The following is a 72089-nucleotide window of genomic DNA, read 5'->3' as shown; positions in this document are numbered from 1 at the left end:
CACATTTCCTTTTAAGACATTGAACATGATTTTTTTATGAGGTGACTTTTATTTTTTGTGACTTTTATTGTGTTTTTTTCGGGGGGAGGGGCATACAAACAAAGGCCCCTGAAAGCAGTACATATACATGTTCTCAATTCATTTGTCCAGTCTTAACAAAGTTTTAAACCTCATACTAAAATGTTTTTTTTTATGGTCAAGATGGAGAACAGTAATTCTCCAAAAACTTTTAATTATGGTGATTTTAAAGGCTATCGTTTTCATTTCAATCCGACTTCATTCTTAGTGGGCTTGGGCTATTTTTCTAAAATGCACAATGTATTGTTTTAGCGACAAACTTTCATCATTAAGGTCAGTCGACACGCTAGATTAATATAAATAAAGAAAAACTTTTTTGAAATGGCTTGGATGAAAATAAAAATAAACGAAAAACAAGAGGTATTTAAGAATGTTTTGAAAGGATTTTTTCTAAGAAAATTTCTGGCTATGGTTTCCGAAATTTCAATATATTTTTCCGTAACAAACCTTCATCGTTAAGGTCAATCAACATTATATATCAACATAAATAAATAAAGAAAAACTTTTTGAAACGGCCAGTGTGAAAATAAAAATAAACAAAAAACAAGATCTATTTAAGAATGTTAATCTTTATTGTTGACTTTATTGTTGCCGAAGTATTTTTAATGTGTGATTGATATGTTGACTGTACTGTAAATTGGTTTTCAAATTTTTATTTGAAAAAAGCTTATTCAATTTATATATTATTCCTAAGTTTATATTTAGTATTACATACGGGGCAAAGCTTTCTGAGGTATCATGAATTCGCTTTCACCGCACAAAATTGGATACTGAATCTATACAAATTGCAGATCATTGATGATGCAATATCAATGACAACATCAAAGTCGATGATGCAAAGATGGTCCAATGTCAATGATGATATCAAAGACGCCGAAATAGAATCATTTAAAGCCCCACAATCTATCGGAGTAAGAGAATCATTATCATTAATAAGCATTAATTTATGGGAAATAACTTTAAACCCAAAGCAAAAACAAACCTTTTACTTCAGTCTGAATTAGTTGATTGTGTTAGTTAGTGCTTAAGCCTTCATTGTGGGACAGATGGCTTCACATCAAATGGTCAGGATTAATGTTTTGAAAATAGCTAAGAAATTAAGAGTTCCACTTTAATTAAAATTAGGCTTCAACTTTGTATATAAAAATATAACATCTTTCAAAGAATACTCATAACTAAAGTAAATTCAACGAAAAATATTTAACATTAAGGAAGTTGATCATTTTCTTGTGTTACTATAGGTGGATTATTTTCATTGTTCATCCTAGATTCTACTTCATCGCTTTCTCCTTCAGCATTGTAATTCCAGGATTGTTCAGAGCCGGATCCAAATATAAGGAAGAAGAGAGAGTCTGCTGCTAACACACTGCCAGCCATAATAAAGGCCGCCGACCCGGCTTCAAGGGTTTGCTGCAAAATAAAGGTAAAATCAGGATAAAAACTGAAAAGTAGTAAAAAGGAGAAATAACACACAAGGCGAATCGTGCACGTTGTCCTTCAGAAGGAAAATTTTTTCCAAATCCAATTAAAAAACATTTGGCACCAAAGTTTGCAAAACAATAGCAAAATTAAAAAAATGAATAAGCATAGCCAAAAAATTAGGACTAAAGCAAAACACTAGAAAATTAGTAACCCTGATCCCTCTGTCCTAAGGCTCTACCTCTATCTCTATCCCTACCTCTAGTTGTTATTTCTGGCAGAAAAATCTGGTAAGGTCCTTACAATAAAATAAAGTCTAGGATTTTAAATCAAGATACAGAAATACAATATACAAAATACAAAATACAATAGCTGTGAAACATTGCATCAAACAAAAATTACTACTAAAAATAATTACAGTCCAATATATTCAAACCTGAAAACAGTTAGATCCCTGGTGCTTTTACATGGTTCTTATAGAGGTTAAGTACTTGGTAACACAAATAGTATATTACTCCCAAGTTGAACATGGGAAAGTAAAATTCCTGTAAAGGTTTTATCAATAGTAGATGTTAAAGTGTCGATTAACATGTTTAAACCGTTCTATCTTCAAATTAAATCCATATGGAGCTTCCAATACCACACATTTGTAGTATTTGCGTATTTTTGAGACAGACCCACATTTGGTATCTATAATGCGGTGTTTGCAGCAAATTACATTCATAGTACTATTCATTGCAAACTTAAGCTATTTGAAAACTTTGCATGCTGACCAATGGTCTGCGTAGCACAGGCATTGACCTCTTGACTCTCTGCCTTCGGTCGGGAGTGTATTGCACGGTTAAAGGTAGAATCATCTGACCCTTCTCGTGTTTTCCTCCACATTTCACCACATATGCATTTCAAGCTAGGTCGGCTCTCGGCTGTGCTTACAAAGTCATACGGCTGACCCTTGTTCCAAACCAAATAACCGCCAACACCAGGACTCGAACCCCCGTCCTCACGGACAATGGATTTCACGTGTAATCTTTGGTTATAAGCGACTATAAAATACTAAAAACTTACAGATTCAAAGTTCTTTGGATATCTAAAAGCACACAAGCGCATTTTTAATTACGACTAAAAACCAAAAATCAAAATAAAAAATATTACAAAGGATTAAAGTAGAAACAGACTTACATTTTCATCTGTCATGAACCCTACCAGAACTGGGCCCAACCAGGAAACCAGCATTGATACACCATTTGTTATTCCAAACAGAGTCCCTAGGGAAAAATGTTTTATAAAAATAGACAAACAAATATAACTAAGTATATTTCCTTGGGGTGAGGTGTGTGCCACATATGGGGTGGGAGAAAAATGTATTGTCCTTAATTGAAAATGTGCTAAACATTAGCTGAGTAATTTTAAGAGCCAATAAGCAATGGAGAAAAGCCCAATATCCTCCCATTTAAGATTTTTTCCAAGCATATACCAATAACCCAGTTTGAACGTTTCATGACCTGATCAATAAACCAATGAATCTAAAAAAGGTCTTAGTTGGAAAAGAGAGTTTCAAGGCTTTGCTTAAAAAGGATAAGTGCAAACTTCTTTTATTGCAAACTTTATTTCTGATCGTATAATAAGTTACTAAAAGATGCGAAAACAATCCTGGGTTAGTATTAATATGCCATAACAGACTACATACAAACATAAAAAAACAGATTCTATTCAATCGAAAAGGAATTCTATTCAAGCTACTTAAAAAAAGAAAAACAACAAAGAGAAGAAAGGGCAAAATACATATTACAGAGTCAAAAATAGGTAGCTTATTACGGAAAAATAAAATATGTACAATTCAAACAATACACGATTACAAATAGATGCTAATTTTCCAAATTTCAGACAAAACAGGACATTGAACTAACATGTGACCATACAACGATAATAAAAATAGAAATCATCCATGAACAAAACAAGAAAAAAAAACAAATACGTGAAAACATCTTAAAGAGAGCAGGTGCAAAAAAATTTGAATAAAAAATTGCTTTAGCAATAATGATATTTTTACTATTTTTAGCATTTCATATTAATCAGAGATTAATAAACTAAGTTAAAGAGGTGACTAAACCTGTTCATTTTGTGAATAAATTAGACATTCAAAAGCACTTAAATTTTGCAGGAGTATGAAATTATGTCTAGTGACTTGTAGACATGTTAACCAGCTAACCGAACAAAAATTAATAATATCAATAAAAGGTTTCTCTTAAATTATATATATTTTTAATTGAACATTAAATCCTAGAGGAAAAAACAGTCTAGTAGTTTTATTTCACTGTCAAAAACCAGCGGAAAAGGTGATAAGTAAAAAAAGAATTTCAATCGTTTTTATAGTTTTCTAAAGTATCAATGGCAGATAAACAGTAATTTAACCGTTTGAATGGGTTAAATAGTAAGTTACATAGGCAAATATGGTTCAATAAATTAGAAAAGGTTCGGAGTTCATTTTCTAATGGAAGTGAGCTTCTTATTTAGTTACACAGTTTGATGCAGTAGTAGGGATTGAACTTGTAAAAAAGGAGTGTTGGAAAATTTAAACAAAATCTGAAAGCAAATGATACCAAATAGCTAAGACTGCCATAAGAGCTTCATAATTTTGAAGCAGTTGAAAGAAAACTTTATAAAAAACTGTATTTTTCCGCTTTAGGTATTTTCTCGAAAAGTGTCAAAGGGCTGAAATTTGTTTTTTATATTCCAGGCACTTTAAGGGAATAATACTTCAGGTCCGAAAGTAGCCCGCTTGTAAAATTCTGAACAATAAGCTCAGGTCTAAAATGCAAAAATAAATGCTAGGAGACCAAATTACCTGAGAAACTGGGTGCTATATCAATATGGTTAATGAGCCAGCCACCGTAATTTCCAGCTTCAACAACTTGTGATAACATCAGCATTGCAATAATTAATTGAATGTTACATCCAGCGCCTGCCATTACAAAGAGGCATAATGCTAGTCCTAAATGACCTAAAAAGAAAACAGGTTTTAATATTTTTTTTTTTTCGTAAAAAAAGATAACCTCACTGGATGAAGCTACAGATCCAGTTTGCTGATTCTTCAAAATTATAAATACATTTCTGATCTCCATACCAATACTGAGTTTTATGTAAGTTACCTAAGACCTCCTTCCAAAAAAGCAAACTTAGCGATAGCGATAGCTATATACCCAGCCTTAAAACAAAAATAATTTATTGAAAAATACAACAGGTAGTAATACCTACGAAAAGTAAACCGTCTTTGAGCAGAAAGAAAAACAATTTGTAAAGCTTTCTTCCATACTCTGAGGAAATCTGTGGTACTAGAACTTACTGAAAAGCTAGAGAACTAATTTTATACATTTTTAAGTTGAGCGGGGGCCAGTACTAGCTTCTTGCACTGAGGCTAACCTTGACAGGAATATGGTGAAATTGTTCGCGGGAAGGATACCGAAAACAAACCAAGTTTGTACGTTTAGGCTATAGAAGGGAAATTGGACAGACCAATTGCTGAGATGAGAAATTTTCTTCCCTCGTCCATCCTTCTTTCAATTTTATGATTTGAAACAAGCCGTTATACAAATCCAAGTAATTACACGCACAAAACTCTAAACAAGAGCCTAAGCGAAAAATTTACATTCAACCAACTTTTGATAAAAAAATTAAATAAAATAGAAACTTAAACTAAGTAACATCAACCCAATTACCAACTAGAGTCCATATCTTTCGTATTGCAACGGTGGACAGCCATTCCCTTTGTTTGCATAAATCGGCGAGTGGGCATAATAGTAAAGTTGAAATCCATGATAAAAAATATGGTAGAGCCAGGATGACAGCATTCTAAAATATAAAATTATGTAAGCAAAGAACGAACTAAAAGGCAAGGGCTTTATCATTGTTTTCGGATTTTTTGGCAAAATATAAATAGAGTTTTGTGCTGAATAAGGTTTTGATTAAACTCTTTTTATGAGCAGAAACAATCAGCCCCAGACAGATATCCTCTTAGATTAGGTTGCTGCTTCAGAAAATGAACAATCTTGTCAAATGAACGATAATAATATCTATGTTTGTTTGGGCCCCAGGAATGTAAATGTTGTATTTTTTCTGTATATTATTGTTGTTTTGCAAAATACGATTTATGAAAAATACTAAGAGTTTTAAGGAATGAAAACAAATTTCTTCAAAGTTTCAATCTATCTAGATTGCTTTTTGCGTCGTAAAATGGCAGCGCGGTAATTTCAGAATATAGAATATCGGAAGAGATATTCTGTATATCTCTGAATCGATGTTGTATATAGAGATATTCTATATACAATATAGAACATCAGAATATTGGAAGAGACTATTTCCAATAAAAATTTTGGAAATTGTGAATTTTAGAAATTTTGGAAATTGTAATTAAAAATTACACACACACTCATGTAAGGCAAACTGGTCAATGCTAGTGGGTTAGAATTGTTCAAGCTTTATATTTAGTAGATATAATCAGCAATTACTGACATTTCATATGCAGCGTTTATAGTTAACTAAGGAAAAACATAATTATCATGTGACTTCATAAACAATAAGGTCAGGGGTTCCCAAGTGGTTTCACTTAAGGCTTTCTTAAGTTGATTTAAAGGTTCATTGAATAGACAATTAACAAATAATGTTTCCTTTGCTGATGACGGCTCTAAGATATACAGGCAAAATATTCATTTAGAAAAAATATCTTTGTCTCAAATTAATTCCTCGTTGGAACCCTTTGTTATCCCCCCCCCCTCTGGGGAGTCCCCTCTAAGACATATTCCTCCTGGAAAATACCCCACTTGTAAAATTTAGCAGCCAAAGGAAAATTTAGAAAAATAAAAAGAATGAAGAAAAGAAGAGATTTTGAATATTCTACCTATATTCTAAAATACAGATTAAATTTAAGGTTCTAGAATATCTTGCAGTGGGCTATTTATTTCTAAATCGTTATTTCTTCAAATTATTTTATTCATATTTTGGGGGATCAAAGTACATTTAACCTAGAAGGGTAAAATAAAGGTTAAAAAAAACAATTGGCGTACTGATTTGAAACAAAGAAGTTCTGTCTTTTGAAAATTTATTTGGTTCCGGATTGTAATTTGAATCCATGTTATTAAAAATGAAATTTTTAAAAGGACACCCCTTAAAGGTATATTGGACAAAAAAAAGGCTTCTGATGTGCCTATAGTCGTATTTATTTTATGCGTTTATATGCATTTTATTACGTTTGGACGAGTCTGGCAAACTTTCTAGGGGGGGGGGTCGAACCTCCTAACACAACTCCTCAATACGACCTTGGATGCATACGTGATGGACGCGTTTTATATCCCAAGTGCTGAACCGGTATCGTGTACAACGAAAATCAGTGCCAGAATAAGTCCACAGGACGTAATTACTTGTACTGGCCCAGCCAGTATTGTGCACTTTCATTATGAGTCACTTCTTCCACAGTTGCCGTTAATATTGCATTTTCTTTTTTTTTGTATTTCTTTAGCCTTTAGGTTACCCAGTAATGATAAATCAACAAATTAAATGCAAAAACAGTTTCAGTAAGTAAATGTATAAAGAAAGATACTATAGGATACTCTACTCCGTATATTCTACCTGTTCTTTTTTTTGGAAAATAGGTAGAATATTCCGAAATACCCTGTTTTCGTTGTTCTTTTAAATTTTTTTACTTTCCCTTTGTTGCCTCACTTTTACAGGTGAGGGGAATTTTCAAAGGGGTATTTATTTGCGAGAGGGTATTTTGCCACGGGGATATGGCCCTACGGTGGGACAATAACCAAAGGGAAATACTGCAAGAAATGATGCACCAACAATGCAAGATACTTATATTAATTAATTAATTAGTTCTACATCTATATGTTACCGAGCCAGAATTTATGATGCTACCTAAGCTTTTTTTAGTAATGACTTTTTTTGGTGAAGAATCTAGAGTTGCAAAAAAAGCGATATTGTTCTTGTTTCGAGGATTTTCAACTGGCTTTACCAACATTCATGTTTTCAAACAGTTCGTGGTAACGAACTGTAAGAAATGCATTTTAATGCTGATTTTAAACATATAAGTTTCATCAAGTTAAGTTCTACCCGTCAAAAGTTACGAGCCTGGGTAAATTTAACTAATTTTAGAAAATAGGGAAACACCCCCTAAAAGTCATAGAATCTTCCCGAAAGTCACACCATCAGATTCAGCGTATCAGAGAACACTACTGTTATCCAGTGGTCTTAGAATTTTACGAGAGGGCTCATTCTAACGAAAATTAAAAGTTCTAGTGCCCTTTTTATGTGACCAAAAAATAGGAGGGCGCTTTGGCCCACTCCAACGCACAATTTTCCCCAAAGTCACCGGATCAAAATTATGAAATAGTCATTCTGTTCAATTTAGACGAAAATCTAATAACTAATTCTTTTAGGACGACTTAATCCCTCACAGTCCCTGGGGGAGGGGCTGCAGCTTACAAGCTTTGACTATTGTTTACATATAGTAATGGTCATTATGAAGTGTACAGACTTTGTCAAAGAAACTTTTTTGCGTTGGGGTGGGAGGAGGTTGCGTGGGAAAATCTTACCATGGAGGAATTAATCCTGAGGGCCGAGAATTTCCATGAAGCGGGTGCAGGATATCCTAGAATTATTAAAAAAAAAGAGAAACTAAAAAATTTTCTTCTCACGGAAGTAATGATTAGTATTAATACTCAAAACGAACATAAAATATTATGTTTATAAGGGGGCTCGTCTTCTCCACAATACCTTGCTCTTTACGCTAAAGTATTTTTTTAGCAATTTCAACTATTTATTCTACGGCCTTTGTGATTCAGAGGTCATTCTTAAAGATTTGGGGAAAAGTTCAAGCTTCAGTGTAAAGAGCGAGGTATTGACAAGGGGGCAAGCAATCTCATATACGTAATAAAAATACACCAATATAGAAGTTCGTTACATAAGTTAGTTCGCAAGATACGTATATTTATTGCTAACCAAAACGTTCGTACAAAAAATAAAAAAAAATCTAGTTGCATTTTTAAGTAGGAAAAATTGGAGGGCAACTAGGCCCCCTGTCCCACTTCTTTCTTATCGAAATCATCCGATCGAAACAATGAGAAAGCCATTTAGCAAAAAAAAAATAATACACAAATTTTGTTTTAATTATTCATGCGCGGTGAGTTAAAATCAAAACATATATGAATTCAAAAACGTTCATAAATTGAAAAAAGAAAAGTTGTTTTTTTAACTGCAAGTAAGGTGCGATTTGAAACTTAAAAAGAACAGAAATTATTCTGTATATGAAAGGGGTTGACCCTTCGCAACGCCACGCTCTTTACGCGAATTTTTTTTTGATTATTTTAAAAAGTGTAGTTGTGACAGAGTCAAACTTTACCTCTTGCTTAGTGTGTTTCCATTTATTTGATAAAACACAGAAAACTCGCAAGACTAATCTAATCTTCATCATGATATCTCTGTTATAATAACCAAAGCAGCTAAAAGTAATTCACTAATTATTATGAATACATCAGATTATGACAAGGAAATTCAATCAAATTTTAATGACAAAACCACATATGCAGTAATAACTCACGATCGTAATGATAAGTTTGCTGATAAAGTTGTAACTGGACTAAAAACTATAAGAAAAAAAGGCGGAATCACTTCCTTTATGGTTGACCAAAATTATAAAAAATTACAGAAATTACAATAAATAACCCAATCAAACTTTAAATATGCAGATACCCCCACAAAGAGGGGTAGGGCTAACGCCCCGTTCACTGGAAGATGCAGAAGGAACTGGGAGGATACCCCCCTAATTTTCTGCTGCCCTAGTTCCTTGTTTTTTTTTGTTTTTTTATTCTTTATTTAAAATAGACGTGTCTATTTGGTCAATTACTGGTGCTTTTGTCATTTTGCCCACCCCCATGTTTTGCTCAAGATCCACCTTTCAAACAGTTCGCAGTAACGAACTGTAGTAAGGAGCGATCCGGCTCAATAGGAACCAAAACTCTAAAAAATTGAATTTTGATATCAATAGCCACATCAAAAGAATCGCATTTTAATGCTGATTTTAAATATATAAGTTTCATCAAGTTTAGTCTTAGCCATCAAAAGTTACGAGCCTGAGAAAATTTGCCTTATTTAGGAAAATAGGGGGAAACACCCCCTAAAAGTCGTAGGATCTTAACGAAAATGACACCATCAGATTCAGCGTATCAGAAAACCCTACTGTAGAAGTTTCAAGCTCCTATCTACAAAAATGTGGAATTTTGCATTTTTTGCCAGAAGACAAATCACGGGTGCGTGTTTATTTGTTTTTTTTTTTTTTTTTTTGTTTGTTTTTTTTTCCCAGGGGTCATCGTATCGACCAAGTGGTCCTAGAATGTCGCAAGAGGGCTCATTCTAACGGAAATAAAAAGTTCTAGTGCCCTTTTTAAGTGACCAAAAAAACTGGAGGGCATCTAGGCCCCCTCCCACGCTCATTTTTTTCCCAAAGTCAACGGATCAAAATTTTGAGATAGCCATTTTGTTTAGCATAGTCGAAAATCATAATAACTATGTTTTTGGGGATGACTTACTCCCCCACAGTCCCTGGGGGAGGGGTTGCAAGTTACAAACTTCAACCAGTGTTTACATATAATAATGGTTATTGGGAAGTGTACAGACGTTTTTAGGGGGATTTTTTTTGGTTTTGGGGGTAGGGTTGAGGGAGGGGGCTATGTGGGAGGATCTTTCCTTGGAGAAATATGCCATGGGGGAAAAAATTCAATGAAAAGGGCGCAGGACAAATGTGGTCACGTTAGAAAAAAACGTCAAATTATGAGCTTAACATACAATGCTGGGTGTTCGGAGCCTCTCTATTATGGAGTATAATTTGAAAATAACACAACTATACGAGTGATAAAACATATATACCACAACCATAACTCAACTAACGAAAGAACTGCTAAGAGATAACACAACTATAAAGCGAAAACAGGTGAAAACTAACGGGAAAATAAACGAACTAAGAGGTGGAAGGGGCCCAGAGAAAAAATATAATCCTTTTTCAATTTTGAGCCTAACTTCCGCAAAGGAGTAATAATGTCAGAAGCCCCGAAATACCGAATTATTTTCTTTTCAAACAGTTCGTGGTAAGGAACTGTAGTAAGGGGCGACCCGGCTCAATAGTAAACGAAATTCTAAAAAACAGAATTTTGATGCTAAAAGATACATCAAAAGAATCGAATTTTTACGTTGATTCTAAATATATAAGTTTCAATTAATTTAGTCTTTGTCATCAAAAGTTACGAGCCTGAGAAAATTTGTCCTATTTTGGAAAAAAGGGGGAAACATCCCCTAAAAGTCATAGAATCTTAACGAAAATCACACTATCGCATTCGGTATATCAGAGAACTCTATAGCAAAAATTTCAAGCTCCTATCTAAAAAATGTGGAATTTTGTATTTCTTGCCAGAAGACAAATCACGGGTGCGTGTTTATTTGTTGTTTTTTTTTGTTTTTTTTTTCCCCAGGGGTCATCTTATCGACCAAGTGGTCCTAGAATGTCGCGAGAGGGCTCATTCTAACGAAAATGAAAAGTTCTAGTGTCCTTTTTAAGTGACCAAAAAAATTGGAGGGCAAATAGGCCCCCTCCCATGCTCATTTTTTTCCAAAAGTCAACAGATTAAAATTTTAAGATAGCCATTTTGTTCAATATAGTCGAAAAACATAATAACTATGTCTTTGGGAATGACTTACTCCCCCACATTCCCTGAGGGAGGGGCTGCAAGTTACAAACTTTGACCAATGTTTTGCATATAGTAATGGTTATTGGGAAGTGTACAGACGTTTTCATGGGGATTTTTTGGTTTGGGGGGTGGGGTTGATGGGAGAGGGCTTTGTGGGAGGATCTTTCCTTTGAGGAATATGTCATGGGGGAAGAAAAATTCAATGAAAAGGGCGCAGGATTTTCTAGCATTACTATAAAAAAACAATGAAAAAATAAACATGAAAACGTTTTTTCAAATGAAAGTAAGGAATAGCATTGAAATTTAAAACAAACAGAGATTATTACGCATATGAGGGGTTCTAAAAATACTTTAGCATAAAGAGCGAGGTATTTAGGAGGAGATAAATACCTCGCTCTTTACGCTAAAATATTTTTAGTGATTTCAACTATTTATTCTACGGCCTTTTTGATTCAGGGGTCATTCTTAAAGAATTGGGGCAAAACTTACGATTTAGTGTAAAAAGCGAGGTATTAACGAGGGTACAAACCCCCTCGTACACATAATAAAAATATAAGAATATAAAAGTTTGTTACGTAAGTTAATTCTTAAGTTACGTATATTTTTTACTAATAAAAACGTTCGTTGAATATTAAAAGTTCTAGTAGCCTTTTTAAGTAACCGAAAAATTGGAGGGCAGCTAGGCCTCCTTCCCCACCCCGTATTTCTCAAAATCGTCTGATCAAAACTAAGAGAAAGCCATTTAGCCAAAAAAAAAATTAATATACTAATTTCATTTCAATAATTTATGTGCGGAGAGCCAAAATCAAACATGCATTAATTCAAAAACGTTCAGAAATTAAATAAAAAAAAACTAGTTTTTTTAACTGAAAGTAAGGAGCGACATTAAAACTTAAAACGAACAGAAATTACTCCGTATATGAAATGGATTGTCCCCTCCGCAGTCCCTCGCTTTTTACGCTAAAGTTTTTAATTGTTTTAAAAAGTAGAATTGTGGCAAAGAGTCAAACTTTAGCGTAAAGAGCGAGGGACTGCGGAGGGGACAACCCATTTCATATACGGAGTAATTTCTGTTCGTTTTAAGTTTTAATGTCGCTCCTTACTTTCAGTCAAAAAAACTATTTTTTTTATATTTAATTTTGAAACAAGGGCCAGCTGATATCCGGTAGAGATGTTATTGAAAGTCAGCTAGCGGCTCATTTCTCTGCTTTGAGGAAACCACTGTTGCATTTAATTTTCGTCTCTGGCTTGTCGTCTCTTAGCCCTCGCTTGTCGAAATCACCAGGAATTGAGATGTCTTCAAAATATGTATGATAGTCTCTGCCCTACAAGGCAGTTCCTCGTCAGACCCAGATAATATTCCTACTAGGGTTATCAAGTTCTTTCAGCAATTGCCTCTCCCTCAAAAAAGCCTGTTGAAGCTTCTCTTGATCTTGGTATTTATTGTCCCATCATTTGGATGGCTACTTTCCAGTAAAAATTGCTCAGTATAGCCTCTTTCGTGAGGAGGCCAGATAAGTGGTAAAGTTTGCCAATCCACCTGCTATTAAACCCCTCTTAAATCTTCATTCTCTATGTCCTTGTATATTCTTCATTTACTTTTTCATGGTTACTTAGGACTCTTTTAATTGTATTTGAGCCTCCTGCTTTTGTATGTTCAAGCTCTTCATGATGTTCGGTCTGATTTTATTCCTCTGGTTGTAGCTCTAAAAATATAAATTAGCTTTATAGCTGTTGCTCAGAGCTGTCATTTCTTTGCCACATTTAAACGTCTGGAGTTAGATTTTTTAAAAGTTAGTTTTAATTTATAAATTGTTAGAAATATATTCTATCATTTTATTTTTTCTATGTTCAGAATGTTTTTTTCTTTAAGTGTTTTTGTTACAACTGTGATTGATTTTTTCTAGTTGGTAACAGAAAATATATAATAGTTAAAAACGCCTTGTGAATGATTTACTATTGATTAATTTTAAACTTTAATTTGTTATATGGGATCATTTTCTTTGTATATTTTTTTGCCAAGTCTGTGGTATCCCACTTCAACAGATTTCAGTTGTGGATTTTGTCTTTTTTGAAGGAATACTCTTTTCTTCTGTCAATTCTTCTTATTTTATTTTTCCTTTTTTCAGTAGATATTTATACGTTTAATGAAAAAGTAATCTGATATGAAGAAGAAATAATAACTGTTATCTTAAATAATAAATACTAGCTTAAAGAGTGAGGTACTGAGAAAGGGGCAACTCCCTTATATACGTAATAATAAACAAAAGAAAAATCGGAGGAAATTACAGTTCAAACAGCTAGTAGTAGTACCAATAGATGGTCCTGCCCATTGGTAAATATTCTACCTGTATTTTTGAATGTTGGTAAAATATTTTGAAACCTGCTTCATTTTTTTGTTTTCAGTTTCAATTTGGGATGCTCACTTTTGCAAGTGAGAGGAAATTTCCATAATATAATTATTTGCAGGGGGGAGGTAATTTAAACGGAGAAATTACCCGTTGAGAGAGGGGAGTAACAAAAGACAAGAACAACCAGGAATTATTTTAAGAATGTGAAATTATACTAAATGAATATTTGGGCACTCTCGCCTTGTAAGGAAGGTGTAGAAAGGTTGGAAACTTCATCTTGCATGGAATTCGCTGGTCCTTAATAGTCCGCAGTAGGGGGTATAGCATCGTTTGCCCTTGCCCTTCCTCCGGGTTGGGGACACAAAATTATCAAAATTCACGTGTAAATATTTTTTGCAACAAATCAGTGTGATGTAGCCATCCTTCCAACCTGGAAAAAATTCTCCTTAAGCCAAAATTGTCTGTTTTTGCATTACTGTAAGCTGTAGGCTTACGGATGGCAATTTAGTTTTGCCATCTGTAAGCCTCCAAAAGGTCTCTGTTTCATTTACAAATTATTTAAAACTTAACAGATTGCTTAAACTAAAAGTTCTGTTAAGCAAAAGTTTTTACAGGTACATTTGAAAGGAATGGATCTAAAACAAAGAAATTAGGAATGACATTAACTTTTATATCCTGTTTACTCAAGAAAGTGAGACCAAAGCGCACTTAGTGTTCAATTTGTTGTTTGAAATTGGTTCAGTTGAACGAGTGGGCTATTAAAGCTAAAACGGTTGTTATATCACAAAATAAATTCTGGAAGTTTAGGCAATGTTAAATTTTTATCTTTATAAAAAATATAAATCATTAAAAACAAATTATTGTGTTTTGATTCAAGTGAAAATATGAATATAGCCCTTAGGCGGTTGAAGGGGTACCAGTTAGTTTATATTCGTCTTAGGCTTAGTAAAGTATAAAATATAATTTCTACTCCTTTTAAATTTTATGTTCACCGTTTATCCCTTAATAGAAAACTTTTAATTAAAGTCGGTTCTTTTCTTCTAAAATTTACTTTATACACAAAAGTAGTCACAATGTTGGCTAATAATCTCCGCTAGCAATGTTTGCTTGTACTTGCTTTTGGATACAAGCTACTTGATCTTTTGTGAATTAAAAAAAAACGAAATTTCCATAATATTTTTTTTTGGCTAAATGGCTTTCTCATATTTTTTATCGAAAGATCTTGGTAAAAAAGGGCAGGGGAGAAGGCCTAGTTGCCCTCCAAGTTTTGGCTACTTTAGACTTCAACTAGATTTTTTTTTATTTTTTGTCCGAACGTTTTAGTTATTAACGAACATACCTTATTATACCCTATTAAGAATTAATTTACGTAACGAACTTTTATATTTATGTATTTCTATTACGTATATGAGGGGGTTTGCCCAATCGTCAATACCTGGCTCTTTACACTAAAGCTTTAATTTTATAAGAATAACCCCTGGATTACAAAGGGCGTAGAATAAATTATTGAAATTACTAAAAATACTTTAGCGTAAAGAGCAAGGTATTGCAGATTTGTTTTTTAGGTTTTAATGCTATCCATTACTTCCAGGTAAAATTTTCATTTATTTATTTATTTTCTCATTTTTTTTTAAATAATGCTAGAAAATCCTGCACGCCTTTCATGAAAATTTTCTTCTCTCATGATGAATTCCTCCATAGAAAGATTCTTCCACGTATACCTTGCTACGTATACCTTTGCGTGTTTACTTAATAAACACGCATCCGTAATCTGTCTTTTGGAAAAAAAAGTACAAAATTCCACATCTCTCTAGATGGGAGTTCTGACACGTTGAATCTGATGGTGTGGTTTTCGTTAAGATTCTATGACATTTAGGAAGAGTTTCCCCTATTTTCTAAAATATCGCAAATTTTTTTCCTTGTTTCTTCTTCCAAAGAGTAAGCGCTTCAGCATTTGCTTGGTAAGGGCATTGTCTGGCCTTTGAAAAACATGAGCAAGTCAAGTTCTGCCATAATTTAGTACAAGGGGAAATCAACGAGGGCTTGACTTGGACAGGAGTGATCAAACTTGACGAGGAATTGGGTGTCTCTGATGTCTACTGTTCTCATGGCTATATTTCGTATCCTTGTAAGATTACGGAGTGAAACATTAAATTACGAATCTGAATTTTCGTTTAAGATGATATATTTTTTTTTTGAATGGCCATCATACATAGAAGGAAAACACAAAATATAAGACAAAACAAAAAAAGAAAATATTCATTAAACATGCCAAAAATTTCACCGCCAAAAATTCTTCCTCGGTTGTACAAAAACTGTGGACTGAGAATATTTTCTACACAGAGCTTCTGCATTCCAATAGCTTGAAACTTCAATTAGAAATGTCAATATTTGAACTTATCAACAACTTCTAAATGAGTACTCTCCAGAAAGGAAAACGTGTCTTCTGACTTGGACAAAAATCTTTTTGGTGTCCTTTCTGATCTTCCTTTTGACCAACTCTGCCATGAAAGTTTCGCTGCATAGCATTGCATACGGATTGTCGATTTAGTTTTTCAACAGGGCGACACTGTCTTAGCATAATTAAGGTCTCTGATGAATAAGTTGTAGCAGAATATAGGACGCACTCTGTCTTACAACTAATGATGAAGTTAAACAGATCGGGAGAGAGGAAACATCCCTCTCTCACCCCAAAATTAGCGTCAAAGATTAAGAAAAACCTACTGCTTACTTTTAGACAGTCACGAACGTAAGATTACACACGAAGATGAGACGTTTCATATTTTCCACAATACTATTTTTACCTCACTATGTCATCTCTAATGGCTGAATCAAGTCAGTTATAAAATTAATGAAGACGGCTGTAGTGATTCACCTGTGCTTCATGTAGTGCTCAAGGATTTTTGAAATGTAAAGAGCTTATTTCACAGAATATTCGAGGTCAAAACCTAATTTATTTTGTGTAATGTGGCTGCAATCCTCACCGATAAAAAATGGCACATATAAAACGGCACCGATAAAAAATGATTAAAATTGTAATAATTTTTTGTTAGCAAAATTTACTAGAGACATTCATTGGCTGTATTTGGAGTTAATTTTGTCCCTGTTTTTGTTCAAGCGGTAGAATGCTGATACTTTTTAGTACCAATTTCTGAAAACATTCATCTTTTGCACCAAGATCTTTTTCAAGATTTCTCCAGGTGGCGAGCAAGAAGCTTCCGGATAGGTTTTGCAAGGATCTGCTGGTTTTGTATCCAATTCCTGGTTTTAGAATTTCTAATTTTTTAGTTCAGTTGGAACATTTTAACTATGGGGGGGGGGGTCAATGAGAACCCCCTTAAGGTTTTAATATTAGTCTTAGTTTTGTTTAAGTTGTCTAAACATTATCTTTTTTTAAATTGCTTAAAACCAAAATTTGCGAAATGGTATTTCTTACATTTTGGTGTTGGACATGTTGAAAAGTTAGCCCAAAATTTTTAACTGACAATACGATAAATGTTTGATATCACCGTTAGCAACTACTGTATTTCAATATCAACCATCGTTTAATAATAAACTGGTTCAGAATCTCTGAAATACTAGCTTTGGTGGAAATCAAGGACAATCTGAGGAATGTTTGTTCAGTATTTTCGTATTTCGTTATGAAACGTTATGTACGATAAATACAAACTAAAGGGTAGTTGTGCCCCACAATCTCACCTGTAGCCCTTTAAAGAAGGGTAAGCTTGAACAGCTTCTGTTCCTGGGGAGTATTTACATCTCTTGCTTCACTTGGCTCATTAACTCACAAATTGACAGAGTGCTGACTTTTAGTATCAAGAGGACAAGCTGTAAAACTCTCTTTTCCTCTCCTTGGTTCCATCATAAACAGTTCTTAGGAGTTGAGTAATATCAACCGTACCCTCGCTCTCCGCGTCCCCTCCGCAATCCCTCGCTCTTTACGCTAAAGTTTGACTCTTTGCCACAATGCTGCTTTTTAAAACAATTAAAAGCTATAGCGTAAAGAGCGAGGGATTGTGGAGGGGACAACCCATTTCATATACGGAGTAATTTCTGTTCGTTTTAAGTTTTAATGTCACTCCTTACTTTCAGTTAAAAAGACTAGTTTGTTTTACGTAGTTTGATCACTACGTAGTTACGATCACTACGATCACTACGTAGCTACGATCACTACGTAGTTACGTAGTTTGATCACTAAAGTCAGAGTGTATTATCTTTACTATTGTGACCTGATATCTCTTATAGGATGTCTATACAGTACTTTCTATGGCAGTTAAGCGTAAACGTGTAATAGTTTCCAGGGAGGAGACTTAGCTTTGGAAGAAGATACAAAAATAACATATTTGTTTTTCTGCTGTAACCAAATATTGCACTTTTGCATATTTCTGAATATCTAGGGGGTGTTGCTAAAGAGTGATTCAGTTTCTTTTCTCTTCTTGTTGAGGTCATTTGAAAAGGTTAGATTCTGTCTTTGTTTTCTTCTGAGCAATGTGGACGACTTGGCGGAGGTCTTTGTAGAAATATTTGCTTGTTTCTGTTTTCATAGTTTGCTACTGGCTGACAAAATCCTCGTTTTTTCTCACCTAGTTGATTTTATTTTTAATTCATTATATCCTTTCTTTTCTTTGTTTCATAAGCCATAAAAATTAAATGGTATTTTGAAAAAAATAAACAAAAAACAAATAAACGAAATAGAATAAATGATAGACTATTAGGGTACAAGGAAAATATATTTAAAATGGAGTAGAAAGAGCTTTGGCTTGGCCTGTTGCCCCATTTAATAAAACGTTTGTTCTTAAGATCTCTCATCAATAAGACTCTCTCGTTATGCCCAAGAACACTCTTCACTTATTATTACAGAAAAAAACTTGCCCTAGAAACAGTCTTTTGTAAAAATGGGTGCTATTGTCTCGTCTGACTTGGCAAGCAAATGGAAAGGTGGGGTTCTTTGTCAGTGACGGCTGTTGGAGCACAAATTAAAGAAAAGAAAAATGAAAAATCTAATAAAGGATTTTATATGAAATACCAAAACTAATTTAATCACTAATATATTTTAGCAGAATTTTGTCCCAGCAATGTGTTACCCTTGCTGCTGACGAATAATACGAATAAAATTAAGACATTAATTTAAGTCAGAATTAGCGTAGCTTCTGAATTATATTAAATAAAAAAAAAATAAGTTTTTTTTAACTGAAAGTAAGGAGCGACATTAAAACTTAAAACGAACAGAAATTATTTCGTACATTAAAGGGGCTGCTCCCTCATTAACGCCCCGCTCTTTACGCTAAAGTTTGACTCTTTCTCTAAACTTTACTTTTTAAAACAGGAAAAAACTTTAGCGTAAAGAGCGGGGCGTTGACGAGGGAGCAGCCCCTTTCATATACGAAGTAATTTCTGTTCGTTTTAAGTTTTAATGTCGTTCCTTACTTTCAGTTAAAAAAACTTGTTTTTCTTATTTAATTTCTGAACGTTTTTGAATGAATGCATATTTTGATTTTGGCTCTTCGCACATGAATAATTAAAATAAAATTCGCATATTTATTTTTTTGGCTAAATGGCTTTCTCATAGTTTTGATCGAAAAATATTGAGAAAAAAAGAGCGGGGGAGGAGGCCTAGTTGCCCTCCAAGTTTTTGGTCACTTAAAAAGGCTACAAGAACTTTTAATTTTTTACGAACGTTTTTATTAGTAAAAGATATACGTAACTTACAAATTAGCTTACGTAACGAACTTCTGCATTCGCATTTGTTTATTACAAATATGAGGGGGTTCACCACATCGACAGTACCTCGCTCTTTACACTAAAGCTTAAATTTTGTCCCAATTCCTTAAGAATGACCCCTGAATCACAAAGGCCGTAGAATAAATAGTTGAAATTTCCAAAAATACTTTAGCGCAAAGAGCGAGGTATTAGGAGGAGGTGAAACCCTCATATGCGTAATAATTTCTGTTCGTTTTAAGTTTCAATGCTGCTCCTTACTTTCAGTAGAAAAAACTTTTTCATATTTATTTTTTCATTTTTTTAAAAATAATGTTAGAAAATCCTGCGCTCCCTTCATGGAAATTTTCTTCCCCTATGAAAAATACCCCCATTGAAAGTTCTCCCAACGTATCCCCCTCTTCTCACCCCTCCCCCAAACCAAAAAATCCCCCTGAAAACGTCTTTTCACTTCCCAATAACCATTACTATATGGTTACTATATTACTATATTACTATTATATATTACTATTAGTGCTGTATTACTATAGCACTGGTCAAAGTTTGTAACTTGTAGCCCCACCCACGGGGACTATAGGGAAATAAGTCGTCCCCAAAGACATAGTTATAAGGTTTTTCGACTATGCTGAATAAAATGGGTATCTCAGAATTTTGATCCGGTGACTTTGGGAAAATAGTTAGCGTGGGAGGGGGCCTAGGTGCCCTCCAATTTTTGGGTCACTTAAAAAGGGCACTAGAACTTTTCATTTCCATTAGAATGAGCCCTCTCGCAAGATTCTAGGACCACTGGGTCGATACGATCACCCCTGGGGAAAAAAAAAAACAAAATTCTAGGAGAGGGCTCATTCGATTGCAAATAAAAAGTTCTAGGGCTCGTATTTAGCATCAACTGTTACTGGAAATTTATAAACCTTTTCTTGTGACCTTTTTAACCCCCTACCCATAGCCCCCAAGACATTTGATCAACATAACTAAAAAGGCCAAGACAATTTTGTTCTCATAAGCTCAAAACTTACATCCTTCCGTCCAGGGACTGAAAAGATCTTATGACTAAAGATAAGAATAGGAAAAAAAATCTGTTTTTCAAAAAACAGTAGCAAAGAAGAAGAAAAGAGCCAAAACATATTTTCTCGTCTCAATTTGTATGGGAGGGACGGCCGTGGAAACTTGGGAGAGGCATTGTTCAATTCAAAATCGGCAGTTTCGTTTTAAATATGGCCAGAAATGCATCCCTAATCGAGTTAGAAAAAAAAATGACCTTAGATAGTCAGTTTAATTAACATCTACTAATATTTATTCCTTAAAAGCTATGAAAATTTTTTATATATAAAAGGAAGAAAAGTAAAAACATTTCAAACGTATTTTGTTTTCAGCAAAGCGTAAATTGTATTCTAGTCAAACAGTTCATGGTAACGAACGTAGTACGGAGCGACCAGGCTCAATAGTAACCGAGACTCTAAAAAACGGAATTTTGATACCAATAGTTGCATCGAAAGAGAAGTATTTTAATACTGGTTTTAAATATTTAAGTTTCATCAAGTTAAGTTCTACTCATCAAAAGTTACGAGCCTAAGAAAATCGGCCTTATTTTAGAAAATATGGGGAAACACCTCTTAAAAATGATAGAATCTTAGTGATAGTGATGGAAAATCACACCATTGGATTCAGCGTACCAGAGAACCGTACAGTAGAAGTTTCGAGCTCCTATCTACAAAAATGTGGAATCTTGTATTTTTTGTCACAAGACAGATCACGGAAGCGTGTTAATTTGTTTGTTTTTTTCCCAGGGGTGATCGTATCGACCCAGTGGTCCTAGAATGTCGTGAGAGGGCTTATTCTGACGGTAATTATAAGTTCTAGTGCCCTTCTTAAGGGATAAAAAATGGAGGGCACCTAGGCCCCCTCCCAGCCTCAATTTTTTGCCAAAGTCACCAGATCAAAATTCTGAGATAGCGATTTTATTCAAAATAGTCGAAAAACCTAATCACTATGTCTTTGGGGACGACTTACTCCCCCGAAGTCCCCGTGGGAGGGACTGCAAGTTACAAACTTTGACCAGTGTTTGCATATAGTAATGGTTATTGGGAAGTGTACATACGTTTTCAGGGGGATTATTTCGGGTGGGGGAGAGGCTGAGGGCAGAGCGTTATGTGGATCGGATTTTGTGGATTTAGATCGAATAGAGCTCATTTGATTGGAAGTCGGAAGTTGTAGTGCCCTTTAAAGATTCGAAAGTGAATGGAGGGCAATCAGCCCCTCCAAGTCTCCCATGTTCCAAAACACATCTAAACGAAATTTTAAGAGATCTATTTGGCTTAGTATTGTTGAAAGGTCCAGTAATTTTGTCTTTAGAGATGTCAACCTCCCCACAGTCTTCAGGACAAGAACTGTAGGTGAGGCAATTCGTTCATTGTTTGCACATGGTATATGTAATCGAGAAGGGAATGCATGTTTGAACTTTACTTTCGAAGAAGACGATGGACATTCCGGTGAGCCTTTCAGAGAATGTTGAGGGGAGTGTTGAACTAAATTAGAACACGTTATGTGTATACGGATTACCAAAAGGGTGTAACAGAGGAATAACTGAGTATACTAATTTGAAAAATACAGGAAATGATAGGGGAGATGATCAAATGGCAATATTTACACTCTACCATTGCTACTACAACTACCACCACTAATACAACCACACTACTCCATTTACAGTGTTGAGAAGAAATTTAACCTAAATCAAAAGACGGTAAGGACATGTACATTGTCAAAATAGCGTATTTCAAGAATTGATTTGGGTATTAAGTTGGAACTTTCAGAGATTGCTTAAAGAAGAAGTCCTTCTCATCAAGACGCAATATGTGCACACTACTGCTAATATTACTGTTGCTGCTACATTTAATACTAATACTACTACTCCTAAAAATTCTACTACTACTTCTATTGCAACTACTTGCAGGGCTAAAAGCATTGATGTCAAAATTTCAAGAAGTATATGAACATGTAGGTTATCAAAACGACATATGAGCAATGTCATAGCAAGGCTTAATTGAATTAATTCTATCGAGAACGACTATCGAGAACGACTGGGGGTATTAAGTTGAAACTTTTGAATCTACTACCATTGTACTATTACTGCTTTTGCTCTTAAAATTTGAACAAATAAAATGAGTGTAAGTGTATTCAGGTTATAAAAGAGCATAGATATAATCTTTTTGAAATGATATTAAGTTTTATTTGTCAGGTCAACATGAGGAGGTATAAAATTGAATTCAGAAACACTATTTGTATCAGGATTAAACATTTTTGAAAAAGTTTCTCCAATATCAACCCAATACAAATAGCTTTCCAAACTATGGATTCTTACAGAGTAAAAACTGAAAAGATATTTTTTCCGTGGAAAAGACTATGTCAATAAAAACAAACATGAATTAACTTAAAAATATTTTTCCCCAAAACTACCACAAATCACTATCAGTAAATAAATGAAACTCAAAGCGGAAAGAAATCCCAATAAATAGCCAATTCAAACTCAAAACAAGCAAAATTTAACATCATTAGGGCTAATAACCCCATGCCTTCTCAGGACCAGAACATAATTTGCGCTTTAGTCAAAAGAAAAAACAAAACAAAAACAAATGAACGTGAATTGTTAGTTTACTAGGCATTTACTGATATTTATTCCTTAAAAATTTGATAGTATTTTTATTTATGAAAGTAAAATAGCGAACACATTTAAAAAGTACCTTTTCCCAGTGACCTAACCTAGGCTAAACTATAAAAATCAAAATTATAATAACCATAGTTGCGTCAAAAGAATTGACTTTTTATTTTGATTCTAAAAATGTAAAATTCATTAAGTTTAAATTTAACCATCAAAATTTATGAGCCTAAGAAAGTCAGTATCATTTAAAAAAAGATAAAACACCCCCCAAATATTCAAGGAATCATAATGAAAATTAAATCATCAGATTCAGCGTATCAGAAAACCTATTGTAAACTATTCAAGCCTCCATCTGCAAAAACGTGGAATTTTGTATTTTTGCCAGAAGGAACAACACGGATACGTGTTTTTTCGTGTGTTGTTTCTTTACTGTTTTTTTATTCTTGTCAGGGAATCTGTCGGACCAATAGTTCTAAAATATCGGGAGAGGGCTCATCCAAACACAAGTTCAAAGTTGCTATTTCCTTTTAAAGTGACCAGAAAGATTAAAGGGTAACTAGACTCCTCCTACCTGTCTTTTATTTGTCTTTTCCCCAAGGTCAATTGGTCAAAATTCTTAGATAGTCATTTGGTTCAGGATAGTTAGAGGTCTAATAACTATGGCTCTGGGGAAGACATAACCCACCAAAGCCTCTGGGGAAAGGCATCCTTTGAAACTTAAGCAACCGTTGTCGAAATAAAACCGTGTTTCCAAGTTTGAAAAAGCCCTAATAAGGAAAATTCGAGCCCCCCTCCCTCTAAAAAAAATCAATATTTGAATTTAAAGTATATCGGGGAGAGGATACGGTATCAAAAGATCATATCTTCAGACACGAATCAGTCTTAATTTCGGTAAATTAATTTTACCTTGGGGACTAGCCTAGAGGGCGTTTTTTCTTAATAGAAGACCGGAAATACTGAAGAAAACAGACTCTTGGTAGTTCTTTAGTAGTTTAAATGGCGCTGTCCGTTGGCACCTATACTTGGGGGTTCCATATAGTACGGGTTTAAAAATTTCTCAAAATTTTTTTATTTTAATATTTATTATGTACAAGTTTTGGAGCTTTTTTGCATTAAATGTGGTATTATTAACTTGAATATATGAATTTTTTTATATTTATTATGTACAAGTTTTTGGAGATTTTTTTTTTGCATTAAATGTGGTATTTATTGCCTTGAATATGTGATTTTTAAAATTTTTATATTTATTATGTAAAAGTTTTTGGAGCTTTTTTTGTCAAATGCAAAACAAGACTGCTTTAAGGCATTAGTTTACTTAGTTTTCATTGGGCTTTTGGAAACTACCCAGAAGAAGGTTTCCTTTCATTTTAACTTTACGGAGCTTGCAGGTGAATAATCTTCGTTTTCGTCCCTCCCTTCTAATGTGAAAATTCATAATCTGTTTTCGAAAAGCCATTAATGCAGTCCTCCCCTTTCCTACTCTTTGTCACGAGGAGTCACCACAGACTAATGGCTGCCCTTGAATACAAGAGACGGTAATATATCAAAAGAAGACAATAAAAAAATATCCTATTTAAATGCTCAAAGCCCTTACAATCCTTGTAAACATTTCCTTTCTAGGCTGATTCCCTCCATAAAATCCCAACCCTGTCAATAATTCCCAATTCAAAATACCCCACATACAAATTTGAGCAACCGAAAGGGATTTCTTTGATTATCGGAATGAAATGTTAAAAATTTTGGTGAACAATGTATTTCTGATTAAAGAAAATTTAAGGAAACTGCTTGAAAATTCTTAAAGAAAGAACGATTTTACTTTTTCAAGCAAGTCTAGATTCTTCATCAAGAATAATTCTGGGTAGTGAGAAAATGCTTAAAAAGTATCATACATTCCGGCTCGGTAAAATATAGTTTTAGCAATAATTAATCAAAGGATATAAGTATCATGTTTTGCTGTAGCATAATCCTTTGTAGTTTTTACCTTCGGTTATTACCCCCCACCTCCTTAAAGTCATTCCCTCATGGCAAAATACCATCTCGCAAAAAATTAACCCATGAAAAATTTCCCTCACCTGTAAAATTAGTAACGGAAAGAAATGTAAGAAAATAAAAACAGTAGAGTAAACAAGGGATTTTTGAATATTCTACTGATTTTCCAAAATACATGTAGAATAAATAGTGTAGTTTAGAGTATTCTATAGTATTTATTTTGCACTTTCATTTGCTTAAATGGTTCTGCTTTTAAAGGGGTTGTGTTATCATTACTGGGTAGCATAAAGACAAAAAAAAATGTTTAAAATATGTAATTAACACCAACTACGAAAGGAGTGCCCCATAATGAAAATGCACCAAAATACTGACTGGGACTAAAAAGTACAAGTAATTACTTCCTGTGGACTTGCTCTGGCACTGATATTCGTTATACACGGTACAAGTTCAGCGCTTGCAATGTCGAACATGTCCATTAGGTGTGTATCTAACTTTCTCTTTTACTGCTAATTTTTACTATTGGGGGAAATTCTCCAAATGGCAACTATTTCGGAGGGAGGATTTACGTGAAAGAATTGCCTGAGGAGGGAACAACAAAAGGTAAAACCAACGAGGAGTAATTTTGAGTCAGTGATTTTTTTCAAAACGAACATTTGGGCTCTGTATCTTAGAGCCGTCATTAGCAAAGCAAATGGTATTTATTAATAATATATTACTAAATTCAATCACCTTCTTAATCAAGTCAAGAAAGCCTTAAATGAAACCACTTTGGAACCCCTGACCTAATTGTTCATACAGTAACATATAAATTGTGTTCTATTTTTAGTTAATTATAACCATTAAATATTTAAATTTCAGTAATTTTTTTTATTATATCTGCTAAATATAAGGCTTGAGTAATTCTAACGCACTCACATTGATCAATTTGTCTTACACGAGTGCTTGTGAGATCTATACAGAAATGGATTTTAAAACAAGTGAGTTTTGTTCAACAAAAAGTTGGATTGCAACTACTGACAGATTTTTTTTAAAAACAAACTCATATGATTACTTACTATTGAAACTTTAAGCTTTGAGTTCTAATTCGAAGCACGCATTTCCGATTAACTCACTAATGAGACAGGTAAGAAAGAGACATATCTTTAGAATCAAATTTCATCTTGAGTCAAAAAATAAATTCATTTGTGTTAGAAAGGAGCTTTAACCCTCCCCAATCCCAATATGCGAGTATATATTCTGAGTTGCATGTATATCCCAAATTTTTCTGTTGGTCACTCTTTTTTGTTCCGATTGATCTAACAGTTTTGTTAAAATAAGGGAAAATTCATTGCATACACACATTTAAGGGTGCATACTCCAAAATTAGGAGAAGAAGGAGGACTAAAGATAATTTTCGACATAACCGATTGTATATTTTGTCTCCATATGAAATTCCCTGATTTTAAATATATGTCTATTTTTAAGCTACCTCATTAGTAAATTAATCCAAAAATTTACCGAAACCGAAACTTTGAAAGGTTTGATCTTTTGGTAAAACATATATCATTTGGTATCTATTAGCTCCCTCGCTACTTGGAGAGATCTTATACTCAAAAACTATTACATTCTTTTTTTTACAAAATTATTTAAAAAATTCAAAATGCCACTTATGCAGTCATCTATTTCATACTCTTTGTCACGAGGAGTCGCCACGGACTGACGGTTGTCCTGGAATACAAAATACATTAACAATTATCAAAAGAAGAAGAAAATATTCCTATTTAAATACTCATACAACTTAAAATCCTTGAAAAAATTTCCTTTCTAGGCTGATTCCCTCAATAAAACAACTAACCTGTCAATAATTCCCATGGAAAATACCCCGCATACAAATTTGAGCAGCCGAAACGGATTTCTTCCATCTTGCGAATAAAATTTTGAAAATTTTGGTGAACAAGGTATTTCAGATCAAAAAATTATGAAAACTGGTTTAAAATTCTTGAAGAAAGAACGATTTTACTTTTTTTGGAAAGTCTAGATTCTTCACCAAGAAGAAGTCTAAGTAGTAAGAAAATGCTTAAGTAGTATCATAAATTCTGGCTCGGTAAAAAATAGATGTAGGACTAACTAATCAAATGATATAAATATCTTGTGTTGCTGGAGCATAATTCCTTAGTTTTTACCTTTGATTATTGCCCTCCCCTAGAGTCATTCCCCAATGGTAAAATACCCTCTTTCAAAAAATTACCCTATGGAAAATTCTCCTCACCTGTAAAATTGAGCAACCGAAGGGAAAGCAGGAAAAATAAAAAGAGACAAAGAAAACAAGAGTTTGGAATATTCTGCTTATTTTCCAAAAGACGTGTAGAATCTATGGTGTAGAGTATCCTATAGTATTTATTTTTGCACTTTCATTTACTTAAAATTTTCTGCATTTTAAGGGGTTGAGTTATCATTACTGGGTAACATAAAGGGTAAAAAAAATATTTGAAAATATGAAATTAATAGCAACTATGGAAGCAGTGCCCCATAATGAAAGTGTACTGGCTGGAACTAAATAGTACAAGTAATTACTTCCTGTGGACTTGCTCTGACACTGATATATGTTATACACGGTACAAGTTCAGCACTTGCGATCTAGAACGTGCCCATTAGGTGTGTATCCAAAATCGTATTCAAGGGAGGAGTTTGAACGCCCCAACGAATCGTTTGTCCAATGTAAAAAGGTTATAAAATGCATAAAAGTTAGCTAATTGTTTTCTTTAGCCTATATTTTATCCTTTTGTGATAACTCCACCATGATCTTCAAAAATATGAATAAAATAATTTAAAGAATTAATAAGCTAAAAATAAATAAACAATTGCAAGATATTTTAATTCCATCTGTATTTTAGAATATAGCTAGAATATTCCAAAATCCCATATTTTCTTCATTCCTTTTATTTTTCTAACTTTCCCTTTGGTAGCTAAATTTTACCATTGGGGGAATTCTCCAAGTGGCAATTTTTTTAGAGGGAGGATTTACTTGGAAGAATTGCCCAGAGGAGGGGATAACAAAAGGTAAAACTAACGTGGAGTTACTTTTAGTCAGTGATATTTTTCTAAGCGAACGTTTGGGATCTGTATCTTAGAGCCTTCATTAGCAAAGCAAATGGTATATATGCATAAAAACGTATTTCTTATGCGTTGGTTCAAGCCGTTTTGTACCCCCCCCCCAAAAAAAAAACTCAATACGACTATAGGCAAATCAGAAGTCTTCTTTTTTTGTCTAAAATACCTTTAAGGGTCGTCCTTATTTAAAATTTAATTGAAATAACATGGATTCAAATTGCAAATAAATAAAAAAAAAAGTTTGTTTTTTAACTAAAAGTAAGGAGCGACTTTAAAACTTAAAACGAACAGAAATTACTTCGTATATGAAAGGGACTGCCTCCTCATCAATGCCCCGCTCTTTACGCTAAATTTTGACTCTTACTCTGAACTCTACTTTTTAAAACAGTAAAAAAATTTAGCGTAAAGAGCAGGACGTTGATGAGGAAGCAGCCCCTTTCATATACGAAGTAATTTCTGTTCGTTTTAAGTTTTAATGTCACTCCTTACTTTCAGTTAGAAAAAAATTGTTTTTTTTTTCATTTAATTTCTGAACGTTTTTGAATCAATGCCTGTTTTGATGTTGGCTCTCCGCGGAGGAATAATTAAAACGAAATTTACATATTGATTTTTTTTTTTTGCTAAATGGCTTTCTCATAGTTTTGATCGACTGATTTGAGAAAAAAGGAGTGGGGGAGGAAGCCTAGTTACCCTCTGATTTTTGGTTACTTAAAAGGACAACTAGAACTTTTATTTTTTTTTACGAATGTTTTTATTAGTAAAAGATATACGTAACTTATAAATTAGCTTACGTAACGAACTTTTGCATTATCATGTTTTTATCACATATATGAGGGGGTTCACCCCCTCGTCAATACCTCACTTTTTACACTAAAGCTTAAGTTTTGTCCCAATTCATTAAGAATGACCCCTGAATCACAAAAGCCGTAGAATAAATAGATGAAATTACTAAAAATACTTTAGCGTAAAGAGTGAAGTATTTGGAGGAGGTGGGCCCCTCATATGCGTAATAATTTAGGTTTGTTTTAAGTTTTAATGCTGCTCCTTACTTCTAGTTGAAAAAACTTTTCACATTTATTTTTTTTAAAATAATACTAGAAAATCTTGCGCTACCTTCATGGAAAGTTTCTTCCCCCATGTCAAATTCCTCGATGGAAAGTTCCCCCAACATATCCCCCTCTTCTCAACCCCTCCCCCAAACCAAAAAATCCCCCTGAAAACGTCTGAACACTTCCCAAAAACCATTACTATATGTAAGCACTGGTCAAAGTTTGTGACTTGTAGCCCCTCGCAAAGGGACTGTGGGGGAGTAAGTGGTCCCCAAAGACATAGTTATAAGGTTTTCCGACTACGCTGAATAAAATTCCAATCTCAGAATTTTGATCCGTTGACTTGGAGAAAATAATTAGCGTGGGAGGGGGCTTAGGTGCCCTCCAATTTTTTGGTCACTTAAAAAGGGCACTAGAACTTTTCATTTCCGTTAGAATGAGCCCTCTCGCAACATTTTAGGACCACTGGGTCGATACGATCATCCCTGGGAAAAGAAGAAAAAATAAAAAATAAATAAACACGCATCCGTGATCTGCCTTCTGGCATAAATACAAAATTCCACATTTTTGTATATAGGAGCTTGAAACTTCTACAATAGGGTTCTCTAATACGCCGAATCTGATGGTGTGATTTTCGTTAAGAATATATGACTGTTAGGGGGTGTTTCCCTCTATTTTCTAAAATAAGGCAAATTTTCTCAAGTCTAAACTTGATTAAACTTATATATTTAAAATCAGCATTAAAATGCGATTCTTTTGATGTAGCTATTGGTATCAAAATTCCATTTTTAGAGTTTTGGTCACTATTGAGCTGGGTCGCTCCTTGCTACAGTTCGTTACCACGAACTGTTTGATTCGGAACTAAATAAATTTTCAAAAGACAGAACTTCTTATTTCAAATCAGTAAGCTAATTGTTTTGTTTAACCTTTATTTTAGCCTTCTATGATAAATCAGCCATGATCCCCCCCCCAAAAAAATGAATAAAATAATTTAAAGATTGAATGATTTAAAAATAAAAAGGCAACTGTAAGATATTTTACATCTTAAATTTTTTCTCTATTTTAGAATATAAATATAATATTCAAAATTTTCAAAAGACAGGACTTCTTATTTCAAATCAGTAAGCTAATTTTTTTTTAACCTTTATTTTGGCCTTCTATGATAAATCAGCCATGATCCCCCCCCCCCCCAAAAAATGAATAAAATAATTTAAAGATTGAATGATTTAAAAATAAAAAGGCAACTGTAAGATATTTTACATCTTAAATTCTTTCTCTATTTTAGAATATAAATATAAAATTCAAAATTTTCAAAAGACAGGACTTCTTATTTCAAATCAGTAAGCTAATTGTTTTGTTTAACCTTTATTTTAGCCTTCTATGATAAATCAGTCATGATCCCCCCAAAAATATGAATAAAATAATTTAAAGATATAATGATTTAAAAATAAAAAGGCAACTGCAAGATATTCTACATCTTAAGTTTTATCTCTATTTTAGAATATAAATAGAATATTCAAAAATCCCACCTTATTTTCCTTTTTTAACTTTCTCCTAGGCTGTAAAGTTTTACTAGTGGGGGAATTTTCCAAGGGGCCACTATTTTAGGGGGGATGTAAATGGAGGGATTGCCCATAGGTGGGGAGATAACAAAAGGTAAAACCAACGAGGAGTAATTTTGAGTCAGTGATATTTTTCTACACGAACATTTGGGCTCTGTATCTTAGAGCCGTCATCAGCAAAGCAAATGGTACTTATTAATAATATATTACTAAATTCAACGACCTTCCTCAAGTCTAGAAAGCCTTAAACGAAACCACTTGGGAACCCCTGACCTAATTGTTTATGCAGTCACATGTTAATTCTGTTCAATTCTTAGTTAATTATAAACGATGAATATTAATATGTCAGTAATTTTGATTATATCTACTGAACATAAAGCTTACGCGATTCTAACCCACTCACATTAATCAGTTTGCCTTAAACGATTGCGTGTGTGAAAAAAATATATAGAAAAATGGATTTTAAAACAAGTGAGTTTTTTTTACTCTTTATTGCCAGTTCTTTTTTAAACATGACAAGAGGCGACTTTTCAAGGTAGTAAAAAAATTTCACAAGTGTTAAAAACCACATAGAAATGTGTTATCCCAAATATAACCAAAGGGTATAAGCATATGCTGCTCGTCAAAATTCTTGTGAGTGAATAATTTTTTTCTTACTAGTGGCTTAAAATGTAACCAATAGGGTGCAATTTTCATCCTACAGTCATTTAGCTCTTAATTAAAATCTATACTTTAGCAAATTAAAATTGAGCCTAATTTGTTCTTCCTTTAATTACAGCTGCACCACCAGTGACAAGAATAATCTCTTTTATATTCATCTGGATTTGTCCTATTTTATTTTTTAAACAGGAAACTTTTCTTAAGCAACTTTTGTTATTGTGTACCCAATACCACTTGACTATCCAGACACGGACACCTCTTCTCCCCCCCCCCAAATCAAAATGCTTAAGACTCACCCCTGATTACATTTGAATTACTGTTTAACTTCTCAAAAAATGGTAGTAGTTTCATCTGCCACTCCGACATGCTGCTGCTACTCGCTTAAAATCCCAATCAACTGTTTGTGCTCACATTAATATTTCACCAGGTCTCTTTTATATTCTTCTGGATTTGTCCTATTTATTTTTTAACAGGATCGTATGAAAATGCATTTATTTAAAAGAAAGAAGCCGTTACAAAAAACACAAAAAAATAACGAAACATTAATTTATGATTTATTTTAGGGAATTTTCATTGAAAAAAGCTTTTTTTATTACAACTTTTTCTTAGTGACAAATTTGCTTCTACTTTTCAAAAAATACATTTTGCCATCTTGTTCCCTATCCCTCCGTATTTTTTTCTGTGTTTTTGCAACAGTACATACACTTTTCTTGCACATATCACCGGCACTTAACACTTAACAAGAACCAGTAGTAAAACTAAAAAAAAAAAATTAGTTTGACCAATATCTTTGAGTGGCCATGATTTTACATGGAGTTTTACTTTATTTATTTTTTTTTTGTCTGGTCTCAAAACTTGTTTTTGTTCACTGAAAAGGTTCTCTACAATAAAAATGTCATTAATATTTGATTTAACATAAAACACAACGTTGATAATCTCTCTTGAATAAAAGTGAAAGATGATTGGTCCCAAATATCTTAAATTAACGAAAAAAAGGAAAATGCTTGCTGATGGAATAATGGAAAAAAAATTCTGATTGCTTGCTAGAATTTAGCATAAACTTACTTTTGAAATATAAGCAGCTGCTATCAAAACGAAATTGTATTTTTCAAGTTTAATTTGTCCAAACCGGTCTTTAAATCGAGTAAGTTATAATAGGGAGAGTTTGACCCCGTCTCTTAGAAAGACCAATTTTAAAATTTTAAACGTCACGGGAAGAGGATAAAGTGTCAAAAGATCCTACCTTCAGATAAGAATCCGTTTCAGTCTCGTCATTATAATTTTACCGTGGGGATAAGCCTTTTTATTTGCTATTAACAAATAAAATTGGACGATCCCGTTAACGTGTGGGTAATATTTTCTGATGGAATGACCTAGAAATAAAGAATTCTGATTGTTAGCTCGAATTTAACTTAGGTTAGGTTACATCAGGTTATGGGTAAAGAAATGATCTGAAACCTAACTTAACCTCTCACTGTCAAACCTTGCATAAAAATGAAAAATTATGACTGGCCATGCTGACTAAATCTAAGTTGAAAAGAGGTAATTTGAAAGGTAATCTTTGTGAAAAATTTTATATTCATGATTTTAAGTAATTTCTTTTTAAGGTCATATACCCACAAGATACGTTATGGCATTCATGGCCTTCCTTGGCTACATCAATATTTTTTTGGTGAGGAATAGCATCAATCTTGCCATAGTGGCAATGGTAAATTACACTGCTGTAAATTACAATGTGCCAATCATAGACAACACAACAAAACCTGGATTGATGCAATGCGGAGTTCACTCCGAAAATTTTACTGGTAAGTCTTTATCAATTACAATTTCGCTAGAATTGCTAAAATACTGCAAGGAAGACAAAGAAAACTTTCCGATTCAAATTTTCTGCTCCATATATTTTGCTAAAATTTCGAATATTCGGCAAAATTGATGCGCAAATGAGTAATTTTTTTGTAAAATATTTCTACTCTTCTGTGAAATTGATTTTCTTATATTCAAGCTCGAAAAACAGCTGTTATATGTTGATACATATGTTCTAGTCCCAAGTCCTTGTTTTGATTCTGGTCAGAGGAAGCGTCATAGCGCTGCCTGATTAAAAAGCAAAACATCTTCAATGTACTTTTCCTTTCTAAAAACAATGATTGGTCATACTCATAGTCCGTTTCTACGAAGTATTCTTTCAAGAGCTCTCTTAAATATAGGGAGGGCTCCCACCCCCTTAACCCAGTTTTTCTACTTCAAGTTTATTATTAATAAATTAATGTTTTCATCCTTACAGAATATTCCCCGAAAATTACTTTTTGTACTACTCTCATATGGGGGAGGGGAAAAGAGATTTAAAACACCAAAGGTTTGAGTCATAATTTTCACAATTTTTGTTCGAAAAACAAATTCAAATTAAAAAGTGGAATTGATGACTTAAAACCTTTTTTGAGCGTCCACATAAATAGAATTTCAAACAGTTCGTGATAACGAACTGTAGTAAGGAGCGACCCGGCTCAATAGTAACCGAAACTCTAAAAATGGAATTTCAATACCAATAGTTACATAAAAAAATCGTATTTTAATGCTGATTTTAAATATATAAGTTTCATTAAGATTAATCTTACCTATCAAGAGTTAAGAGCCTGAGAAAATGTACCTCATTTTAGAAAATAGGGGGAAACACCCCCTAAAAGTCATACAATCTTAACGGAAATCACACCATCAGATTCAGCGTATCAGAGAACCTTATTGTAGAAGTTTCAAGCTCCTATCTACAAAAATGTGGAATTTCGCATTTTTTTGTCAGAAGACAAATCACGGATGCGTGTTTTTTTTTCCAGGGGTGATCGTATCGACCCAGTGGTCCTAGAATGTCACGAGAGGGCTCATTCTAAAGGAAATAAAAGTTCTGGTGCCTTTTTTAAGTGACAGAAAAAATCGAAAGGCACCTAGGCCCCCTCACACGCTCATTTTTTCCCCAAGGTCACCGGATCAAAATTCTGAGCCATTTTATTCATCATAGTCGACAAACATAATAACTATGTCTTTGGGTACGACTTACTCCCCTGCAGTCCCCGTGGGAGGGGTTGGAAGTTACAAACTTTGACCTGTGTTTACATATAGTAATGGTTACTGGGAAGTTTACGGACGTTTTCAGGGGATTTTTTTTAGTTTGGGAGGGAGAGTTGAGGTGGGGGGGTTACGTGAGGGGATCTTTCCATGGAAAAACTTCTCATGGGGGAAGAGACTTCCAATGAAGGGGTGCAGTATTTTTTTCTACTGAAAGTAAGGAGCAGCATTAAAACTTAAAACAAGCAGAAATTATTGCGCATATGAGGGGTTTACCTCCTCGTAATACCTCGTTCTTTACGTTAAAGTATTTTTAGTAATTTCAACTATTTATTCTACGGCCTCTTTGATTCAAGGGTCATTATTAAGGAATTGGGACAGGATTTAAGCGTTAGTGTAAAGAGTGAGGTATCGACGAGGGGTGAACTGCCTCATATATGCAATAAAAACATATGAATATAGAAGTTCGTTACGTAACTTAATTCGTAAATTACGTCTATTTTTTGCTAATGAAAATGTTCGTATAAACATTAAAAGTTCTAGTTTCCTTTTTAAGTAATCAAAAAATTGGAGGGCAACTCGGCTTCCTCCCTCTCTCCTTTTTTCTCAAAATCTTCCGATTAAAACTATGAGAAAGCCACTTAGCCAAAAAAAAATTAATATGCAAATTTTGTTTTAATTATTTATGTGCGGAGAGATAAGATCAAAACATGCATTAATTAAAAAACGTCGAAAAATTAAATAAAAAAAAAAGTTTTTTTAAATGAAAGTAAGGAGCGACAATAAATCCTAAAACGAACTGAAATTACTCCGTATATGAAAGGGGCTTTTCCTCCCCAAAGCCCCGCTTTTTACGCTAAAGTTTCTTACTGTTTTACGAAGTAGAGTTAAGACAAAGAGTCAAACTTTAGCGTAAAGAGTGGGGCGTTGAGGAGGAAAAGCCCCTTTCATATACGGAGTAATTTCTGTTCGTTTTAAGTTTTAATGTCGCTCCTTACTTTCATCATATAAATAAAAACTAGTTTTTTTTAACTGAAAGTAAGGAGCGACATTAAAACTTAAAACGAACAGAAATTACTTCGTATATGAAAGGGGCTGCTTCCTCATCAACTCCCCGCTCTTTCCACTAAAGTTTGACTCTTTCTCTCAACTCTTCTTTATAAAACAGTAAAAAACTTTAGCGTCAAGAGCAGGGTGTTGATGATGATTTTGTTGCTCTCAGGAGCAACGAAATTTTATGACAATGTTGCAAAAAACAAACAAATTAATTTTGTTTATTATTACTTTGTTTTCAGGTAAAAATGAAGATGGTCCTTTTGTATGGAGTCAGCCAATTCAAGCGTTGATCAGCACCAGCTTTCTCTGGGGTTATATTACAACCAATATTCCAGGTGGTAGATTAGCAGAAGTGGTTGGTACAAAGTATCTCCTTACCGGTTCGATGCTCTTAACATCAGTTTTGACCGTTCTTGTGCCCCCTGCAGCCTATCTTGGATGGCAATATCTTGTGTTTATTCGAGTTTTGATGGGGATTGCCCTGGTAAGTGTGCTTTTTTAGGAAGTATTTTTTTTACCCTAGCAGATAAAAACACAGGGGAGGGGCTCTGGTATCCCTTGCTAAAATCCTAAATTTTAATTAACTTTTGTTGACTTCTTTTTCAAATTACAAAATGTAATTATTTTTCCATTGCTGATCTTTCAATTTTTCAATTTTTTCATCTTCCAATTCAACAGGTATTGAATTACACTGGTAAATTTAGACAAACAATCTGAATAATCCAACTCACACTTCTTATCAATATACATTCAAAAGCGTCATATTGAATACCGGGTAGCAGTGCACCCAGGGAGATTTTTTGAGGAGAGAGTTTTGGCTCAAGCTCCACCATAATGAATGATAAGATTGAAGAAAATTTTTAGCTACTCAGATAATGACTGCAGACATCCCATTTCATTTCCCCACGCTCATTTTTTTCTAAAATCAACGGATCAAAATTTTGAGATAGCCATTTTGTTCAGCATAGTCGAGAAACGTAATAACTATGTCCTTAGGGATGAGTTACTTCCCCAAAGTCCCCAGGGGAGAGGCTGCAAGTTACAAACTTTGACCAGTGTTTACATACAGTAATGATTATTGGGAAGTGTACAGACATTTTCAGGGGTATTTTTTGGCTGGGAGGGGTTGAGGGGAGGGGCTACGTTGGAAGATATTTCCTTGGAGGAATTTGTCATGGGAAAAGAGAAATTCACGAAGGGGGTGCAGGATTTTCTAGCATTGTTATATAAAGACAATGAAAAAATCAATTTGAAAAAGTTTTTTTTCAACTGGAAGTAAGGAGAAGTATTGGAACTTAAAACGATCAGAAATTATTACACATATGAGGGGTTCACCTCCTCGTAATGGTTCGAGGGGTTCTTCTCTTCCTAAATACCTCGTTCTTTACCCTATAGTATTTTTAGTAATTTCACATATTTATTCTACAGCTTTTGTGATTCAGGGGTCATTCTTTAAGAAATGGGACAAAATTTAAGCTTTAGTGTAAGGAGTGAGGTACTTACAAGAGGACAAACCCCCACATATACATAACAAAAATGTAAGAATATAGAAGTTCGTTCCGTAAGTTAATCCTTAAGTTACGCATATTTTTACTAATAAAAACGTTCGTTAAAAGTTAAAAGTTCTAGTTGCCTTTTCAAGTAACTGAAAAATCGGGGGGCAACTAGGCCTCCTCCCCCACTCCTTTTTTTTCAAAATCGTTTGATCAAAACTAAGAGAAAATCATTTAGCCAAAAAAAGAATTAATATGCAAATTGTATTTTAATTATTTATGTGCGGAGAGCCAAAATCAAACATGCATTAATTTAAAAACGTTCAGAAATTAAATAAAAAAACAAGTTTTTTTTAACTGAAAGTAAGGAGCGACTTTAAAATTTAAAACGAACAGAAATTATTCCGTGTATGAAAGGGGCTGTTCCCTTCTCAACCCCCCACTCTTTACGCCAACCTTTTTTACTATTTAATAAGTAAGAATTGAGGGAAAAGTCAAGCTTTAGCGTAAAGAGCGGGGCGTTGAGAAGGGAACAACCCCTGTCATACACGGAGTAAATTTTTGTTCGTTTTAAGTTTTAATGGCACTCCCTACTTTCAATTAAAAAAAATATTGTTTTTTTTATTTAATCAGAATTAAGAAATCAGCGAACTTTGTGCGAATCTTTTGCCACTTTGAAATGTACGTTAGGAGAATCCTCGTCAATTCCACAACTATAGACCAGGTTATACCCTTTAAAATTAGGAATTAAGGATAAAAAAATACACAGCTTGAGCTTAAAAACTAAATAATTGCTTAGACTGGCATTGGACTTCTTGATTTTTCACTAAAAGTACTTATTTGTTTTATTAGGGTCCATCATTCCCGTCTATGCATCCAATGATTGCAAAATGGATCCCACCTAATGAGCGTAGCACCATTTCAGCCCTTGTTTATGGAGGTAATTATTTCAATTTATACTAGAATAATTCTGTTTCTCAGTTTGTATAATTAGGGCTTTCTCAGGAGCGCTCAATGGGTCTTCAAAGCATATTGTTTGTTTATTTTGCCAAATGAATGGAAGTATCACTCGATGGCTTTTTGCCATGGTGCCATTTGATGAATTTTGGCTACTTTATGCAAAAATTGCTGTTTAAAATATTGAATATTATGAAAAATATCTCAGGAATCAGTATCTTTTTGACTTTATTTTAAAATCTCAGAAATACTAACCAATCTATACTCACTTATTAACATGTTTTTCATGGATTCTTGTTCCTTGAACCCATGCAATTTCAAAATCTAGTTTTTTTTTATCTTACCTTCATAAACGGGTAGCTTTAGCTCTACTTAACCATTTTCCTGTGATCCAATTAGAATATGCCAGGATAGGCTGCGACAATCATTAAGGTGTAAATTGAAACTCCAGTACTGCATTAAATTAAAATTTAATTAAATTAAAATTTCAAATTATATAGTTAAAGCACAACAAAAAGACAACAAAATTAAAACTTCTGTTATTTTCTAAGAAAAATACCTAAATTCGACATTTTTGTAGGTATGCACATGTTTTGCTTCGCAATAAGATCCCTTTCCTAAAGCTCTAAACTTTTGATGGGTAACTTTGACTTTATTTTTAGAACGTATTTAATTGTCTTAACATATTCAAAATCATAATGCAAAACCTATTCTTTTGTTTCCCAGGTCTTGTTCGGCCAAGCAGAGTTTACGTCCTTTACGTGCTACCACAGGTTTATGTGCACAGTACCCTTTAGCAAAAGTGGGTCTTTATTTTGGCTATATGTAATGGAAACACAAAAAAGATAAATAAAATAAGCTTTTCATTTGTGATATTGTAACCTGGATTGGGGTTTTGCTGGGTAGTGCTAGTTATTGCTGGCTGTTTTTTTTCTTTTCTGAGAAAAACTTTGGGCTTCAATCATTTGTTTTCCTTAGGCTTTTACATCATTCTTTTTATATGTGCTAAGCTTGGTGCAATGTCAGGTCTTCTGCTAACGGGTTTAATTATTGAGAATATTGGCTAGGAGGTCGTTTTGTATGTTGAAGACTGTTTCGGTGTTTTTTAGGCCGCACTTGGCTGTTGTTAGTTCATGAAAGCTCATAGGCTAACTTGATTCTTTCTACTTTCATCTGAATTAAAATCCACAACTGGACGCTGTGAACAGTAAAGATTAACTAATTCAAACAAGAGCAAAGAACTCAAATGACACGAGTTTGGAAGAACCAAGAGCTAATATGGCATGACTCTAGCAAAATTCTAAAAATCAATAGATTAACTTAAAAGGAAAATCAGAGGCTTAATGCCGGTCAGGATTTAAAATAAGAGCTGTGAGGCACGAGGTCTTTCTAAATATCAAAATTCATTAAGATCTGATCACCCACTCGTAAATTAAAAATACCTCATTTTTTCTAATTTTTTCTATAAAGTCCATTTTTGCAGGTCCCTGACACACCTACCAATTTTCATCGTCCTAGCACGCCCAGAAGCATAAACTCGCCAAAAGACTGGAACCCCCCTAACTCCCCAAAGAGAGTGGGTCCAGTCTGGTTACGTCTATCACGTATCTACGAAATTTACTTATTCTAACCACTAAGTTTCATCCCGATCTCTCCACTCTAAGCGTTTCACAAAATTTCAAGTTCCCCCTCCAAACCCCCCGAATGTCACCAGATCTGGTTGGGATTTAGAATAAGAGCTCTGAGAAAGGAGTTCCTTCTAAATACAAAATTTAAAAATACCTCATGAATGGTCAACCGTCCTTAAACCTCAATTTTTCTAATTTTTCCGAAGTAAAACCCCCTCCAACTCCCCAAAGAGAGTGGACTCAGTCCAGTTTTGTCAATCACGTATCTAGGACTTGTGCTTATTCTTTCCAACAAGTTTAGACTTTTAATTAAAGTTCAAATTAAAATTTTATTAAAATTCAAATTTTTAATAATATAATTGAATTACCACAAAAAGACAACATAAAATAGACATTTTCGTTATTTTCGGGAAAAAAATCTAAGTTCGACATTTTTGTAAAGAGGGATGTGTAAACTTCGCCTTAACTTGGAAATTATTCTTTTCATAGGTGCTGAGCTTGGTACGGTGTCAGGTCTTCTCCTAACCGGTTTGATTATTGAGAATATTGGCTGGGAAGCCGTGTTTTATGTTGAAGGCTGTTTTGGTGTCGTTTGGGCCGTATTCTGGCTATTGTTAGTTCATGACAATCCTGAAGAACATCCAAGAATAAGTGACAAGGAGAGAACATATATAAAAACAGAAATTGCAAAAGATGCACATGTGTCAAACAAGGTAAAGTGTCTTTAAAAATTTTATAAGCTTTTCTCATAAAAATAAAAGAAAGTGAAAAGCAAAATATAAGCTCATTTTTGTCAAGACTTTTTGGTTAAAGATCTGAAGCATTCCCAATAGAAATCCCCAATGGAAAAGGAAGAATAAATGAGGGGGTGAAACCTTCATTTTATTGCTAAAATAATAGTTTAGTTTGGACAGTTATGCAAAAAACTAACAGACCTCATTTTATCCAAGCATTGTTTAACAAAGATTAAACGTTTATTTGAAGATTTAGATTAGAGCTGGAGATAACTCTTTGTCAAACAGTTCGTGGCAACGAACTGTAGTAAGGAGCGACCCGGCTCAATAGTAACCAAAACTCTAAAAAAAGGAATTTTAATACCAATAGCTACGTCAAAAGAATCGCATTTTAATGCTGATTTTATTTATATAAGTTTCATCAAGTTTAGTCTTACAAATAAAAGGTTACGAGCCTGAGAATGTGTGCCCTATTTTAGAAAATACGGGGAAACGACCCTTAAAAGTCATAGAATCTTACTAAAAATCACACCATCAGATTCAGCGTATCAGAGAACCCTCGTGTAGAAATTTCAAGCTTTTTTTTTAAGGCTGATCGTATTGACCCAGTGGTCCTAGAATCTTACGAGAGGGCTTTTTATATAGAAATGAAAAGTTCTAGTGCCCTTTTTGAGTGACCAGAAAAATCGGAGGGCAACTAGGCCCCCTCCCATGCTAATTATTTTCCCAAAGTCACCAGAACAAAGTTCTGAGATAGCCCTTTTATTTAGCGTAGTCAAAAAAACCTTCTAAGTATGTCTTTGGGGACAACGTACTCCCCTACAGTCCCCATGGAAGGGGCTACAAGCTACAAACTTTGACCAGTACTTACATATAGTAATGGTTATTTGGAAGTATAGAGACGTTTTCAGGGGGATTTTGTGGTTGGGAGAGGGGTTGAAAAGAGGGGGATATGTTGGGGGAAATTCCTTGGAGAAATTTGTCATGTGGGAAGAAAACTTTCATGAAGGGAGCGCAGGATTTTCTAGCATTATTTAAAAAAACAATGAAAAAATAAATATGAAAAAAAATTTTCAACTGAAAGTAAGGAGCAGCATTAAAACTTAAAACGAACAGAAATTATTACGCATATGAGGGGCTTACCTTCTCCTTATACCTCGCTCTTCAAGCTAAAGCATTTTTAGTAATTTCAACTATTTATTCTACGTCTTTTGTAATTCAGGGGTCAATCTTCAGAAATTAGGACAAAATTTAAGCTTCAGTGTAAAGAGCGAAGTGCTGACGAGGGGGTGAACCCCCTCATTTACGTAATAAAAACTTGAGAATATAGAGGTTCGTTACGTTAGCTAATTTGTAAGTTACGTACATTTTTTACTAATAAAAACATTCGTAAAAAATTAAAAGTTCTAGTCACCTTTTTAAGTAACCAAAAAATCGGAGGGCAACTAGGCCTCCTCCCCCACTCCTTTTCTATCAAAATCATTCGATCAAAACTACGAGAAAGCCATTTAGCCAAAAAAATAAATATACAAATTTCGTTTTTATTATTCATCTGCGGAAAGCCAAAATCAAAACATCCATTGATTCAAAAACGTTCAGAAATTAAAAAAAAAGTTTTTTAATGGAAAACAAGGAGCGACATCAAAACTTAAAACAAACAGGAATCACTTCGTATATGAAAGGGGCTGCTTCCTCATCAACGCCCCGCTCTTTACGCTTTTTTTTACTTTAAAAAAAGTAGAGTTAAGAGAAAGAGTCAAACTTTAGCGTAAAGAGCGGGGCGTTGATGAGGGAGCAGTCCCTTTCATATACGAAGTAATTCCTGTTTGTTTTAAGTTTTAATGTCACTCCTTACTTTCAGTGAAAAAAAACTTGTTTTTTATTTAATCACATAAAGGATAACACAGGGCTTGGCATTAAAAAGGAATAAAAATTAAATTAAAAACAGAACAGATATCAAAGGCATCATCTCAAAACAGAACTAATTCACTATAAAGGTGGCTGAACCCTTGTAAACTTCCCCTTTGCTTCGTTAACATTCTGAATTTTAAACATTTTCAGAAAGTTTAGAATAAGGGCAATTGAAATGGAATAAAACTTTTTTTTAGAGTATCTCAGGCACAGCTTATTTGTGATCATTGCTTTAAAACAATAGCTTTTGTTCAAAATTTAAAAAGCAAATTGCATTTAATCCCCTATTTAAGCACCTGTATGCTATTAAAAGTTTTCATGTTACACTTTACTTTCAGTCGATTTTAAATATTGGTAGATACTAGTAGATACTAGTTTTTAAACTAGTTGCAAGTCGCATAGATATAAGGCCTGCTTTGGCAATGTAAGGGGTGGCTAATTATATTGGTATGCATATATCACATGAATAATTAATTTTAGTGAAAATATATTTTCCAACTTTTTTTCTTTACGGCCCTATTTGTTCAAAATCGTGTATATGATCAAATCTAGCCTCTTTTTTTTAGTTAGATAAAGTCTAAAAATTACTTGCTTCTAATATTTAGTTGAAAAAACAACAACATTTAAATCTAATTTCAAACATTTTTGATAGAAGTATTTGTAGCATGGCCTATAATGCCCTAAATAGATTAAAAATATTTTTCTAGGCACTGCCCATACCATGGAAATCGATCCTGAGGTCAATGCCGTTTTATTCAATTTTAATAGCCAATATTGGTCATAACTGGGGATTCCTCATCCTTCTAGTAGATCTGCCAGTATATCTGAAGACTGTCTTTGGCTTTGACATAAAAAGTGTAAGTTTTTTCTATTTTCTTTTCTACTGCTCCACATAAAACAAAAATGAGTGACAGCTCATATTGGTTTTCTCGATCTAATCACTTTAGCAGAGTTCAGGAAGAAAGTACTTGGAATAAACGAAGATGGGAGGGATTTGATGGATTTACTCATCTGGAGTACAACTATTGGCCAAAACTAGGGATATCTTTCTAGGTAACCTTTCAATGTATGTCTCATGATTTTTTACTTAAAAAGTGATCAAGTTATAATCTTCTCCAAATGCTTCACAACAAATTTGGTTTTGATTCGATGGGTCTATATCTGTGATTCACAATGTGAGGTTCAAGCCCCATATGTAGTGCATGGCAATATTTTAGTGGGTCGTGGGCATGACTTGCAGTTTTTGGCTAACCATACTTTGAAGCCTTAATGGTAAAAAAATGTCTATATCCATATGCATTTAAAGAGGAAAAATCCACTTGATAGTATTGTGATGACACCATGCAGTGTATAAAATGAGTTAATGGCCTTTTAAGCTTTCTTCGAGCTTGACTTTATTAAACAAAAAACAATATACATATTCTTAAGCAAAGGAGACAGGGAGGTAACTCGTTCTGTCTTCTTTAATAATAGAGAGGGAAAAAGAAGGAATTAAACCTCAATAACTCACAAGGAGTACATGGAGAAAGATAGAGATAGAGAGAGAGAAAGAGAGAAGAAGTGAAAAAATTATTTACTGCTTGATACTAGATAATTTATTTTCTTGGGCCGTTCTTGCTAATTCTAGATCTTCAACGCGAGATTTTACGGACTCAAAATTTAATGTCAACGATTTCCGTTTTTCTTTCTAAAACATAATTTTTAGTTGCTTCGTAGCGAATACATAAAATTTTCAAAACAAGATTTAAATATTACGAGGGAGGCATCTGGTAGAAATACCTAAGTGGGACATGACCCAAAATCGATTGGGAACCACCGGTCTAGATACAAGGTCATTGTGCTACATTTATTGATATTATTCAAATTTTAGCCATCTGCAAGCGACAAAAACAGTAATGATTTTTTATGATTGTAAGCTTCAGCAAAATCTGTTTATTTCTACACATCATTTATTGACAGATAATTTTAGGCACGAGTCTTAATGACGAGGTGTTCAGAGGTAATCATCTGAACTTTGAGGATGGTTGCCTCCTAGTATTAACATTACATACTAGTTTATGCGACTTGGAAGTGTCTCGAGGATATTCCTAAAATATTCCAAAAATAGTTCTACCAAAGAGCTTATACCCCAGAATAGGTTGAGATGACAAAAAAAAACATGAAGCACACAAAATTAGAATTCAAGGAGCGGGGAGAACTTATTGTAAACACAATTTTATTTTCGGTTAAGCTGTTAGTTGTCACAAATTCTTACACTCCTAGTCCATCTGCCTTTCATAAGACTTTAAGGTGAAACTAAGGAGAAACACTTAAAGATTAAGGGATGTGTGAAATAATTCCCGAAATTAAAAATGAAAAGAATATTTTGATTCTTTATTAGGCAAAAAGAAAGAAAATAAGGGATGAAACCACTCCTAATCTGTTTGTTATACTCCTGCTAAGAATTGAAGAGTTTTAGTCTGCAAAACAGGAAAGTTTCAAATAGTATGTTGTCGGTAACAAAAAATTTGCAATTCTATTCGTTCAAATTTTTCACTTCCAACTCCCACGTTTCGATATTTCAAAATGTCTAGTTTCACATTCGACTGTTCTTTAGATTTTCTACCAAAATGTTAATCCCAGAGTCTATTAGTGTTGATCAGAACTTTGAAACACCTCGCAATCTCCATATCTCGTCATCACCGCGCTGATACATTTTGCTGAGTGCATTGCCACAATAATTATATGCATGCATATCTGTGAATTTTTTTATATAATTATATGCATATATAATTATTTAATATAATTATATTAGATAATTATATTTTATATAATTATATACATATCTGTGAATTTTTTTCGGAAATAGCGCTCTAGTCTCTTCTGAAAATTACCATGCTGCCATTTTACTATTTAAAAAATAATTTAGATGGATCGAAACTCTGAACAAATTTGTTTTCACTTCTTTGAGCCCATAGTTTTCTTTCAAAAATCGTCTACTGAATAAAATCACAGACCCTTGCAGGTTGAAAGTCTTGAGCACAAGTAGGATGAGTTTCAAAACGCCATTTTTATAAAATAACATTTTCGGAAATTGCTGTAATTTGAATATGAGACTCATAATCACTTCAAATTTCTAGTTAAGACATTACAACAACAATACACAGAAAAATTATAATATCCACATTCCAAGGGTCCAAATATACATAGATTTAATTACGCTTCATTTGATAATATTGTTCATTTTCTCAAGCAAAAAAGCGACCCAAGAGGAGATCTGCCAGGGACTGATTGTTGCTCATAAAAATGATTCAATTAAAACCTTATTCAGGACATAACTCTATTTATATTTGGCCAAAAAAAGAAAACAACGATAAAGCCCCTGCCTTTTAGTTCGTTCTTTGCTTACATAATTTCATATTTTAGAATGCTGTCATCCTGGCTCTACCATATTTTTTATCATGGATTTCAACTTTGATATTATGCCCATTCGCCGATTTATGCAAAAAAAGGAAATGGCTTTCCACCGTGGCAGTACGAAAGATATGGACTCTTATTGGTAATTGGGTTGATATTATTTAGTTTAAGTTTCAAGTTTATTTTTTGATTATCAAACGTTGGTCTAATATTGATTTTGGTTTCAAGACATGTCTTTGCAGGATTTTGGGCCTAATTGCTTGGTTTTGTATTTTGGCTTTTTCCAAATCAGAAAATTGATAGAAGGATGCATGAGGGAAAGAAATTTCTCATCTCAGCAACTTGTCTGTCCAATTTTCCTTCTGTAGCCTAAAATATAATCTTGGCTTGTTTTAGGTATCCTTCCCACGAACAATTTCACCAAATCCCCCCCCCCAAGATTAGCCTGGGTGCAAGAGGCTAGTACAGTGTTCCCCCATCCCCACCTAAAAATGTAGAAAATTAGTTCTCTAGATTTGCTTTTAGTTTTAGTACTAGAACTTACCTCAGAGTATGGAAGAAAGCTTAATTTTTTTCTCAAAGACAGTTCGCTTTTCGTAGGTTTTATTACCGGTGGTATTTTTCAATATATATATTTTTAGTCTTAAGGCAGTGTATATAGCTATCCCTCGGTTTTTTTTTAGGGGGGGTTCTATAGTAGTTTTACATGACACCCACCATATTGAGATCAGAAATGTATTTATAAATTTGAAGAATTAAGAAATTGAATCCGTAACTTCATATAGTGACGTTTTATTTTTTTATGCAAAAAAAATGTTAAAACCTATTTTCTTTTTAGGTCATTTAGGACCAGCACTATGCCTCTTTGTAATGGCAGGCGCTGGATGTAACATTCAATTGATTATTGCAATGCTGATGTTATCACAAGTTGTTGAAGCTGGAAATTACGGTGGCTGGCTCATTAACCATATTGATATAGCACCCACTTTCTCAGGTAATTTGGTCACTTATCATTTATTTTTGCCTTTTAGACTTGAGCTTATTGTTTCTTAATTATAATTTTACCAGCAGACTCATTTCAAACCTGAAGTGTTATATCCTTCAAGTGCCATGGATATATAAAAAAAAATAGCCATTTACAGCTTTTTGCAATTAAAGATAAATGAAAAAATTAAAAACTGAATCAAAGAATTTATCTGAAACAACAGAAAGCTATTTGTGCAAAAGGAGCTTCTGCCAGATATTTGCATATTTAGTATATTATGTACATATCACTAAAAAATAAATGAACCTGAACATGTATTAAAAGGAACACAATTTCAAATTTTTTTAAGTGCTGTAAAGGTCCGGATCCATTTTTACTGGCCTTTTCGAGAAAAATACCCTAAGCAGAAAACTACGGTTTTCTATGAAATTTTTAGTGCAGTATCATCATTTCATCGGTGTCAACACCTTAAATTGCTAAAATAAGCAAAAAATAATTTTGATAAATTTGACAACTCTATTTTTCTGTGAGCATTCAATCATCAGGAATCTGCACATTCAAAAAGAAGCTCCCAGTTCCTTAGATATTTATTACCATTTGCTTTAAGTACTCTTTGTCACAGTTCTACTTTTTATAACAATAAAAACTTTAGCGTAAAGAGAGAGGCGTTGAGGAGGGGATAACCCCTTTCATATACGGAATAACAAGGGCCTTAACTATTGAATCTCTATTTTCCTGTCAAGACCTTTTTCTTAGGTTCATTGGCTTATTGATCTGATCATAAAATGTTCAAATTGGGTTTCAGATATATGCTTAGAAAAAATTTTAAGGTGGAGGATATTGGGCTTTTCTCCCATACACAGCTCATTGGATCCTAAGATTACTCAACTATTGTTTAGCACATTTTAATTGAGTATGATGCATTTTCTCCCATCCCATAAGTGGCATACACCTGATATGTTTGTGATATGACATGACACCTGGTATGTTGGGAATATCAATAGATATGTTTGTTTGCATATTTTTATCAAACAATTTTTCCTAGGGACCCTGTTCGGAATAACAAATGGTGTATCAATGCTGGTTTCTTGGCTCGGCCCAGTCGTGGTAGGGTTCATGACAGATGAAAACGTAAGTCTTTTTCTTCTTTACATATTTGAAAAAAAATTTATTTTGATTTTCGGTTTTTATTTCATAGTTAAAAGTGCGCTTGTGTGCTTTTGGATATCCGAGGAATGAGCTGAACTACAAATCACTTCCCTGCGACACACTATTTTAAATAATAAAATGAAAATTAAATTTTTTTACCGTTGCCTAAAAAATTTATACTTTCCGGTCTAAAAAACGATATTCAAGAATGTTAATTGACATCATTAGAATTTTGTATTTGTAAGTTTCTAGTATTTTATAGTGGTTTATCACCAAAGATTATACGTGAAATCCTTCGTCTGTGAGGATGGGGGTTCGAGTCCTGATGTCGGTGGTTATTTTGTTTGGAGCAGGAGTCAGTGGTATGGCTCTTTAAGGTCAGCAAAGAGCCAACCCAGCTCCAAATGGATACCTGGAAAAATCTGGAGGAAAAACACGAGAAGGGTCAGATGATTCTACTTCCAACCACGCAATACGCTCCCGGCCAAAGTCAGAGAGACAAGAAATCAGTGCCTGTAATACACAGACCATTGGTCAGCCTGCAAAGTTTTCTTATAGACAGAGTTAAGTTTGCAATGAATTTGTACGGTTTCTAATAGATAGTTTCAGTAATGTAATTCTGCCGCAAACACTACATTACATATACACGAATGTGTGTTTGTCTCACAAATACTACAAATTCTGTGCCAATGTATTGCTGTTGGAAGCTCCATATCGATGTGATCTGAAGATATGACGTCTTAAGCATATTGCTTGACACGTGAAACTGTTACATCTAATATTGATAAAACTTTGCTGGAATTTTATTTTCTCTTGTTTCAACTTGGGAGTAATATACTATTTGTGTTACCAAATACTTAACCCCTTACGAATCATGTAAAAGCTTCAGAGATCTGACTGTTTTCAGGTTTAAAATCTTGGACCAAAGTTATTTTTACTAGCAATTTTCGTCAGATGCTATATTTTTCACAACTTTTGAGATTTGATTGAATTCATTTTTGTATCTTGATTTTAAAATCCCAGACTTTATTTTGAGGCAAAGACGTTACCAGATTTTTCTACCAGACATTATATCTAGAGGTAGGCTTGCCTTAGGAAACGGGGACTTAATTTACTTGTGAAAATAGTTGATCAGGGCTATTAATTCTCTGGTGTTTTGTTTTAATCCCTATTTTTCAGCTATGCTTATTATTTTTTTTCAATTTTGCTATTGTTTTGCAAACTTTGGTGCAAAATATTCTTTTTAATTGGGTTTGGTAAAGATTGTCTTTCTGAAGGACAACGTGCACGATTAGCCTTGTGTCTTATTTCTCCTTTTTACTACTTCTGAGTTCTTATCCTGATTTTACCTTTTATTTTGTAGCAAACCCTTGAAGCCTGGTCGGCGGTCTTTATTATGGCTGGCGGTGTGTTAGCAGCAGACTCAATTTTCTTCCTTATATTTGGATCAGGCTCTGAACAATCCTGGAATTACAAGGCTGAAGGAGAGAATGATGAAGTAGAAAATAATCCACCTATAGTAACACAAGAAAATGAACTTCCCTAGTGTTCAATATTTTTGCGTTAAATTTATTTTAGTAATGACCATTATTTGAAAGATATTATACATTTTGTATCCAAAGTTAAAGCTTAGTTTTTATTAAAGGTGAAAACTATCTCTTATATCTATTTTCAAAACATTGATCATGACCATTTGATATAAAACCATCTAGCTCACAATGAAGGCTCAAGCACTCACTAAGGCAACAAATTTAATCAGACTGAAGTAATAGGTTGGTTTTTGCTTGGGTTTTGTAGCTATATCCCATAAATTAATGCTTATGAGCGATAATGATTCTCTGATCTCCGATCATCTTACCTAATTTTCACTTTGGTGGGATGTTAATCCAATAACTGTTTATGTTAGAAAACTATTTGCACTATTTTATTTTAGTTTCAAATATAAAGTTGTAATACTAAACGCAAAACTTTGGAATAATATTTAAACTGAATCAGCCTTTTCCCAACAATTTTTTAAAAACCATTTCACGGTACCTTATTGTTCACTGGTGGGATCTTTTCAAAACATTCCGGCTATTTAAAAAAGTTTTTATATATTTATTTACATTTATATATCATATCGATTGACCTTAATGATTTTTAAGGCTTAGGCGCTCACTAACATATTAAACTAAATCAGACTGAAATAATAGGTTTGTTTTTGCTTTGGTTTTAAAGTTATTTCCCATAAACTAATGCTTATGGATGATAATAGTTCTCTGACTCCGATAGACTGTGAGGCTCCAAATGGTTATATTTCAGCTTCTTTGATATCCATAGATTACATCACCATCACCGATAGATTACATCACCTTCACCGACAGATTACATCACCATCACCGATAGATTACATCATAGATTACATCGCCAATGATATGCAATTTCTACAGAGTCAGTGCACAATTTTTTAGGTTAAAGTGAACCCTTGATACCTCAAAAATTTAAGGTATCACTTGTGGTAAACTGTGGGTAAAACAGGGTGTCACTTGCGGGTAAAAAGAATTTGATGTTACGGCTCGAAATTTGATGTTAATGCAATAACTGTTTATGTTAAAAAACTATTTGCACTATTTTATTTTAATTCCAAATATATAGTTATTACAAATATCTAGTTGTAATATTAAATACAAACTTTGGATAACATAAATTAAACAAGTTGTACATTTCAAAACGTTTTTTCTTTATTTATTTATGTTAATATATCATGTCAATTGATCATAATGATGAATATTTGTCAAGAAATTATATTCATCAAGAAAATATTTGTCAAGAATAAATATTTTGTCAAGAAATATTGTCAAGAAAACAATATATTGAATTTTCGAAAGCCACAGCCAAAAAATTTATAGAAAAAATCTTTTCAAAACATTCTTAAAGACATCTTATTTTTTGTTTATTTTTATTTTGGCCATTTCAAAAAGGTTTTTGTTTATTTATTTATATTAATCTAGCATTTCGCCTCTGCAATTTGAATTGTCAAGAGTAAATATTCCCTTCCTTTTGAGTAGTTTCACCATCAAAAATTTCACAAGAAGCTTGGCAATAAATCCTATTTTTTCTATTTTTAATCAGTGTATATTTAAAACATTACCAAACATGAACGAGTCCAACTGCAAAAACTGATTCGCTATTATTCCTTATAGAGATATGCATTGATATATTTATTATCAACGCAATCAGAGATTTTGCAAAGGCTGCATGGCCCCGTAAAGTTGGAGAATTATACAATAAAATACTCAAATTTTAAAATATTAATTAATTTAACACATAAGATACTAAAATATCCACTGACAAAAATAAAAAGGAAAAAGAAAAGGTAAAAAAAGAAAAGAATTTACAGAAAAAAAGAGAGTTCCTTACAAAAAGACAAAATCCACAATTGAAATCAGGTGAAGTGGGATTCCACAGACCTGGCCAAAAAATATATATAAAAAAAATAAAAAGCAACAGTTGTAAGTCTAATCCATACATTTAAAACTACAGCCAGAATAAGAAAAACTAACTATTCTGCCTTCTCACGAAGAGACGCTGTACTAAGCAATTTTGACTGGAAAATAGCCACCCACATAGCAATTTTGAAAAAATTGTATGTTCAATTTAAAAAAATTGTAAATCGTTAATTTTCCTTCAAAAAAGACTAAATCCACAACTGAAATCAGGTGACGTGGGATTCCAAAGACCTGGCCAAAAAATATAGAAAGAAAAATGAAAAAGCAACTGTTGGAAGTCTAATCCATATTTTAAAAGCTACAGCCAGAAGAATAGAGCCAGGCCGAAAACAATGTGTGACGGAAACTCATAAATTACCAAAACAACGAAGGAATTATGATGAGCTTTAAGATACAAAATTAGGAGGCTAAAATACAATTAAAAGAGTCCCAAGTAACCATGAAAAAGTAAATGAAGCACATGTAAGGACATAAAGTGAACGGATATTTATGAGGGGTTTAATAGGAGATGTATTTGAAAACTTTACAACTAGTCTGCCCTCCTCACGAAGAGACGCTATACTAAGCAATTTTGACTAGAAATTAGCCACCCAAATGATGGGACAATAATAAATATATGATCAAAAAGAAGTCGTATGATAGATCCTGGGAATGTGTGCTTCAGCTTAAGTAAGATGCAATGATTCCTATTCTGATCAAGAAGGATTCCAAGGAGTCGGATACAACCGCTTTCAGATCTAAGAAGATTACAACGTGACATGTGTATCATATGAATACCCGGAAAAGCTGTAGAGATTCTTCATAAGAACGCCAAAAACTTAGATTTGAGGATATTAAGAGCCAAATAGTTCACAATAAACCATGAAAGAGCTCTCTCAAATATAGCAAAAAGATTTTTCGCCAGTGGAGCTACACCAGATCTAACCGTAGCTAAACGTTGTGTCATCAGCGAAGGCAACTATGCTGATATCGGAGTCTGACTGGAAACTGGGTTCACCGACACGGTAAGGGTGACACAAATGGCAGCAAAACATTGAAACACGCATCTTTATTACATAAAAGGGACAATTGATATAAATAGAAAAAAATGCATTGGGCCAAGGATGGGTCCTTGAGGTAATCCATTTTAAACCTTAAAGACATTTATAGGGGGTTCTCGCCAATAAAAATTCTCCTATTTGAACGATAAGAATGAAGCAAAGAGTGATCGATTCCTCGTACTCCCTATGTGGTCAAATTTTACTAGAAGAATGGCATGTCTTATGGAGTCCAACGCCTTCTTTGTGCCCAAAAAGAAAGCAGCTGGGATTAAAACAGAATCTAAGGCTGAGTGAATCAAACAGTTTGTGGTAACGAACTGTAGGAAGGAGCGACCAGACTCAATAGTAAACGAAACTCTAAAAAGCAGAATTTTTATGCTAAGAGCCACATTAAAAGAATCGTATTTTTATGCTGATTTTAAATATATAAGTTTTATCAAAGTTAGTGTTACTCGTCAAAAGTTACGAATCTGAGAAAATTTGCCTTATTTTGGAAACTAGGAGAAAACAGCCCCTAAAAGTCATAGAATGTTAACGAAAATCACACTATCGCATTCAGCGTATCAGAGAACCTTGTTGTAAAATTTTCAAGATCATATCTACAAAAATGTGGAACTCCGTATTTTTTGTCAGAAGACTGATCATGGCTTTATTTTATTTTTATTCAGGGTTCATCGTATTGATCAAGTGGTCCTATAAAGTCGCAAAAGGGCTCATTCTAACGGAAATGAAAAGTTCTAGTGCCCTTTTAAAGTGAAAAATAAATTTGAGGGCACCTAGGCCCCCTCCCACGCTCATTTTTTCTCAAAGTCAACAGATCCAAATTTTGAAATAGCCATTTTATTCAGCATAGTCTAAAACATAATAACTATGTCTTTGGGGATGACTTACTCCCTTACAGTCCCCGGGGGATGGGCTACAAGTTACAAGCTTTGATTAGTGTTGACATACAGTAATGGTTATTGGGAAGTGTACAGAAGTTTCCAGGGGGATTTTTTGGTTTGAGGGGGAGGGAGGTTTTAGGGGAGGGGCTATGTGGGAGGATCTTTTTTTGGAGGAATACGTAATGGGGGAAGAGAAATTTAATGAAGGGGGCGCAGGATTTTCTAGCATTATTATAAAAAAAAACAAAAAAAAATATGAAAAAGTTTTTCAACTGAAAGTAAGGAGCAGCATTAAAACTTAAAACGAACAGAGATTAATCCTCCTAAATACCTCGCTCTTTACGATGAGGTATTTTTAATAATTTCAACTATTTATTCTACGACCTTTGTGATTAAGGGGTCATTCTTAAAGAATTGGGACAAAATTTAAGCTTTAGTGTAAAGAGCGAGATATTAACGAGGGGACTAACCCCCTCATATACATAATAAAAATATACGAATATAGAGGTCTGTTACGTAAGTTAATTCTTAAGTTACGTATATTTTTAATAATAAAAACGTTCGTTTTTAAGTAACCAAAAACTTGGAAGGTAACTAGGCCTTCTTCCCCACCCCTTTTTTCTCAAAATCATCTGATCAAAACTAAGAGAAAGCCATTTAGCGAAAAGAAAGAATTAATATGCAAATTTCATTGTAATAGTTTATATACGGAAAGCCAAAATCAAACATGCATTAATTCAAAAATGTTCAGAAATTAAACAGAAAAAAAAACAAACTAGTATGAAAGGATGGAGCGACATTAAAACTTAAAACGAAGAGAAATTATTCCGTGTATGAAAGGAGCCGTTCCCTTCTCAACGCCCCGCTCTTTTACGCTGAAGTTTTTTACTGTTTAATAAAGTAGAATTGAAAGAAAAAAGTCAAACTTTAATATAAAGAGCGGGGGGTTGAGAAGGCCATAGCCCCTTTCCTATACGGAGTAATTTCTGTTCGTTTTAAGTTTTAATGTCGCTCCTTACTTTCAGTTAAAAAAAACTTGTTTTTTTTATTTAACTCTAAGGATCGAAGCATACGTATTCTTTGTTGAGTGACTAATAAGTAACCCAAACTGAAATTCATGAAGGAACTGTTTTTCATCAAGGAATCTTTTGAGTCTAGAAAGTATGGCCTTTTCAAAAGTCTTGTTGAATACTCAAGGGAGAGAGATAGGTCTGAAATTGGAAGGGTCACTCCTTGAGCCACTTTTGAATGGAATTATATCTTGCACATTTAACTGATTCTAGGAAAATACAAAGATCAAAAGAGGCTTCAACGAGCTCAGTTAAGGGTGAGGCAATTGCTAGTAGAACTTTATAGCCTTAGTAGGAATATTATCTTGGCCTGACGAGGAAGTAGCTTGTAGGGCAGAGACAATCCTAAATATTTTGAAAACATATAAGGGATTAATTCTCGTTGATTTTAACAAGCCGGGCCTAAATAGGACTTTTAATCTGGATCAGAAGGTGCTAGAAAATTAAATGCAGCAGTGGTTTTTCCAAAAGCAGGGAAATAAGCCGCTAGATGACCTTCAACAATATCTCTCCCGGATACCAGCTGACCCTTGATTAAAAAAGGTGAATAATTTTGAGGGCTAAGAGCACCAATAATTGACTAAGTTGACAAATTTACTTTAAAAAAAGAGTAAAGAAAGGAACTAGAGCACCAGGAAAAATAATGGGAAACTAGGGGGATATCCTCCTAGTTCCTTCTGCATCCACCAGTGCAGGGGGAAGAGGTTATCTCTACTTGTCTTACTCCTCTTTTTGAAAGTATCTGCTTAAATTTTGTTTTGCTTATTTATTGTAATTTTGATGAGCATAAAGTTTTATACAAAAGCTACCACGGAGGAAAAATCTAATATATATTGGTGGAGTGATTCTGCCTATTTTTCTGCCTCAATTTCTACTAATACATCAAACTGCTTAATTGAATAAGAATCTCACTTTAATTAGAAACTGAGCTCCAGACCTTTTCTAATTTCTTGAAGCATACTTGTCTTTGTAATTTTCAATTTAACCCATGCAAACAGTCGACTTGCTGTTTATCTACCATTGATACTATAAGAACGATTGAAATTCTTTTTTTACTTATCACCTTTTTCACTGGCTTTCGACAGTGAAATAAAATTACTAGACTGTTTTTCCCTCTTGGATTTAATGTTCAATTAAAAATATATATAATTTAAGACAAACCTTTCATTGATATTATTAATTTTTGTACTGTTAGCTGATTAGCGTGTCTGTAAGTCACTAGACATAATTTCATACTCCTGCAAAATTGAAGTGCCTTTGAATGTCTAATTTATTTGCAAAATAAATAGGTTTAGTCACCTCTTTAACTTGGTTTATTAATTTCTGATTAATATGAAATGTTAAAAGATACTAAATTTATATTCAATTTTTTTTTCACTTGCTCTCTTAAAGATGCTTTCACATATCTTTTTTTTTCTTGCTTTGTTTACGGATGATTTCTATTTTATTATCATTGTATGGTCACATGTTAGTTCAATCTCCTGTTTTGTCTGGAATTGGAAAAATTAGCATCTATTTGTAAATGTGTATTGTTTGAATTTTATATATTTTGTTTTTCTGTAATATGCTACCTATTTTTGACTCTGTAATATCTATTTTGCCTTTTCTTCCTTTCTTCTGTTTGTTGTTTTTCTTTTTTAAGTAGCTTGAACACAATTTAACCCATTCAAACGGTTAACTTGCTGTTTATGTGCCATTAATACTTAGGAAAACTATAAAAACGATTGAAATCCTTTCTTTATTTTTCACTGCTCTTTGACAGTAAAATAATATTATTTGACTGTTTTTTCCCCTCTTGGAATGAATGTTCAATCAAAAATATGCATAAGCTATATGTAAGTATATATATATAGTCTGAAATTTTAAGAATTAGTAAGTATCTATTTGTAATCATATTTTTGTTGAATTTTATATTTATTTTTTCTGTAATATGCTACTTATTTTTGACTCTGGAATATCCATATTCCATATTTCATATACTTTTTAATGATTTTGTGTGGCCTGTTAGGTAGAATGTATATTAACGCTAAGCCATGATTATTTTTGCCTCTTTTAGTAATTAAATAAAAAAAAACAAGTTTTTTTTTAACTGAAAGTAGGCAGCGACATCAAAACTTAAAATGAACGAAAATTATTCCGTATATGAAAGGGGCTGTCCCCTCTTCAATGCCCGCTTTTTCCGCTAAAGTTTGACTCTTTCTCTCAACTCTACCTTTTAAAACAATAAAACGCTTTAGCGTAAAGAGCCCGGCATTGAGGAGCGAATAAGTTTTAACATCGCTCCTTACTTTTAGGTAAAAAAAACTCGTTTTTTGTTTATTTCTGAATGTCTCTGAATTAATGCAGGCTTTTATTTTGTCTTAACGTACATACATAGTTAAAACGGAATTTGCATATTCATTTTACTTTTTTTGGCTAAATGGCTTTCTAAACATTCTGATCAGATGGTTTCGAGAAAAAAAGGGTGGGGGAGGGGGCCTAGTTGTCGTACAATTTTTTGGTCACTTAAATAGGCCATTAGAACTTTCAATTTTTATTTAAGAATGTTTTTACTAGTAATAAATATACCTAACTTGCAAATTAACTTACGTAACGAACTTTTATTTTTGTATATTTTTTATTGTGTATATGATGGGGTTAGCTCCCTCGTCGAAAACTCCCTCTATACACTAAAGTTCGAATTCTCCTCCAAATCTTTAAGAATGACCCCTGAGAATAAATAGCTCTTTTGAAATCGCTAAAAATATTTATCGTAAAGAGCGAGGTATTGAAGAGGGTACGAATCATCTCATATACGTAATAGTTTCTGTTTGTTTTAATATTCAATGTTCCTCCTTACTTATAGTTGAAAAAACTTGTTGTTTTATTTAATTTCTCAATGTTTTTCTTATAAATAATGCTGGAATATCCAGCTTGATAAGTCAACCAAGGAAAGATCATTTAATGTTTTCTTCTCAACCGACCCCCCCCCCCCCACACCACCAAAAAAAATCACCATGAAAACGACAATATACTTCAAAATAACCAATACAACATGTAAACAATAGCCGAAGTTAAAAACTTGCAGCCCTCCCCCCAGAGATGCAGGGGCAAATGCGTCTTCAAAGACACAGTTACTAGGTTTTTCGACTATACTGAACAAAATGGCTGTCTCAAAATTTTGATTTCAGTAACTTTGGAAAAAAATGAGCGTGGAAGAGGGCCTAGTTTTAATGCTGCTCCCTACTTGCAGTTGAAAAAACTTGTTTTTTCTTAAATTAATTTCTCGTTGTTTTTTTTTTTTAGATAATGCTAGAAAATCCAGGAAATTTCATCATGCAAATTTTCTTCCCCCCAGATGAATTCCTGTAAAGACCCTCTCATGTAACCCCTGACCCACCCACCACCATCAGAGAAAATATCCCATGAAAATGTCAGTATACTTCGTCAATAACCAATACTTGCAGCCCTTCCCCTGGAGACTGAGGGGATTAAGTCGTACTCAAAGACATATTTATTAGGTTTTGGACTATGCTTAGCAAAATGATTAGCTCAAAATTATGATCTAGTGAGTTTGGGGAAAAATGAGCTTGGGAGGGGGCCTAGTTACCCCCCAATTTGTTTTGTCACTAGAACTTTTAATTTCCGTTAGAATGAGCCATCTTGCAACATTCTAGGACTACTGGGTCGGTATGATGACCCCTGGGGAAAAAAAAAAACAAATAACACGCATCCGTGATCGTTCTTTCGGCGAAAAATACAAAATTCCGCATTTTTGTAGATAGGAGCTTGAAACTTCTACAGTAGGGTTTTCTGATACGCTTAATCTGATGGTGTGATTTTCATTAAGATTATATGACTTTTAGGGGGTGTTTCCCTTTTTTCGAGAATACTGCAAATTTTTTCAGGCTTGTAGCTTTTGATGGGTAAGACTAAACTTGATGAAACTTATATATTTAAAATCAGCATAGAAATGCGAACAAATCTCATTTGTTCATTTTAGGTTAGTGCATCTATAGTAGCATCTATATGACATCTATATGACATCTATAGTGACATCTATATGAAATCTAAAGTGCATCTATATGACAGTTAGTGCATCTATAGTAGCACTAACTTTATGTTTGATGTGATTATTCACTTTAATCTTCTTGGTTTTGGACTCGATTTATTCGTCGGTATTGCAATATTTGCTCGTTCTTAGAATAATTAAATAAACAAAAAAAAAACATTCTTTGCTGATTAGGGTAAAAAGCGACACTAAAACTTAACCTGAATAGAAATTATTCAGTTTATGATGGGGCTGTCCCCTTCTTAGTCCCCCCTAAATCAGCATAGAAATGCGATTTCTTTGATGTATGTGTTTGTATTGAAATTCCGTTTTTTAGAGTTTATGTTACTATTGAGCCGGGTCGCTCCTTACTACAGTTCTTTACCACGAACTGTTTGAACAGCTTTTTGTGCGATCAAATAGAAGTTCAAAGTTTGCATGGATCGTACCTTATTTATTCTACTTAAGGCCTCGAATCTCAATTTCCCAACTAAGACCTTTTTAGATTTCATCGGTTTATTGACCTGATAATAAAATGTTCCAAATGAGTAACAGATATATGCTTCAGAAAAGTTTATGGGGGATCATATTCGGCTTTTCTCCGATACATAGCTCATTGGCTCCTAAAATTACTCAAAAACTATTGTATAACCCGTTTTTAAGGGGTGACGATACACTTTTCTGCCACTCCATAAGTGGTTGACACCTCACCCAAAGGAAATATCACTGGCTATTTCTGTTTGCCTGTTTTTATCAAAACATTTGTTCCCTAGGGACTCTGTTTGAATAACAGATGGTGTATCAATGCTTGTCTCCTGGCTGGGCCCAGTCCTGGTAGGATTCATGACAGATGAAAATGTAAATCTGTTTCTACTTTAGTCGTTTTCAATTTTTTTTTTTTATGAATTTTGGTTTTTAGTCCGTAGTTAAAAGTGCGCGTGTGTGCATTTGGATATCCGAAGAATAAGCCGAACTACAAGTTACTTCCCTACGATGATTCTAACATACAGTTTTTAATAATAAAATAAAAATTCAGTTTCTTGGCGTTGCCTAGAAAATTTTCATTTGCAGATTTAAAAGACAATCTTTAAGAATGTTAATAGACATAAATAGAGTTTTGTATCTGTAAGTTTCTAGTATTTTACGGTGGTTTGCCACCTAAGATTAGACTTGAAACCATTTGTCCTTGAGGACGGGGGTTCGATTCCTGGTGTTGGTAGTTATTTGGTTTGGAACAGGGGTCAAAGGTGTGACTCTGTAAGCTCAGCGAAGAGTAGACCCAGCTCCAAATGGATATTTGAAGAAATTTGGAGGAAAAACACGAGAGCGGTCGGATGACTTGACTCCAACCGCGCATTACACTCCCAGCCGAAGGCAGAGAGCCAAGAGATCAGTACCTTCGCTACGCAGACCATTGGTTTTCTATAGCTTAAATGGGGTTTGCAATGAATTTGTGAAGTTTATAATAGATGGCGTTATGAACTTGATTGTGTTGAAACACTACATTACAGATACACATATGTGTATTTGTCTCACAAATACTACATATTGGATATCAAAAATAGAGGGACTCAAAACAATATTTACAGTTTCCAAGTAAAATCATAAAGTAGTCTATACTGCTTTTACTTTATTTTGTGCCAATATACTGCTGTTCGAAGCTTATTATCGATTTGATTTGAAGATATGTCGGTTCAGTTCAGTTCAGTTTATTAACATGATTAAATGAAAAAAACAAGTTTTTTGTTTTAACTGAAAGTAAGGAGCGACATTAAAACTTAAAACGAACAGAAATTACTTCGTATATGAAAGAGGCTGCTTCCTCATCAACGCCCCGCTCTTTAAGCTAAAGTTTGACTCTGTCTCTCAATTCTTCTTTTTAAAACAGTAAAAAACTTTAGCGTAAAGAGCGGGGCGTTGATGAGGAAGCAGCCTCTTTCATATACGAAGTAATTTCTGTTCGTTTTAAGTTTTAATGTCGCTCCTTACTTTCAGTTAAAAAAACTTGTTTTTTTTTATATTTAATTTCTGAACGTTTTTGAATCAATGCATGTTTTGATTTTGGCTCTCCGCAGAGGAATAATTAAAACGAAATTTGCATTTTTTTATTTTTTTTTTGGCTAAATGGCTTTCTCATAATTTTGATCGAATGATTTTGAGAAAAAAAGAGCGGGGGAGGAAGCCTAGTTGCCCTCCGATTTTTTGGTCAATTAAAAACGCAACTAGAACTTTTAATTTTTTACGAATATTTTTATTAGTAAAAGATTTACGTAAATTATAAATTAGCTTACGTAAAGAACTTTTGTATTCTCATATTTTTATTAAATATATGAGGGGAATCGCCCCCTTGTCAGATCCTCGCTCTTTACACTAAAGCTTAAATTTTGTCCCAATTCATTAAGAATGACCCCAGAATCACAAAAGCCGTAGAATAAATAGTTGAAATTACTAAAAATACTTTAACGTAAAGAGCGGGGTATTAGGAGGAGGTGAGCCCCTCAAATGGGTAATAATTTCTGTTTGTTTTAAGTTTTAATGCTGTTCCTTACTTCCAGCTGAAAGAACTTTTTCATATTTATTTTTTCATTGTGTTTTTAAATAATGCTAGTAAATCCTGCGCTCCCTTCATGGAGATTTTCTTCCCCCATGGAAAATTATCGATGGAAAGTTCCCCCAGCATATCCCCCTCTTCTCAACCCCTCCCCCAACCAAAAAAATCCTCCTGAAAACGCCTGTACACTTCCCAATAATCATTACTATATGTAAGCATTGGTCAAAGTTTGTAACTTGTTGCCCCTCCCATGGGGACTGTGGGGGAGTAAGTCGTCCCCAAAGACATAGTTATAAGGTTTTTCGACTACGCTGAATAAAATGGCTATCTCAGAATTTTGATCCGTTGACTTTGGTAAAATAATTAGCGTGGGAGGGGGCCTAGGTGCCCTCCAGTTTTTTGGTCACTTAAAAAGGGCACTAGAACTTTTCATTTCCGTTAGAATGAGCCCTCTTGCAACATTCTAGGACAACTGGGTCGATACGATCACCCCTGGGAAAACAAAAACAAAAAAACAAATAAACACGCATCCGTGATCTGCCTTCTGGCAAAAAATACAAAATTCCACATTTTTGTAGATAGGAGCTTGAAACTATACAGTAGGGTTCTCTGATACACTGAATCTGATGGTGTGATTTTCGTTAAGATTCTATGACTTCTAGGGGGCGTTTTCCCCTATTTTCTAAAATAACGCAAATTTTCTCAGGCTCGTAACTTTTGATGGGTAAGACTAAACTTGATGAAACTTATATATTTAAAATCAGCATTAAAATGCGATTCTTTTGATGTAGGTATTGGTATCAAAATTCTATTTTTTAGAGTTTTGGTTACTATTGAGCCGGGTCGCTCCTTACTACAGTTCGTTACCACGAACTATTTGAAAATAAATGGACAACAATACACCTCTATTCCTACAAGGCTCCATGGCCCGTTACATAGGGGTTAAAACAAAAATAAATACCAAATAAAGAGTCTCTTCTTAAAAAAAAAACAAGAAATCCAATTAAATAATTTTGTGTTATTTTTACTTACCACTTTGTCCTCGAAATTCAAATCCAAGTCTATACCATCTCCCACCACCCACCTCTCCACCATCAGGGTTTAACATGTTATTTGACGCTTTACACTGTTAGATCTAGTGTTGATGCAATTTTTAAAAGAATTTCTTTTTTGCTCAACTTGGGATATGTTATTACTAAATGTATCACCCAATACTTAATCCCTGCAAGAACCATGTAACAGCACCAGAGGTCTAACTGTTTTCAGGTTTTAATGTTTAGGACTGTAGTTGTTTTTGTCAGATGCTATATTTTTCACAACTTTTACCAGATTTTTCTAACGAACACGATTCACCTTATGTGGTACTTCTTCTCTTTACTACTTCTCAGTTCTTATCCTGATTTTACCTTTATTTTGTAGCAAACCCTTGAAGCCTGGTCGGCGGTCTTTATTATGGCTGGCAGTGTGTTGGCTGTGTGTATGGCTGGCATTTGGATATGGCTCTGAACAATCCTGGAATTACAATGCTGAAGGAGAAAACGATGAAGTAGAATAAAGGATGAACACTACAAATAATCCAACTATAGTAACACAAGAAAATGAATTTTCCTAATATTCAATATTTTTGCGTTAAATTTATTTTAGTTATGACCATTCTTTGAGAAATTAAATAAAAAAAACAAGTTTTTTTAAATGAAAGTAAGGAGCAGCATTAAAACTTAAAACGAACAGAAATTACTCCATATATGAAAGCGGCTTTTCCTCCTCAACGCCCCGCTCTTTACGCTAAAGTTTGACTCTTTCTCTTAACTCCATTTTAAAACAGTAAGAATTCCACATTTTTGTAGATAGGAGCTTGAAACTTCTAAAATAAAATTTTCTGATACGCTGAATCTTATGGTGTGATTTTCGTTAAGATTGTATGACTTTTAGATGGTGTTTCCCCCTATTTTCTAAAATGAGGCAAATCTTCTCAGGCTCGTAACTTTTGATGGGTATAACTGATCTTGATGAAACTTATATATTTCAAATCAGCATTAAAATGCGATTCTTTTGAGGTATTTATTGGTATCAAATATCAAATTTCATTTTTTAGAGTTTCGGTTACTATTGAGCCGGGTCGCTCCTTACTACAGTTCGTTACCACGAACTGTTTGATAATTGATATAATACATTTATGTCTACAAAGTTGAAGCCTAATTTTTATTAAAGTTGAACACTAACTTTCTTAGCTATTTTCAAAGTATTAATTCTGACCATTTGATGTGAATCCATCTATCTCACAATGAAGGCTCAAGCACTCACTAAGGCAATTAATTAAATCAGACTGAAGTAATGGGTTATATTACTTCATATTTATATTCCAAATATAAAGTTGTAATACTAAACGCAAAACTATGGAATAAAATTTAAACTGAATCCTCCTTTTCCTAAAAAAATTTTAAAAACCATTTCTCGGTACCTTACTGTTCACTGGTGGGATCTTTTCAAAAAATTCTTAAATAGATACTGTTTTTCGGTTATTTTATTTTCACACGGGCCATTTAAAAAAGTTTTTCTATATTTATTTACATTTATATATCATACAGATTGACCTTAATGATTAAAATTGGTCACGAAAAAAATATATTGAATTTTCGAAAAATAGCTTAAACTCACCAAGAATAAAGTCGGATTCAAATGAAAACAATGTTTTGGTCAATGAATTGGAATTGTGGGCAACACATAGTGCTCTTTAAATACATTTTCAAAAAAATACCTGATACGTTTTGATTGTTAATAGCCAATCCATCCCGACATATTAAACATTTTTAATTCTGTTTGACATCCTTTAAGCTCATATTGAAAATTTTTTTTAGGTCAAACTGATAACTTTTGATTATTAATCATTCTAAGCTTCTAACGGTATCCTTCTCAAGAAATCTTTTTCGTAAAATCTTCCTTTGAAAGTCTGAGAAGTTTCCCCGACGGAGAACAAGGATGGTAGCCATCGTTAAGAGTCTTATAAAAGTTGTTGGCTTTCATCTTTGTGATGATCAAAATGTAATTTTAATTTTAATTATACTTTTGAATAGACAGTCTTTCTGAAACTTTTAGTTTCACTGTTGTAAAGGCTCTTTTATTCATCTTTTGTCGTAGTCATCGCAAATTTAAAATTAGACCCAGTACACACCTTGTTATGTAGTCTAGCCGTAGATCTAGTCGGCCTAAATATCAACAAGGACGAAACCAAATTCTGATGATCCATTATGACATTCTGAAAAGCAATATTTCTCTTATTACTATGTGCTCGATAGTATTCGTTAAATTCAAATATCAGGTATACCTAATCCACATATTAGGTAGCTGCTGGAAAGAAGTTTAGATGAGAATCGCTTCTTCATCCGAAGGTATTGAGAAACTGAGGAAGATTTTTCGGAGGCAAAGCCATGTCCTTTTACAGATGAAATTCGGATGTACTAGGCAATCATCCGCCCCAAACTCTTATAGAGATGTGAGGTGTGGCCAATGTAAAATTCGGGTAGCCACACCTTTAAGTGTGGCTAGTAAGTGATATCGAAAGCTAAATATATTCCTGTCTAAAATATGACATTAGTGCGCTCGTAAAAACTTTACCTGACATTATTTGTTCATATTTCTTGAAGGTCAAATATTACCCCCACTAAATAGGTATTGAACTGAAAATTACTGACTTATTGGAGAAGAAACGGAAAGGGTAACTTCTGAAATCATAGTAGTGGGTACGATAAGTAATAGCAGACGATAACAGATTGAAAGTCAAAACAGCTATTTTAATAACAAAAATTAAACTATAAAAAATTAAGTTTCTGGACACCAACAACTAGTGGCTATACTCCTAGGTGAAGGGCGCAACGCTATGAAAAATGGGCTGTAGTGGGCTGAAAAATGGACATTTAAAAGAATTCAAATATATCTTTTTTGACAAAACTGTTGTTACTCCTCTTTGAAAGTAAAAAATATAGATACTAGACCTAAGAAAACTTTTCATTTCCTATTGAATTGATGAAGTATTTCTAAATTGTTCAAACGACATGTTATTTGTCGAATTAAAAGTTAATAGAAATGGACACATATTGTGTCTTACTTGAACTTTGATAATGGAGAGAATATATTTCATACAAGGAGCTTCACTGGTTACTGCAGCTCAACCTATTACGCAAAGACCATATTGAAGAACCAACAGTTTATAGAACGTGCAGTTTATTGTAGCAAACTATTTGTAAAGACTAACCCCCTCTTAGAGTAGCTCAAAAAAGCAAAAAGAGATTGAAGCTTTCATTGAGCCTTATATTACACCTTATATTTGTAAGATTATGTAAATAAGAAACTTCACTGAAAACACAAAAAGGAATTGGGTTGTTCTACAGTAGAATTATGACACACCTTAGGATGTCTTTGAAGTACCAATTAAGTCTTTAGGATTTTATGTTATACGCTCTGAATTTGGTTGATTTGGAGTGATTCATTTGAAAGAAGACCAATCCAGCGGAAACCTTTATTTTAGGTTTTAAAATAAATATTTCCTTATTATATTGTAGACAATTACATATTAGAGCTATCTTCTTAGCGTTGGAACTTCAAAATAGCTGCAGAAGTCGATATCATAACTTTTAATTCTCTGTACTACAAGGAGAAAGAACTAAAGTTCTGGAACTCATAGAATGATCTAAACTTGATTTCCAGTAATACTGAGGTATACTTTAACAGCCTATCATTGCACATTACAATAACACAGCCAGGGCTCTGCTCAGGATTTAAAAGCGTTACCTAATTAGCGAGTCTTTTATTATTTTACGAGGCTTAATGGTTCGTTTACCTCATGCCCTAGACCTTCTGAATTAGTTTAATTTTTAATAATTTCACACTAAAATAGATTTAGAGATCATACAACGCTATGTACTCTTACGGAGTTAAGTTTCTCTGTAGGGACAGCAAGGCTGTATCCAGGGGCTAGGGGGCTTGACTCCCCCTAGAATAATTTTTCCTACTCATTGAAAATGTATCAAAATCCATAAAAAAAATTTTTGTTGTGTTACAAAATTAGCTCCCCCACCCCTTAGACCCCTTAAAAATGAACTTTTGGATTGTTAAGCCACATTCTTTATTTATTTATTTTTGTGTGTGTAGGTAATGTTCTCAAGAGAGCAATAGCTCCGCCTAATCCAACAAATAAAAGATATTATTGGCAATCAGACTATTTTTACTAATTTCATGTTACATATTTAAATGTGTCGGTTTCAGTTTCAAGTACATTGATTATTTTACTCACAGAATCTCGTTTTTATAATTTAAATTAAGCACATATTTCGATTCAGTCAGTTTGCATCTAGGAAACTGAATTTAAAATTACAGAATATAAGCATTTAAGCTGCAACATAATTGTGATGTGCATTCTGCGACCGCAAAAAAGTGAATTAGTGGGTGTGGTGGTGATTTACTGGTTCGGTATGTATGGGATTATGATCCTCCGATTTCAGGGAAAAATGATGGTTATTTTGGCAGGTAGATTCCAATGTTATCTGCTGAAGTGTTTACAGGTAGGGGTAAGCTGAAAAGATTTTTTTTTTGGGGTGGGGGGGGGGGGTGGGGCGAATGTCTTTCAATGAAGCTCGTGTCTCTTTTCTTTTAGGTGCCCTTGAATATAGCTCAATCTTCTTTAAACGATTTGTGCACACTTTTAAATACATGCGTAATGTTTTGGCTTATCAATCAAAGAAAACTTCTTTGAAATGGAGTAAAAAGAGCTTTGTCTTGGCCTATTGCCCCTTTTAGCAAAAATGTTTGTTCTTAAGACACCTCATCAATAAGAACCTCTCGTTATGTCCATAAACACGGTTCAATTATGAACAAAGAAAAAAGTTTCCTGGAAAGAGTCTTTTGAAAAAAATGGGTGCTGTTGTCTCGTCTGACTTGGCAAGCAAATGGCAAGGTGGGTTCTTTGTCAGTGACGGCTGTAGGAACACAAATTAAAGAAAAGAGGAATGAAAAATATAGAAAACACTAACACTAATTTATAAGAAACCTATGAGAAACGATTTTATAAGAAACAAAAAAAAAACAAGTTTTTTTTTAAAATGAAAGTAAGGAGAGACATTAAAACTTAAAACGAACAGAAATTACTCCGTATATGAAAGGGGCTTTTCGTCCTCAACGCCTCGTTCTTTACGCTAAAGTTTGACTCTTTCTCTAAACTCGACTTCTTAAAAATTAAAAAAAACTTTAGCGTAAAGAGCGAGGCGTTGAGGACGAAAAGCCCCTTTCATATACGGAGTAATATCTGTTCGTTTTAAGTTTTAATGTCGCTCCTAACTTTCATTTAAAAAAACTTGTTTTTTTGTTTAATTTCTGGACGTTTTTAAATTAATGCATTTTTTGATCTAGGCTCTCCGCGCATAAATAATTAAAACGAAATTTGTATATTAATTTTTTTGGGCTAAATGGGTGTTTCATAGTTATAATTGGAAGATTTTGAGAAAAAAGGAGCGAGAAAGGAGGCCTAGTTGCCCTCCAATTTTTTGATTACGTAAAAAGGCAACTATAACTTTTAATTTTTTACTAACGCTTTCATAAGTAAAAAATATACGTAACTTACGAATTAACTTACGTAGCGAACTTCTATATTCGTATGTTTTATTGCGTATATGAGGGGGCTCACCCCTCGTCGATACCTCGCTCTTTACACTAAAGCTTAGATTTTATCCCAATTCCTTAAGAATGACCTCTGAATCACAAAGGCCGTAGAATAAATAGTTGAAATTACTAAAAATAATTTAGCGTAAAGAGCGAGGTATTACGAGGAGGTAAACCCCTCATATGCGTAATAATTTCTGTTCCTTTTAAGTATTAATGCTGCTCCTCACTTTCAGTAGAAAAAACTTTTCATATTTATTTTTTCATTGTTTTTTTAAATAATGCTAGAAAATCCTGCGCCCCCTCCATTGAAAGTCTCTTCCCCCATGAGAAGTTCCTCCATGGAAAGATCCTCCCACGTAACCCCCCACAACTCTCCCCCAACCAAAAAATCCCCCTGAAAACGTCTGTACACTTCCCAGTAACCATTATTAGATGTAAACACAGGTCAAAGTTTGTAACTTGCAGCCCCTCCCACGGGGACTGCGGGGGAGTAAGTCGTCCCCAAAGACATAGTTATTAGGTTTTTCGACTATGGTGAATAAAATGGCTATCTCAGAATTTTGATCCGGTGACTTTGGGGAAAAATGAGCGTGGGAGGGGGTCTAGGTGCCCTCCAGTTTTTTTGGTCACTTAAAAAGGGCACTAGAACTTTTAATTTCCTTTAGAATGAGCCCTTTTGCGACATTCTAGGACCACTGAGTCGATACGATCACCCCTGGTGAAAAAAAAAACAACAAAAAAACAAATAAACACGCATCCGTGATTTGTCTTCTGGCAAAAAATGCGAAATTCCACATTTTTGTCGATAAGAGCTTAAAACTTCTACAATAAGGTTCTCTGATACGCTGAATCTGATGGTGTGATTTTCGTTAAGATCGTATGACTTTTAGGGGGTATTTTCCCCTATTTTCTAAAATAAGGCAAATTTTCTCAGGCTCGTAACTTTTGACGGGTAAGACTAATCTTGATGAAATTTATATATTTAAAATCAGCATTAAAATTCGATTCTTTTGATGTAACTATTGTCACCAAAATTCCAATTTTTTGGAGTTTTGGTTACTATTGAGCCGGGTCGCTCCTTACTACAGTTCCTTACCACGAACTGTTTGACACTAACACTAATTTAATCACTAATATATTTTAGCCGAATTTTATCCCAGCAATGTGTTACCGTTGCTTCTGATGTATAAGATAAATAAAGCTAAGACTTTAATTTAGTGTCGGAATAAGAGTAGATTTTAAATTATATCTGACTGAAAAAACCATGTTTGCTGAATAAAAGTAAAGAACTGAATCAAAATCTGACAAAAAAGAGAAATGACTTTCTAGGTGAGAGGGACTGCGACCCTGTGCCCGATAAAAAAAAAAGATTTTCTCGAATCCACCCAAGAGAAGATTAGGTCCTAGGATTTCTTACTAAAAAAAATAAATTTCGCTACTGCACAAATGTGAGCACTAATCATAAATCTTTAATTTCCTCTAATGAGACATTTGACCCCAAGAAGTTCTGGGATAGAGGAATAGAGAAGTATTACTATCCCTGCATTCAACTCCTTATGGTAGACTTTACACCGTAAATTAGTTGAGATATCCAAATAAGATTTTCATTTTCGATACTATTGTCGAAGGGAAGAATTAGAGGTACTGTCGTCGCACTGCATAAATAGAGAGCCTAAAAAGATAAATAGTAAAAGCCTAAAAAGATAAATAGAAAGATAAATAGTATCTTCTACGTTTTGTTTATTATTTTCCCTCGTCAATTTGTAGAGATGAGGCAGCCACGGATTCTTTTTAGAGGGCTCATTCGATTGCACAGAAACAGTTCTAGGGCTCTTTTTGAGTGTCCCAAGTGACTGGAGGTTAACAGCCCCTCCCTAATGTGCCCATTTTAACCCCTCCAAATAGTGCCAAGACATTTGATCAATATCCTTAAAAAGGCCGACAAACTTTTGTTCCGATAAGCTCGGAACCTATATCCTGCAGTCCTGGGACAGAGAGGATCTTAAAACAGAAGGTAAATGTAAGAAAAAGAAATATGTGTTAAAAGAAAATTAAGAACTATTCAAAATTCTAACTGAAAATAAAGTTAAGTCAAATCAAACGAACAGAAGTTAAGAGGATCTTAAAACAGAAGGTAAATATAAGAAAAAGAAATATGTGTTAAAAGAAAATTAAGAACTATTCAAAATTCTAACTGAAAATAAAGTTAAGTCAAATCAAACGAACAGAAGTTAAGAGGATCTTAAAACAGAAGGTAAATATAAGAAAAAGAAATATGTGTTAAAAGAAAATTAAGAACTATTCAAAATTCTAACTGAAAATAAAGTTAAGTCAAATCAAACGAACAGAAGTTTTAAGAGGATCTTAAAACAGAAGGTAAATGTAAGAAAAAGAAATATGTGTTAAAAGAAAATTAAGAACTATTCAAAATTCTAACTGAAAATAAAGTTAAGTCAAATCAAACGAACAGAAGTTAAGAGGATCTTAAAACAGAAGGTAAATATAAGAAAAAGAAATATGTGTTAAAAGAAAATCAAGAACTATTCAAAATTCTAACTGAAAATAAAGTTAAGTCAAATCAAACGAACAGAAGTTAAGAGGATCTTAAAACAGAAGGTAAATATAAGAAAAAGAAATATGTGTTAAAAGAAAATTAAGAACTATTCAAAATTCTAACTGAAAATAAAGTTAAGTCAAATCAAACGAACAGAAGTTTTAAGAGGATCTTAAAACAGAAGGTAAATGTAAGAAAAAGAAATATGTGTTAAAAGAAAATTAAGAACTATTCAAAATTCTAACTGAAAATAAAGTTAAGTCAAATCAAACGAACAGAAGTTAAGAGGATCTTAAAACAGAAGGTAAATATAAGAAAAAGAAATATGTGTTAAAAGAAAATCAAGAACTATTCAAAATTCTAACTGAAAATAAAGTTAAGTCAAATCAAACGAACAGAAGTTAAGAGGATCTTAAAACAGAAGGTAAATATAAGAAAAAGAAATATGTGTTAAAGAAAAATTAGAACATATTCCAAATTCTAAGAAAATTAGAACATACTCCAAATTCTAACTGAAAGTAAAATTAAGTCAAATCAGACGAACAGAAGTTTAATGATAAACATTTTCCAAGAAAGAAATTTTTCCAAAAAAAAAAAAATACTTAAAACTAGTATCGTTGCATTAATTTAAATCCCCAAGAAACAGACATTGTATTTGTTCTTCCTTTCCTTTCTTCTCTACAATGTGACTTTAAGTACTTAGGTGGTGCAGCTCTAGAAAAGAGCTGCGTATCTGAAAAGCCTTGCTAACACAGCATTCAAGATATTCTACCAGTCTAGAATTCCGCAGAATACTCTTAGAAGGTGAAACTCAGGCTGTTCCAGAGCAATATTTTGTTTGTTCAGAATTACTCCATGGTTTACCTAAAGTTAACTGTGGAGCAGGAGAAACACATTACCTGCCCTTAGAGAAAATGTCTTTGCTGGATCCTAGGGATCAGCTGGAAAGGCTGTGTCAGTTACGACGTGATTCGTACCCGTACAGGCAAACTCCACATTGCCTCCATTGTGAGACCAGAAAAATGGCGACACCTTTGATACATGCTCCGCATAAAAAATCATAGAGTTCCAAAAATGCTTCTCAAATGGCAACTGGAAGGCATCCACTATCAAGGATTAACAAAGAATCCCTTTTGTAGGACGTACGAACGTAACAGAAAAGCCTTTTAGACGACATTACATAACATTTTGAATAGAGATAAATTCTTTGACTAGACAGTGAAAAAAAACAACAAAAAGCAAAAAATAATCAAACAATATACTGTTATTTTTTTAATCACATGTTCAGTGATCGTCATCAGCAGAAATACTAAAATATAACAGTTAAAGCTAATGATAAATATACAGAATAAAATAGCTACATATTGTTTATTGTTGTTATTTTTTCAATGTACTACCGGAAGCAACTATTCTTGACCTCCCAGGCTCCGGTTTATTAGCTTTAATTGAACTAACAGGTGGACTTCAAATTATGGGGTACTAATTGTTTTATTTTAGTGTTTCGGCTGATCACTATCACTGTACATGTGATCGAATTATCCATTATATTTTCTTTTGTTTTTTTCCGTCTAATAAAAGGATTTATCCCCATTTGAAAGGTTATTTACCATTATGGAAAGGCAGCGTGGTCATCCAAATTACCTTAAACAGTATCTATGCAGCAGTCAAATTGAAGAAAAATTAGAGGTAAAAAAGGCAAAGGATACGGCACTAGACTTTTTGAAGTCCGAAATGGTGGTGCTGATCTTCGTCTCAAGGCCCTTCATCCAGGAAATAAAATAAAAGACAGCCATCCTGTGCTTTCGCACAACCTTCCTGCTTACCTTCCCTAGACATCTCCTGGTACCCATTTAAAGATTGGAGGCTGTGCACTTACGCCCTATGTGCCTCTGGAGGCACCAGAGTAAGTAAGATATACAGACATAATATATATATATATATATATATATATATATATATATATATATATATATATATATATATATATATATATATATATATATGTATATATATATATATATATATATATATATATATATATATATATATATATATGTATATATATGTATATATATACATATATATATATATATAAATGTAATACAAAAAATATAAAACCTGGTAATTGCAAAATATTTGTATATATT

General features: G+C 33.6%; 1 protein-coding gene across 1 annotated transcript; it reads left to right on the top strand.

The window, feature by feature from the left end:
• Positions 1–31068: 31068 nt before the first annotated feature.
• LOC136030727 (putative inorganic phosphate cotransporter) lies at positions 31069–49285 on the top strand. The gene is made up of 10 exons (XM_065709797.1): positions 31069–31116; positions 32913–33110; positions 35658–35902; positions 37764–37851; positions 39986–40209; positions 42849–42998; positions 45547–45679; positions 46376–46531; positions 47568–47653; positions 49035–49285. The coding sequence occupies exons 1-10, from the start codon at positions 31101–31103 to the stop codon at positions 49215–49217; spliced, it is 1479 nt and encodes a 492-aa protein (XP_065565869.1). The 5' UTR covers positions 31069–31100; the 3' UTR covers positions 49218–49285.
• The last annotated feature ends 22804 nt before the right edge of the window (positions 49286–72089 follow it).

This window comes from Artemia franciscana, chromosome 8 (genome assembly GCF_032884065.1).
Source record: "Artemia franciscana chromosome 8, ASM3288406v1, whole genome shotgun sequence".
NCBI lineage: Eukaryota > Metazoa > Arthropoda > Branchiopoda > Anostraca > Artemiidae > Artemia > Artemia franciscana.
This window is presented reverse-complemented; position numbering and strand designations above follow the sequence as displayed.

Excerpts from the sequence above, each read along its gene's own strand:
- LOC136030727 (XM_065709797.1), top strand. Across the intron at positions 35,903-37,763 it reads TTTTGATGGGGATTGCCCTG|GGTCCATCATTCCCGTCTAT; the intron begins GTAAGTGTGCTT and ends TTGTTTTATTAG. Across the intron at positions 40,210-42,848 it reads ATGCACATGTGTCAAACAAG|GCACTGCCCATACCATGGAA; the intron begins GTAAAGTGTCTT and ends ATATTTTTCTAG.